Raw genomic sequence first — 65,114 nt, 5'->3', positions numbered from 1 at the left:
TCTTTCAAAATTTTACAATTGTTTTTTTAAATGTTGCATGATATGCTTAATGAACAAGACATACATTTTTCAATAATACAAATAAGCAACTAAATTGTACAATATAACTTGGCATTCCCATTGATGTCAATCTATAATTATTTGACTATAAATACATTGTATGATTTTGATGCCTAAGTAAAGGATTTTTTTTCTATTCTGTATTTAAAGAGGCATCATTTAGTATTATTACGGCAACAATACATGCATTCTTGTATTTATTATAGGACAAAAATCATTTATGTTTCACTTACGATGTCGGTGTCTGTCTATAAGTATTATGTATGCATTAAAACATGTATAATATACTTATTTTTGTTATTATATATTTGTCAATTTTTTCTTTTTTGCATGGCACTGATTTTTGAGGTGTGTTTTTGTTTGCTTTTTCTGTTGTCTTTTGTGACTTTGCTTATACCCTTACCAGAATACATACTATATTATCTGAAATAATTGAATTAGATAACTTAATACTGACTAATCTTGTGTTACAATGTCTGTCTATAAGTATTATGTATGCATTAAAACATGTATAATATACTTATTTTTGTTATTATTTATTTGTCAAATTTTTCTTTTTTGCATGGCACTGATTTTTGAGGTGTGTTTTTGTTTGCTTTTTCTGTTGTCTTTTGTGACTTTGCTTATACCCTTACCAGAATACATACTATATTATCTGAAATAATTGAATTAGATAACTTAATACTGACTAATTTTATTTACATTTTAACAATGTGAACAAATCTTTATGCGAATACATTATTTGTAATGTATGTATGTGTTTGAATTTTGAATTTTCATCAAGATAGTATGCAGTTAGGAATTTTAAATTATTATCTTAAATAACTGATCTAGATAACTTAATACTGACTAATTTTATTTACATATTAACAATGTGAACAAATCTTTCTAAAATACAATATTACACATTATTATAATTTATGTTTAAATTTTTGTAGAATTTTCATCAAGATAGTATGCAGTTAGGTATGGAATTTAAAATATCACCTAACCTCTAATATAAATCAATATATACATAATTGCGGCTTACTAGATGGTGTTCTTTATTTTAAAGACCATTAAGAGGAAATGTCTGTCTATTAGTATTATGTACGCGTTTAAATATGTATAATATGCTTATTGAAAAACTTATATGTTATTATGATGTATTTGTCAAATCTGCGTTTTGCATGACACTGATTTGTGGTGTTGTTTTGCTTGCTTGTTTTTTCTGTTGTCGTTTGTTAGTTTATTTATACTCTTACCAGAATGCATTCTATATTATCTGAAATAATTGATTTATATAACTTAATACTGACTAATTTTATTTACATATTGACATATTGACCATGTGAAGAAATCTTTCTGCGAATAACTCATTTGTACTGTCTGTATGTGTTTAATTTTTTTTAAATAATACTTCATCAAGAGAGTATGCAGTTAGGTAGAGAATTTAAACTATCATCTAACCTGTAATATAAATCAATATATACGTAATTGTGTCTTACACGATGATGTTTAATTTTTATCTTAAAGACCATTAAGATGAAAATGTTAATTTTTCTTTTAAGGTCACTTTTCTTTTGTTGTAAAATTCATGTATTATTAATGTAAATATATCACTCAGTGGGTGCTTGTAAACCACATCAACTCGGATCAACATACCTTGAACCTTCTTTTGTACATTGTTTCATTTTGATTATCTTTTTATTTTTTTTCTTTCTCTAAATTATTTTTTCTCATTTTTGTGATTCTTTTTTTCTACTTATTCAATGCTATGGGACACTCATCTTTTTATATCCCTAATTTTTGTTCTCTTTTTGTTTTGTTTGTTTGTATGGACATCTTAGGCATTATAATAGAAACCAACTGGACATCTTTTAAAATAGAACCTACACCCTACACCTCTTTAAATGATTAAATTATGTACTTTGAATGTAAAGGGGCGAAACAATAAAGATAAACGCATAAAAATCTTCAAATGGTTAGACAAACAAAAATATAGTATATGCCTATTACAAGAAAGTCACTTGACACCTACTTTAGCACAAACATTGAAAGATGAATGGGACGGAGATATCTATCTTAGTGGACAAAATACTAATAAACAAGGCATTGCCTTTCTGATAAAAAATAATATAGGGATCACAGTTGATAATTTTAACGAAATAATAATTGGCAGACAAGCAAGTATAGATATCAAAATACATGAAACACAATTAACATTAATCAACGTTTACGGCCCTAACATAGATGATTCCACATTTTACGAAACATTACAATCCTTTATAAATAATAACCAAGATAAAAACATAATTGTCGGTGGTGATTTCAATACTGTTCTTAACCCATTATTAGATAAAAAGAAGGGAAACCTTTATACTCATCCTAAAAATAGAAACATTTTAAATAACATAATTGAAAACTACAATATGATAGACATCTGGCGTACAATATTTCCAAACGAAAGCAAATTCACCTGGCACTCAAACACAAAACCAACAATATTTTGTAGATTAGACTATTTTTTAATATCTGAGTCGCTTTGCAACATTATTGACACATGTAACATAAAACCAGGATTTATGACTGACCACTCTCTAGTTGAACTTAAACTGCACAATATACAACCTGAAAGAGGCCCAGGATACTTTAAAATTAACAACAGCATCTTATTAGATACACAATATCAAACACAAATAAAACAGGAAATATTAAATACAGTTCAAAATAATAAAGATGCAAACCCAAACACCTTATGGGAAGTAATTAAAGGAAATATACGTAACACAACAATTAGATACACATCATTTAAACAAAAAGAAACACAAAAACTTGAAACTGAAACCATCAAAACCATTGAAACCCTTGAAAAACAATTACATCAAACAAACACAAATGATACCACCGACATTGAAAACGAAATAACATTAAAAAAACAAATATTAGATGGAATTTATCATACACATCTCAATGGAATAATACTAAGAGCGCGTGCACAGCATGTTGAACACAATGAAAAAAATACAAAATACTTCGCAAACATTGAAAAACGTAGAAGTGAACAAAAAACTGTACACAAATTAGTAGTCAATGGCAAAGATATAACAAACAGAAAACAAATACTAGAAGAACAACGTTTATTTTTCGAAACCCTCTATAAACGAAAAAATGTTAAAAATAACACCCTTTTTAAAAATACACACCACGCTTTAAATCAAGAAGAAAAACTATTGTGTGACGGATTACTAAATGAATATGAATGTGGATTAGCACTAAAAGAAATGCAAAATAACAAAAGTCCAGGATCTGATGGCATCACCATTGAGTTTTATAAAATATTTTGGAATGATATCAAAACACATTTAATTAAATCACTAAACTATTCATATAATAATGGAAACCTAACTACGCTTCAAAAACAAGGTATAATATCACTCATTCCAAAACCCGGAAAAAACTTAGAATCCTTATCGAACTGGCGCCCAATTAGTTTACTAAACAATGATTATAAAATTGCAACTAAAAGTATAGCAAACAGAATTAAAAAAATATTACCATCAATAATTTCACAATCTCAATCTGGTTTCATAAAAGGACGTTACATTGGTGAAAACGTTCGTCTTATCCAAGAATGCATAAACTATTTCAACAATTCAAATAATCCTGGTCTAATATTCTTTGCAGACTTCGAAAAGGCATTCGATTCGCTTGATCATTCATTTATGTTCTCTTGCTTAGAAAATATGAATTTTGGTGAAAGTCTCATTCAATGGGTCAAACTATTCTATACCGATATTAACAGTTAAATCATTAACAATGGCTTCTTATCAAACAGTTTTAACATCGAACGAGGGGTGCGACAAGGATGTCCACTCTCATCATCGCTATTTAATATTTGCATCGAGTATCTATCACATCACATCCAATCAAATAAACACATAAAAGGCATATCACTAGAACCTGACGAAGAAATCAAACAGTCCCTATTTGCTGACGATGCAACTTATTTTTTAAACGACAATTACGATTCTTTCCATTACCTAATAGAATCGCTAACCCTTTACGGAATGACATCGGGTCTTAAACTAAACAAAAGTAAATGTACTGTGCTACGAGTAGGTAAATTAAAACAAAGTAATGTCCAATATAAAAAAGAAATGAAATTGCATTGGACATCCGATGAAGCCACAACGTTAGGAATTACTTTCACAAATAATGAAAAGGATACAGTTCTTAAAAACATACTACCTAAATTACAGAATTTTAAAAACTGCTTAAAATCATGGCATCACCGTAAACTTACACTAATCGGAAAAAACACAGTATTGAAAACGTTTGCACTCCCGAAATTAATTTATGTATTAACAGTCCTCCCAAATCCACCAAATGATGTTATTAACGATATAAAATCAGCAATATTTAATTTTATATGGGACGGTAAACCTGATAAAATAAAACGAACTCAGTTAATTCAATCTGTAGAAAATGGAGGTATCCAATTAACGAACATTGACGCATTCTTGAATGCAATCAAATGCAGCTGGGTTAAAAGATACCTAGATAATACCAATACGAGTAAATGGAAATTATTCTACCAGAAAATCCTAAAAAAATATGGTGACTCTTTACTCTTTGAATGTAACATCAACAATACTTTCCTACATGAAATTGCAAACGAAAACATATTTCTGTCTGATGTTCTATCAGCATGGAGTGATGTCACTCATAACCTAGAAACCCAAACCAGCAGCAAAACTATTTTATGGAACAATAAAGACATAACTTCAAACAATAAGACGTTTTTCTATAAAGATTGGTTTGAACGAAGCATTAAATATGTCGACCAATTATATGACTACAGAATTAAGGATTTCTACTCTTTTGAAGATATATGCTACATATACGGAATACCTTCAAATAATTTTCTGAAGTACTACACACTAATCAAAAGCATACCCATACATATTAAATCTGAAATCAATACAAATAATACACCATGTACTCAAACAACATTCGTAGAGAACATACTTGGAAGAAAAAACAAAACGAACACAATATTTTACACATTACAAATAAGAAACCCTACAGAAAACTCCAAAACCCAAAATAAATGGCAAGTTCTTTTCGAATAACATGAACTTAATTGGAAACACATATTTACCATGCCATATAAAGCAACTATTGAAAGCACACTGAGAAATTTTCAATATAAATACATACATAGAATTATAGCTACAAATAAATATCTCTTTAAATGCAAATTATCTAACTCAAATCTGTGTAACTTCTGCAGTGAAAACATCGAAACTATAGAACATCTTTTTTGGAAGTGCAAACACATCCAGCCTATTTGGAATCAACTAGTATCTTTTCTTGAACAACAGCAACTAAATGTTAAACTATCTAACTAAATGTAAGCTTCGGAATTTACTCATTGAAATCAATAGACTGTAATAATATTGTGAATTTTATTCTTATAATGATGAAATATTTTATCTATAACATGAAGTACAAAAAACAAGTACCAAATTTTAATTGTTTTATTCATAGTCTTAAACTAAAAATCCAGATTGAGAAAGAAATAGCCCTCAGTAATAATACATTACAAATCTTTGAACAAAAATGGAATCGGATTAAATTCGTATAATGTTTGTCCACTTATATACATTTCACTCTAATGTTAGTTTATCTTTCTAAAATATTTTTGTATATTTTTTCAATCTTATAAGATCATTGTGAATCTACAATAAAACACACAAATCCAGTATGCTTTCTTCCGACTTTATACAACTCATCATTTTTCATAACTATTCTTCTGTTGTTCTTTTCTTTTCTCATAAAAAAGATATATTAGCATATCTTGTATAACATGTCTGAACTTTATTGCTTTGAACAATCACTATGTTGTATGATCATATACATGTATACATTGTATGTATTATATTGAATAAAAAAATAAATAAAAAAAAAAGAAATGCTTAATCCCTCGACATTTGTAATAACGCCAATGTGTGAAGAATGAAGTGAAAATAGTATTTAATATGCCACTTGATTTATTACTGATGTCCTTTATTTGGTCGAAAACCGGTAGATTAAATAGTATACGATAATCAGAGCAGAACTGTGGAAAAAGATTTTATTTCTGACACCAATGCGTAATTTTAACATCGTAGTGAAACAGGAATTAGTTGCAATTATGTTGCTAATTATAAACATATTCTTGATTTCACTGTTTCTGTTTAAGATTTATGATAAGAGTTCAATTGATTTAAAGGGGCCTTTTCACAGATTTTGGCATTTTTTAACTTATTCATTAAATGCTTTATATCGATAAATGTAAACATTGGATCGTAAAAGCTCCAGTAAAAAATCAAGAATAAAATTAAAAAAAAGAAAAGAACATTGCCCGGACCAGGTTTCGAACCAGTGACCCCTGGAGTCCTGCCAGAGTCCTGAAGTAAAAACGCTTTAGCCTACTGAGCTATTCCGCCGAGTACATTTACTTTAAGTATTTTATACCTTATATAAGCAATCTTCGTAGTTTCACAAAATTTAACGACAAAAACAGAACTCTCCAAATTATTCAATCGTTTCGCGTTGCAACGCTTTATAATTTTTAGGTTTTAAAATCGTCAAAAGATGCATATAATGGCTATATTAGACCATGGTAAATGTTCAGTATTACTGTTTCCTCACAAATATCATAACTAAAACGAAAATTTGCGAATCTGAAACAACTTTTTTCAATTTTGTCAATTTACCAAAGCGTGAAAAGATCCCTTTAAGAAAAAAACTTGTATGCTACACAATTATTTTAACTTCGTATATTTCATTTTCAAATACAAAAAAAATTGCTTGTTTTCGTTTATGTAACTAACCGATCATGTGTTGGGTACGCTAAATTGGTTGTTGTCGGCTCAGGTACTGCTTATAATTATCACAGGAACTCGTAAGTATACTAAATAGAATACCGGGTACAGAAATACGCTTAACGGCATAGGTCATACTCTATTTACTATTTGGAATGTTTTTCAAAGTCCCTGGTAGTTTGTAGTATAAAAACGAGTACCCAGGGTTCTTTGAAGAAGTACCCGAATCGAAAATAATCAATAGTAAGAGCGTAAGTTAGATTTATTGAATTATTTTATCAAAAGTTTGTGTTTTCAGATGGGTATGGTGCTCAAGTTAAGTTCAACAAAAGTGGCAACGATTCCGGGCGCTATAGAATTATGAACTATTTTCTTGACATAGAGACCCGCAAGAACAAGTGCAATTAAGTCGGCAGTTGGGTATTCTTGCTGGCCCTTGACATTGATAGCACCGTGTAGACGGATGGTACACAGGGTAGTACTATCTCGTACTGTAGCGCGCACTGTAATTTCGACGAAAGCAAGTGGGGAAGGACGGTGATATGTGCGAATGTATTTGCATCAGAAGTCAGCTAATCGAGTTCCTGTGGAAAATACCGATGTCAAGACTGTGGAGAAGAGAGGTGGCCGACGGTGAACCGGGAGAGCTGTCTTACGCTGGGGTCACAAAACATGGAGTTAAATATTGTGTACGCGATAGTTCCGCTGAGCCTGTCTGGCTCCAGAATTCTAATATTACTGCTTGTGATTATTACATTCCTGAGAAACAATGACTCACCGGCGGTGATGGCGTCTGGTCGTGAACTGAGCTACATGTTGTTGACCGGCTGTTTGTTCTGCTATTTAATGACCGCCATTTTATTACTGACACACAACCCAGTTACTTGCATGAACGATTTTCGTCGGAACAAAATGTCGCCACAACCAAAAAATGAGATGGGAAAACAATATCACGAGTAAATATTTGGTGTTGCCAAATTTTCCGTTCGTGGTTCCAACATTATTAATTTCCATTTCTTGTGAACACTGATTTCTACACCGCTCGGGGACTTAATTAGTCTCAGTGGTAGTAGAAAGATAATAATGGACGTCATGTGCGGGAATTCTTTCATTAATTGGTCATTTATATATATTAGATATTTAATATATATAATCAATGTTTTCACGAGTAGGTTATGGCAGTTGATAATTAATAATGCACAGCCACCATGCAAAAACATGGTATTATGTAAACGATGTCTTCAACTTAAATTGAGTAATGCACGTGTAACATGAATTATTTATAATTGTTTGTAGGAACGCGTGTATGCTAACAGCATCAACACTGACTGGTAATGCATAAAGACACCAATTATTTATGAGATATGATAAGCCGTTTGTTCAGTGTATTTCAGAAAAAAATATATAGTCTTCTGGTTACACGTCGATACATGATGTCATTCTTGTTTAGATGCATAATGTATGGGCAAAAATTTAACGAAGTCCATACTCGATTTATGAACTTAGCATATGGTTTCTTGCCTCGTTGTTTCGAATGGAAAATTAATTTACCTAGTTTCTGCATCGACATAGCAAATGTGCCTTGGCGAAAAAAAAACACATTCAGTTTTTTATGTTGTTTTTATCTCTGGTAACTAATCTTGTTTTTGTTTCTCCTTGTTCGCAAACATGATATATTAAGTAAGTGTAATAAAATATCAATACATTTTGTTAGTGTAATAAAATGTAACATGTAAAATTGTTACATACTCACTTGTATGGACGAATCTGTAGTATTTAAGATATAATATCGTTGGCATTTTAAGAGAAAGAATTTCGTTCACAGCTCTATCTAAGTTGGAATTCGTTTCCATGTAAGCATTGTCTGCTCGTAATTGACGTCAACGCTTAATGTTTGTTTAATAATTCAAGCACTTTAAACGAGTTAGATCTTTTAAATCAATAAATCAATTGCGTAACGCTAAGAATTCTCATTTATAAAAGCGGTGAAATAATAATAAACATAGTGTTGGTGTATTAAAAACATTAAAATCATCTCCCGTTTGATATCTAGATTGTGGAAACCCTTGTAAAGCTTTACAACAGTAAGCACTCCTTAGTCCGAATATGAACTTGAATAACTTCCAACAGACTAATCAAAACAAAAGCGCCGAATAACAAGAATATTGTATGAGACGAAAGCGTGCATTATAGGGAATTGTCCATATTCTATTCATTATATGTGCGCTTGCCAACCACAAATGCAAAACACAAATGTCAATCCTATTGAGGCGTGCGGATAAAGTTATATTCTGATAAGTCAGATACATATTGGTGGGTATATTTATACAAGAAGCTAGGATATTCTTAAATGCATGTAAATCTACTTGAAACCGTTTTCTATATATTAACTAAAACTATTAAGATATAGACCTATGCCATAGTTATAGATAAATATCAGTTCTCACATGGTTTACAATGTATTCATTTAAAAAATGTTTCATAGATACAAGAATGCATTGAAAAAGAGTAACACGACACATGTCGTAGAAGAACAAAAGTGGAAAAAGTAATAACATAAATAATTGATAAATATGGATTACATATTAATGTCATCATGATAGAAATGTGGGCCTACTTAATTAGTCTAAACGTTGCAGGTAAATTGGTTTCAATAATTCGAGCAAAAATGATACCTTTAGAAACCATCTGATAGCTCTCCCCTTCAATTTAAAGATACTTTATGATGTTCGATCGACAGAAGCCATGGTCCGAAAAGGCGGTTCCATTGCGAGTCGTGACAAGAGCATCCATCTCGCGCATCTAGAATTGGGAGTATAATTGGATAGACTGTATAAGCTTGTGATAGAATGTTCTTTTCAAACTAGAATATCAGATTATTCTTTGTTTCTGCACCAGGAATTTCGTACACCAAACAAACAGATCCACTGATTGAAGTATTGACTTAAACACCGACCCAGTTTGGTAATCAGGTTAAGTGAATTCCCTATTGTGTTTCAAAGTTTTGTTGTAAGTTCCTGCTATCTCAATTTGAAAGGTTACATTTTCACGTAGACACAATTACTCAAGTCTCTAAAGAAAGAGTCTTTTGGCGACGACTTACATGCCAAATAAACATTTTATGAAACACCACTTTAGCTTAAATAGGTACTGGAAATGAAATGGAATTTACATACAATTTCCTGCAACTTCAAAAGTCTTTCGATAGTGGATGCCAGAATAACATTAAAAGATTCAACACGATCCCTGCAGTTAAAAAACAGGATAAGACATAAAAATTCAAGAAATGCTCAATCCCTCGACATTTCATATAACGTCCGTGAGGTACGAATTAAGCGAGAATAGCTTTTTTATATAACTTGATTTATTCCTTGATGTCATTTATGTGGTCGAAATCCGGAAGATGAAACAGTACTAGATGATCAAATCAGAGAAGAAGTGTGGAACAAACGATACCGTAATTAAAACACCGCTATAAAAAAGATATATGTTGCAAATGTTTTTCCAATAATAAACAATATAATGATTTCAAACATTTGTGTTAAGGGGTTTCAAGGCTTTATTTCAGAAAAAAATTAATTGTGTGCTACATTATACATTTTAACATTGTATGTATTATATCAACAACAGTTTGTTTACTTATATAAGGTGTACAACAACACTATGTTATTTATATGTGTTGAATTTATTCCATGAATGCTATGCGTTTTCAAATTGATATGGGGCAGTTATTATCAATTTTACTTGTTTGTTTTTTTAAAGATTCTAATATAAGGTTTGAGCCAAGCATATTTTATTTAGATTTATTTAATGTTTTCCTTGAATGTTTTAGATGGCTACGGGGCACAAGTTAAGTTTGACAAAAGTGGCGACGCTTCCGGGCGCTATAGCATCATGAACTACCAACTGAACAGAGAGACGCGCCAGTACGAGTACAAAAAAGTCGGCAGCTGGGTGTCCTCGCTTGACCTTGACATTGAAAGCATCGTGTGGACGGGAGGGACAAAGGATATTACAATCTCTCGCTGCAGCACGCCCTGTAATTTAAACGAAATGAAGCACGTGGGTGAAGACGGGGACATTTGCTGCTGAATTTGCATCAAATGTCAACCATTCGAGTACCTGGCGGACGAATACAAGTGTAAAGACTGTGGAGAAGGAAGATGGCCGACGGAGAACCGAAAGAGCATTTTGCTTTGAAGGAACAATATATGGAGTTTAACACTGAATACGCGATAGTTCCGCTTGCCCTGTCTGGTTTCGGAATTATGATAACAATGCTTGTGATAATAACATTCCTGAGATACAATGACACACCGGTGGTGATGGCGTCTGGTCGTGAACTGAGCTACATGTTGTTGACCGGCTGTTTGTTCTGCTATTTAATGACTGCCATTTTATTACTGAAACCCAGCCCAAGTACTTGCGCAACGCAAAGGTTCGGGGTTGGCTTCGGTTTTGTAATAATATACTCGTCCCTTTTCACGAAGACTAATAGGATTTCTATGATATTCGACAGCGCAAGACGATCCGATAGGAGACCTCCGTTATTCAGTCCTAAATCTCAGATAGCGATTTCAGTCATTCTTGTGAGTTTGCAGGAGTTATCGTTATTGTGACTATCAGTCTTTTGCTTTATGGTTTGTTTTCAGGTTGTGTTAGCATTTTGTATTTTCGATGTAAGAAAGTCAAAAACAAGAACAAGCATTTTGTATTTTCGACGTAAGAAAGTAAAAAACAAGAACATCTATTAAATGTAATTGCAGCATGTATTGTATAACATATAATCGTTAACTGTCTTAACACAACATGCACATTTTCACAAAATATTATTGTTTCTGCACGTATTTTTTTTTGGAATGAAACAGTCAACATTTGCAGCAAAAAATAGCTCGAAATACATTTCAGTAAAAGGCAATGGAAGAAAAGTATTCACTGCCGTGATCAATTTGCAGTTAACTGAAGAATACTTTTGCAAGTATTATTTAGGAATAATATGTTAAAGACTATTTCTTGATGCCTGAGTGTATGCACTTAAATTTTGAAATGGGTTTTCATGTATTGACCTCTTCCTCACAATTGTTGACTAGTAATTGTCAATGAACCGTACATTTAATATTCTCATCGATTTTTTTATTTTATTTTCTATGTCAAAAATGTTTTTTCACCGTATCATATCACATATACGCATGTTACACACAAAGTAGTTACATTCATATACAAGTCATACAGTTTCATATTTCGAAACATTTTACAAATATACTAATTTGCAAATACATACTGTTTTAGATGCAATCGTGTATAAATTATATGTATATAATAATAAAATTAATGCACATGAGAAAAATAATCTAAATGCTAAATTGTAGTGGAGTTTTAACAGAATATGTGTAATTATTCAAAATGTCGTTAAAAGAGGTGTCTTTAAATATTTTGTTATAGCTTATGTTATAAGTTATAACACACAACTAAACTGAACCGAGTATAGTACTACATATGTTCCAATTAACTCAAGCTTAGTACTCGTATGGTTGTGGTATTAATAGCAATTATTTGTTGCTTATTTTTGTCTGCACGGGAATAATGAAGAAGACAATATAACTGAACACAATCTATTTGCCATGTAATGTCACGTTGTCTTGGATTAACGTGTGCTCTTTTAAATGAGAAACAACTAGAATGTAACAAACACGTAAGAGGGTGATTGATTAATGGATGCATGGTTATGTTTATTCATCATAACGTACGTGTCTCGTAGGCATCCACAAAATTGCACATAATTAGTTCAGCTGATACTTCAGAATACCATGTAAGCATAATATCATGATTGTCATAGAACTTGTAAGCTCCAACGAATGTTTTAGTTCGTATTGTCCAAGTGCGACTGAAAAAATGGGAATACATCCTGATTATATGTCTTATATGTCATTGTGTCATCCATATGTGTACATACATTAGTTTTGGACAAAATCGTGTATGATATTTCTAATATGGCATCTGTTTAGTGCTTATCTGTAAACATTCCTGATATTATTTTTCCAATAAATTAAATATATGTAAATATATATTATTTATTTACTGGTCGCAATACACACCGTCTTCATTATATAAGAAGCGTCTTGTTTTATGGTTGTATTTGCAAGTACAGTGTTAAACATTTTGCAATTTAAGGCAAATAATTTGTTCAACATTTTAAAAACTATTTTAACTCTAAACCGTATATATCATTGGGACCATTGTCTTTTTATGAACCAAAAACCGATTAGATATATTGAAATGTTGCACTAAAAGAACCATACTACAGCGTCACATCATTCAATAACCCTTTACGTGATATTAGATTAAAAATTGATTTATGTCTTAACTTAAATGAGTCTTATTCACATACTGACGGATTAAATATTTCAAACACATTGTCGTACATTCGTAAAAGATATCAATGCAGGAGCAATTACACAGGGACATAGTTATACACAAAACATAAGCATCTTTTTAGAACTGATCGATTTAAACAGTTAATTCTTATACAGAGTCCGTTACGTTGAAAACAGAATAAAGCAATAAGCAATATCTCATTTGATATTAGTCTCTTTAATTTGATTATCATTATTGTAGTAAATGCAAAAATCTGAATATGCTTCTCGAAATAATGATATCAAAACAAAACTCGTTTAAGTTGCTATCGATAGAATCCGGGTAAATCGTTATAAAACTACGTTTGGGCCTTAAAATTATTGTACAGGGTTTTATTTTGGAGCACTTATTTTGGATTTTAACTCTGTAAAGATGTTAGTTTTCATTGAGATGCAACATCGACAAGGAAAACGTGTGGAAAACCATTTTTCAATAAGTATCCCAACCGTATACATATGTTCATAGAAAAGTTATGTTTGATACTTTATACATGTTATTATACGTTCGCATAACATAGTTATTATTGTCACATGAAAGTTATTTTAAATGTATACTTATAAAAATGCTGACGTTGTATAATAGGTTGTAAATCACATATCCGTTTTGTACAAAGTAGACTAATAAAGTTTTTTTTAAAGGATAACTTTTGTGAATACTGTTTTTTTCTCTGACGCATATCTGATCACTGAAACGGCAAGAAAAAATATTCGTTCTTTACACAAAACAAAAGAAAAAACCTGCATTAAAAAATGCATATGCTCCCAGTGGAAGCCTTGTAAGTTTTGACTGACTATTGACCCATTTGAATAATTTTAAGTCCAAACATTAGGCAAATGTCAATGACAAAATAAAGTAGGAAGGTGTGGTGTGCTGAAAGTGTTAATATATATCATCCATACAAGTTTTAAAGCTTTGAAGCAAGCTGTGTTGGGTACAAAGAAGAACAATTTCCAGCTCAAAATGATGCAATATGTGTGATAAAGTTCATAAACCATTCAAGTAAAGAAAGATATATTTGTATTGGACAAAACGCGTGGATTGAATAAATATAGAGAACTTGTCAATACGACCAAATGTATAATAAAGTCAAGGTAAAAAATAGGTAAGGTGAGTATAAAGTGATAAAAACGTTCATAGATTAAATATATGCAAGGATCAAAGAAACTTTTTATGAAGCATTATTGATGTATACTCAGAGAATTTGCATTATTTTGGATTTTATAGAACTCGGACCTTCTGAATAAGATGTACAGTAATCTATACGTAGGTCAATTTCCAGGGCAAAATGAGATACATTGTGCTAAGAGACTCTGTCCAATCTGTCAATTTAAGTGAAAAAGCTTTCAAGAAAGCATTAGTATTGCTATTATACAAAAATTGTCAATTGGGGTTTACCTCTCGCTTTCTGATTAACGAACGGACGAACAAGCGAACAAACAGACGAGCAAGTCGCGTTTTGAACCCCGGCATAAGCAAAGTCCCCAACGGACGTGATGACTGGATTACTGTTAAAAAACAATAAAAATAAACATACAAAGAAAAGCAGTTTTTAGACGTGCATTTAATGTCTGTTAGAAAGCGATATTTCAAACGGAATTGGATCTGATGTACATGAACATTAATTGCCGAATTATAACAACCATGTATGAAAAACAGAAACCACTCGATGACAGATGTAAGAGCGTGATTGTTTACCTATTTACCAATGACGTTTATTGTAATTAGATCAGTATGCTGTCCATTTAAACCGATTTCTGTATTGTATGATCTGTTACATTAATATTTAATGGTTTTCTATTTTAAAAAAGAAACCAATTACAAAGCATATTAAGAGAACGCATATCAAAGACGAGTACAACTAGCGCAAGACGCAGTGACATGCGGCAAAAACGAACAATTTCCAATATTTCCTGGAAAAACAACATGTTCACAAGTATGCTAATAACATAACTAATGCGCATCAAACATGTTTTGTTGTGAACGATTTTCGTCGTAAGGAAATGTCGCCACGCGCAATGAATGAGACGGGAAAAATGTCACTAGAAAATATTTGGTATTGCCAAATTTTCCACTCGTGGTTCCAACATAATTAATTCCCAGTTTTTAGCAACATTGATTTCTACATCGCTCGGGGACAAAATTAGCCTCAATAGTCGTAGAAAGATTTTCATATATATTCAATACATGATTTAGGGATGATTTGTTCCAGTTGATTTTAAAGATTGTCAGCCACAATTCAACAAATGGTGCATTTTAATACGTTAAAGTATAGTTAAACTCAAATTGTGTTACGTAACGTGAGGGAACATATAAACTTACTCAGCCATACTTGTTTGTTGAAACTCGTGTATGCTTATAACATCATCAGTGACTGGTGATGCCTATATGAATATATAATTAAATATTATAAATATAATATTTAAGCCGTACGTTCCGTGTATTTTAATACAAAATAAATTATCAATGATCCTGATATCAAAAGTAAAGATACATTTATCACATACTTAGAGTCTAATAGACGTTGATTAATGATGTTATTCTTGTTTCGATGAAAACTGTATGAACACGAATTCCATAAAGGGATAAAGAACTTATCATCTAAATGTTATCATCAGTATTACGAAAGGAAAATCGATTTTGGTACTTGTTAAGTGTTTCAGCGCAAACGATTTTTTCAGTTTCAGTTCTATTTTTTATTTGCTGTTTCTGGCAACAAATCTTTTTTAGGTGTCTCACATGAGTTATTCAAATCGATTCATTTCAACTACGATGTATTGTTCCTATATATGCCTCTGGGCAACAAAAATCATAAAACATCTGCAATGCATATACAAAAACATAACTATCATCCCATAGTTCGATTGCCCGTATAACAAAGCTGCATTGGATTCACATTTTAATTGGCTTCTTAGATGGTGTGTCTGTCGCAAAATCTATCCACACTCGTCCCTTTTAATCAGCATGTTTCTAAACAGATGCTTTACAATGAGTCTATCGCAAGAACCACATATTTAGTTATTGAAATGTATCAAACATTACTATTTGTTACATATTTAAAAGTTTGGAAAGTACCAACTCAAATGTATTGACGAATAGAGTTCTCTTTATTTTAATATCCACAATATTGTCTAAGTAACAATTCGTTAAGATAGAGACACGGTCTCATTGTTAGTGACGATGAAGCTTAATGTGTAATTAATTGTTTAAGCATTTTATACGCGTTTTATCTTTTTAAACAATAATTAAATTGACTTACAGAAAGAGCTGGCTCAAGCACTTAAAACTCGTTGGATCTTTACAAACAATAAATCAACATACAAACAAATAGCTATCATTAAAAACGTGACACTTATATGCAATGCTAAGCCCACATATTAACTTAAATAACTTCCAACAGTGTAATCAATTCATACGCACTAAAATAATGAGAAAGTTTTTTAGACGAAAGCGTTCAATAAAAGGACTCTGCCATGATTTATTGAATTATATGTGTGATTGCCAAACACAAATGTCAAATACAAAAGGCCAATCCTATGGCAGCATTGTAGGTGGATAAACTACTGACAATCTTCTGATAAGTAATAGATGCATCGACGGATATATTCCTCAAGGAAGCTAGAATATGCTTGTATATATGTAAATCATTGTTGAAACCCTGTTCTACATTTTAGACGTAGACATTTAGCATTGGCTTTTAGCATACTTTTTGATATATCCCTGCAAAAATAATTTATACAAACTGAACGTAAAATTAATTATTTTCCTTAATGATATGGACAGCGCGACGTCGCTTTTATGATAGTATATTACGATCAATTAATGAACCTTCATTCATCGTTGACAGGGTGTAGTTATTGCTAAATTAAAGCTGTTTATTTGCTTACATAGATATGTTTTTCATAATTTTCTATCCTTTCAATACATTAACGAAAGTAATGACAATACGTTGATTTTCTGCAAGTACGTGTATTCTTGGTATCGATTTTGGGAAAATAATCAGATAGTACTATACGTTATTGTCAGATATAATTTAACTATGTTGAAAAAACCCACATTATTCACGATATTCAACGCATAATATGGTACTATAAACAGTAACCTAGGCAAACAAAAACGATTTGAAAATTACACTTCCTCTTCCCATTGTGAGATTATTTCAGGAAATTTCTTGTTCATCATCATGATCATGATCATGATTATGATCATCATCATGATGATGATCATCATGATCATCAGCAGCAGCAGCATCAGCAGCAGCAGCAGCAGCAGCAGCGGCATCATCATGATCATGATCATCATTATGAGCATCATGAGCATCATGAGCATCATGATCATCTTGATCATCATGATCATCATGATCATCATCATGATCATCATCATCATGATCATCATCATCATCATCATCATGATCATCATGATCATCATCATGATCATGATCATGAACATGATCATGATCATCATCGTCATGATCATCATGATCATGATCATCATCATCATCATCATCATCATCATCATCATCATCATCATCATCATCATCATCATCATCATCTCATCATCATCATCATCATCATCATCATCATCATCATCATCATCATCATCATCATCAACAGCATCATCATCATCATCATCATCATCATCATCATCATCATCAACCTCATTATCATCATCGTCATCATCATTATCAACCTCATCACCATCATCATTATCATGATTCTTCTCATCCTCCTATTCCCCCTCATGATCATCATCAGCAGCAGCATCATTATCATCATCATCATCATCATCATCATCATCATCATCATCATCATCATCATCATCATCATCATCATCATCATCATCATCATCATCATCATTATCATCATCATCATCATCATTATCATCATCATCATCATCATCATCATCATCACCATAACCATCAGCATCATTATGCGTATTATTATTACTATCATTATTTTAATTATCATTATAATTATTTTTATTATTATTATCATCATTATTGTTGTTGTAGTTATTGTTTGGTCCAATACAATTCACGTTTTCTGAATCTCGAAATATAAATGCATAAACACTTCAAATATTAAGTACTGTAAGACTTGACGTGTTCAAGAAACCTGGTCCCTCAAGCAAATTCGTTGAATTGATATTCCCCGCCAAAATTAAATTATGTGACAGATGGACGGACGGATGGACTGAAAGACGGACGAACGGACAACGCCGATTTTATATCCCGTCGTCTTTGAAAAAAAACACAATAAAATCCTGAATTTATAACGGTTTCATATAGACAAAAACATTTTTCAAGTTAAATAATATAAATTGTACACATATTTTTTTAAACTAAACTAAACTATTTAAGACGAATTGTTTAATTCAAGCAAAGTAACAATTCTTTTAATATCGCAATTTCTGGTTATTGTTATTCAAGTAACATATCATTTGCACTGAATTCACACAGCTTGAAAACCTAATAGGTCAAATAAATCTCAAGAACAAGTGGACGCCGACGCCATTCACTGATTTTTTAAATTTATTTGTTTGTTCTAAAATACGTCAAACTAAAAACAAAATTAAAGAATGCTTAAAAAACGTTAGTGATTATATATATGTTTTGTACATACAAACAAAATCATTTAAAAGGCATGTATGAGATAACTGTGATACAGTGGTCTTAATTTTATGTCTTATTCTTTAAAAGTTCGTTGTCTCCTGTTATTGTTTCAGTCTTAAATGTCAACACAACACTGTTATATGGATATTATGCCGTTATTGTTTAAAAGTGGTCTTTAAACACATATCTTGTTCTTCAAAAGCTATCGGGCGCCTACAAATCAACCATAAGTCTACCTCAACATGTCCAGAAATTGGACCAAAATAGACATTGGGCAAGCAGCTAAGAGCTCCCCCTTCAATTTTAAGATACGTTGTGACGTTCAATCGATAGAAGCCGTGGTCCGAAAAGGCGGTTCCATTGCGAGTCGTAATACGAGCATCCATCTCGCGATTTCTTAAATTCTTAAATTGAGAGTATAATTTGATAAACTGAATAATCCTGTGATAGACTGTTCTTTTCAAACTACAGTATCCGATCCTTATGATTTTCTGCACCAGGAATTTCGTCTACCAAACAAACAGGTCCACTGATTGAAATGTTGATTGGAAGATCGACGCATTTTGGAACAATGGTTACGTGCATTCCCTAATTGTGTTCCACTGTTTTGTTGGAAATAATTGTTATCTCAATTCACGGGGTTTCATTTTGGCGTAAACATAATTATGCAGAGTCTCCTGAAACATTTGGTGTCGATTTACATGTCAAATAAACATTTTAGAAAACGCCCTATCAAGCTTGATTAGTGATGGAAATGAAATGGAATTTACCTACAGTGCCATGTCGCTTCAAAATTCTCGTGTAGTAGATGCCAGAATAGCAATAACTGATTCAACACGATCCCCAAAGTAATAAAACAGGCTAAGACACGAACTATCAAGAAATGCTTAATCCCTCGACATTACTAATAACACCAATGTGGGAAGAATACAGTGAGAATAGTCTTTTTTCTGTCACTTGATGTCCTTGATTTAGTCGAAAACCGGTAGATGTACGATGATCAGAGCAGAACGGTGGGAAAAGATATAATTTCTGACACAGTTAAAACATCGTAATGAAAAAATAATGTGTTACAATTGTGTTGCTAATTATGATCATGTTCTTGATTTCACTCTTTCGTTTTAAGATTTATAATAAGAGATCAATCAATTTAAGACAAAACTTGTATGCTATATATTAAGTTTGACATTGTATATATCACAATAACATCCAAAATTGCTTGCTTTCTTTATGTTACTTATATTGTAAACCAATCATATGTTAGTCAGGCTTTATTGAATGTTGTAGGCTTTATTGGTTGTTGTCGGCTAACGTAATGCTTCAACGTATCACATGTACCCTTAAGTATACTAAATATTATCCCGGGTACGAAAATATGCTTAAAGGCATAGGACATACTTTGTTTGATATTTTAAACATTTGCCGATTTCTCTGGTTCTATGTAGTATAAAAGCGAGTACCCGGGGTACTTTGAAGATGTACCTGAGCCGACAATGATCAACCGAGCGTTAGTTTTAGATTTATTTAATGATTCAGGAACAGTTTGTGTTTTAAGAAGGGTATGGGGTACAGGTTAACTTCGACAAAAGTGGCACTTTGCCGGGCATTATAGCATTATAAACTACTTACTTGACCGAGAGACCTGCAAGAACGAGTAGAAAAAAAATCGACAGTTGGGTATTCTTGCTGGACCTTGACATTGATAGCACCGTGCGGACGGATGGTACAACCGATAGTACAATCTCGTGTTGTCACTCGCTTTAAATTCGACGACATGAAGCAAGTGGGAAAGAACGGTGATATGTGCTAATGTATTTGCATCAAATGTCAGCCTTTCGAGTATCTGGCGGACAAACAGTTGTTAAGACTGCGGAGAAAGAAGGTGGGCGACAGACCACCGCAAGAGCTGTTTTGCGCTGAAGAAACAGAACCTTGAACCTTGAGTTTAAAACAGTGTACGCGATAGTTCCGCTGCGCCTGTCTGGCTCCGGAATTCTTATAACACTGCTTCTGATTATTAAATTCCTAAGATACAATGACACACCGGCGGTGATGGCGTCAGGTCTTGAACTTAGCTACATGTTGTTGACCGGCTGTATGTTCTGCCATATGACGACTGCCATTTTATTACGGAAACCAACACCTGTTACTTGCGTCATAGTTACAAGAAAATATCAGCGTCAAGCTTTAAAAATGCATAGCAAACAATCCGGTTGTGTAGTTCCTGTTATTTTTTTTTTACTTTCCATAGAACTGAATGGTGTATTAAGTAGATAATACATGTTCAAATAATGTATATAAATTTAACACCAAATTTTTAAATGATCTCAAAAAATAAATTTTAATAATACATTTCTCCTTTCAAATAACGTGTTAATTGACAGTGTTAAGCAATATTTATTTTCGCGCCGCAAAGAATACACATAGTAACAAAATATGAGTCATACATTTCCAAAATTGCTATATGAAAACATGTCCATGTTTCAATTAAGATGTTGATTTATGATTTGGCATACGCAGCCAGGCCGTTTAAAATGTGTTACAAAGACGCCGGAGCATTTATACTACTATCATTACATCTCAGTCATCTCGTATTTCTTTTGAAAGGTACTGCAGAAATTTCGACCAGCACTTAAGTTTTCCAAAACATCGTAAATCAATCCAATGTCCCGTCATTCAATGCTTTAATCATGGCGTAGACGATTATTAAACTGATAAACGGTATCTCAATAACATTAATTTTGCCTGAAAATAAAACAACAATCACATAGAAGACTCCACGCATGAAGGCGGAAAAAAGACGGGCGCTGATAGATCTGAATCACTGAATATGTGCTATTCTGTATATCTCAGCATTTAGCACATTGGTTTTGGCTATCTGAAAATGTAAACGAAGTCATAATTTGACGTTTTTCCGATATTTACAATTTAAACAATGTATTGTAGGAAATCTTTTATGATAAAGTACTGACAGTCGCGTCGTAATTAAAATTGATACATAATTTTAGTTTCACTGAAAATGGTTGAAGTGTCAATTGCACATTTTGTGACCGAGACAAATATTTTCGTATACTTTTCTTTATTAAAATATATTAATTTGTCTACGTCTGTAAAGCACATTATATTTGAAACGTATCCTTTGGGGCGGATATGTTTTAAATTGTTTTCTGATTTATGCTCATAAAATTAATTATAAATAAATATCAGAAGATGTATATTATTCAAGCAGTTTTGAGGAATAGCATAATTATGTACACACAGATGTATTTATAAAAATATACATGAGAACTAAATAATATTAATTAGATATATCACAGAGCAAAGTATAAAATCATGTTCAGAAGTTTCAAAACAGGTGTTCGTTATCTATAAAATCGTCGATTATCTGCACTGATGTGAGTCATGTATACACAAGCAAATTGGTTACATTAAATTAAAGGGGCCTTTTCACAGATTTTGGCATGTTTTGAAGTTTGTCATTAAATGCTTTATATTGATAAATGTAAACATTAAATTTTTAAAGCTCCAGTTAAAATTCAAAAATGAAATTTAAAAAAAGGAAAAAAAAAGTAGCCCTCAGTAGGGCTCGAACCAGTGACCCCCGGAATCCTGAAGTAAAAGCGCATTAGCCAACTGAGCTATCCTGACAAGCAAACATAAGATGCGTATTTTTTACCTTATAAAAGCAATCTTCGTAGTTTCACATATTTGAACGACAACAACAGAACTCTCCAAATTATTCAATCGTTTCGCGTTGCAACGCTTTGCAATTTTTAGGTTTTTAAATCGTCAAAAGATGCATATAATGTCTATATTAGACCATGGCAAATGTTCAGTAATACTGTTTCCTCACAAATATCATAACTAAACCGAAAATTTGCGAATCTGAAACAACTTTTTTCAATTTTGTCAATTTACCAAACCGTGAAAAGATCCCTTTAATGTGCAATGTGTGTTTAAATTTTTGTTTTTAAGACATAGCTCTTCTACAAACTCTACAGGAGTAACATCTGTCAAAATCTTAGAATTATATATTCTCCATACCCATCTAAATATGCAAACAATTATTGAAATAAAATATTATGCTCGGTGTTCGCGTGTGATCATAATTGGCCATGACATGTTTCTGCGTTGAATATATAGCATGCATATCGGAATACTTTACACAAGGCAGCGCTTATAATATGGTATTCAAGTCTTTACTTATACAAATCCTATATTCTATATAAATCATTCAACCAAACATGGTATATATCTGCAACATTATTTAGGAGCTGATAAAACACAGCTCAAAATTGAGGTTTATTGGCCAGTGGATATTGTTAGTTTGTCGTGTCCAGCGACATGGTCATGAGACAATTTCGACGACCATGCTCCTCATTCGTCTGATGTCAGTGAGGCATTACCCAGGAAAAGATTAGATACGTAAACGATCTGCATTTTATATTACAGAAAAATATGCACGGTTGAACATGAAAAAAAACTCCAACAGTAACATTTATATAAATCAAGAATTTTTATGTGTTTGTATCAAATCAAATAATAGACTGATTGCACGATTTAATCGATCGTCATTGACTGATTTGCAAACAATATGAGACAAACATAAAATTAAAGCGATCTGTATGTTCTGTCCTGATAACATTTCGCATAATTTATAACGGTGTAACATTCGGTTTTCTTGTTTATTTAACGCAGCAATACATGTTTTTAATTGCAACCCCTTCAGATTTAGATCGCAACAGCCTGAGCGCCAGTGTCGCACTGGTCTGTCTGTTCACGCCGAAAATGTACATCATCTTCTTTCAACCCGAGAAGAACGTGTGCAAGCTCACCATGATGATGAACCCCGTGCACCGGAAGACAAGTAAGGGCACGTGGTCATGTTTTATGCTGCTTCATATTTTTGCTATAATGTGTTGATAACTAAGTAAAACGTGTTGACAAAATATGTAGAACTTACTTTAATAAACAGAGAGTTAATGTATTTGAAGTGTAAGATACATTACTTATAACACATATTTCTATATTGTATTTGACAAGTAAGTTGTCATAAAGACGTGCAATAATTATTTGAAATGTAGTTTTGTCAGTTATATGTTTCAAACTTAAGCGTATTTCATGCTTCAAAATCATGTGCACAGCCCTCGTGCGTGTTTTCACTGACCATTAAAACCCTGCCCCTGTTAATCACGTAATACCACTGTATAACACTACCCATATTGACGTTGTCTTATATCGCCTTTAGTTTCAGAGACTACACACCGTAAATTTAGTAATTTAATAGATGTTCACAATTCGATAGATAATGGAAGTAAGTTAATTAGATTGTCTATTCAATTGCTAAGGCGTTGGACCTAGATATGTGACATATTACGGAAAAGCTATGTTCAAAAGTCATCAAAGTGGCATGTATGCACGATTGTTCCACCACCCTCGTCATCATTCCATCTTCGATAGAGTTTGTAAGTGTTTGGACCTGCCTGCGGAAGACTGTGAACCTGTATTTGGATATATGCTTCAACTCATGGATTAACTATTTTATGCACAAATGTGTTTACTGGTTTTAATTTAGATTTTCTTACCTATTTTGTGAATTTCGAGCATTCATTTTTCTTGTTTATGACAGTTAGGCAGCGAAGAATGAACAGATATGCAGCATTTTGACATAATGGCGACCGATATGCTTCTACACCGTGTATCATATGAATTATCGTTAATGTGTCGATCAGTTATTGATTGGTTTAGGGTTTTGTTTTTAGGTTGTGTTAGCACTTTGTATTTTCGATGTAAAACCGTCAAATATTAAGGACCTTTGTTTCAAGTTTCCTTCGCATTTTGTATTGTATAGCATAAAATCGTATACTGTTTTAACGCAAATGCAAATTTACACTATATATTCTTTCTTCTGCACGTATGTTTTTAGGAATAAAATAGTCAATGTTTGTAAAAAAAATAGCTCGAAATACATTACAGTAAAAGGCAATCTGGAAAAAAATTATCGTGCTGCCGTGGTATTTTTGCAGTAAACTGAAAGATACTTTTGTTAATTCCCTAAAGGAAACATATGTTAAAGCGTATTTTATGATATGTGTTTATATTTCAATTTTGCATTTGGTTTACATGTATTGACCTTATCCTCACAATGGTTGACTATTAATTACCAGTGGACAGTTATTTTTGTATTCTTATCAATTTTTTTTATATTTTATTTTTAATGTCCTAAATGTTATTTCACCATATAATATCACATATATGCATGTTACACACAGAATAGTTCATGAACATGCATTGTAAGGGTAAATACAAAGACATTCATATACAATTCCTAAGTTCATATTTCAAATATTTTACAAATATACTAATTTGCACATACATACTGTTTAGATGTTATCATGTATACATTACATGTATATAACAATGAATTCAATGCACATACAAAAAATAATCAAGTGCTAAATTGGAATGGAGTCTTAAAAAATATGTGTAACTATTCAGAATGTCGTTACAACAGATGTCTGTAAATTTTTTGTTATCTATTATGTTAAAAGTTATTACACACAACTAAACTGAACTTAATATAGTCCATATGTAAAAGTGCCTTAATTGTAGTACAACTTAGATTCTGGTAAAAAAAGCACTGATTTTTTGTTTATTTCTGTCTACATGGGGGAAATTGAATTAAAAATTAAAACAATTATAATTGAACAAAATCAAATTCCATGAGCTTTGACGTTATAGTTAGATTAACGGGTATGCCTTTAAATAAAAAATGCAATTGTAACAAAAACATAGATGGATAATTGGTTTAAGGATAAAGGGTTATGTTAACCCTTTCAGTGCGGGAACCGAATTTTAAAGGCCTTTGCAAACGGTTTGGATCCAGATGAGACGCCACAAAACGTGGCGTCTCATCAGGATCCAAACTGTTTGCTATTCTGATAGTATTTTTTGAAAACAAATCGAAGAAAATGCTCATTTTACAAATTGAGCAGACGGCAATTTAGCAGACGACAAATTTCCCAGCATGCAAAGGGTTAATTCATAATGACGTACGTGTCTAGTAGGCATCCTAAACAGTTGTACAATGTCTTTTAATCTAATACCTCAGAATAACATGTAAATATGATTGTCATTGAACTAGTAAGCTCTCACAAATTGTTGTGTTCACATAGTCCGATTACGACTGAGTAATTAGGAATACATCCTGATTATATGTCATTGCGTCATCATCCATATGTGTATATATAACTTTGTATTGGAAAAAACCTTGTATGATTTCTAAAATGGGACATTTGTTTAAACCTTATCTAAAAACATTCATGATATTAATTTTTTCAATAAATGTAATATTATGTAAATATACTATATTCATTTACTGATCACATACTTAATTGACATGACGCCTGGACGATTATCGCTCCGCCTACTTAATCACGTGGCTTAGCGGTTAGCTAACCTACACAAGCTAACACCAAAATGGCTTCTTTACCTATATATTGCATAAAGATTAACGCGATATCACGGATGATTTTTATAGACTTTTTCACACCATATAACACTTGTAAAAGGGGGTTGTGTCATTTATTTATTATGCAAATGCAATAATATAGGTTTATAGAGAACATCCGTTTTTATAACGTTTTTTCGGTACATTAAACACGCTCTAAAACGCTTGTGCGCTTACCGAAATCGAACCTGTTACTACGTGTAATGGTGGTATAAGCAATAAATTAACCCCTTCTACACCGGTATTTATCCTTGTTATTTACGAAAATATTAACGAAAACATTTTCCCTCGTGTATTTGACACGAAATATCGCTTTATAACTGGGATTTCGGTGAAGTTTCACGCGCTTTCTGACTCCGAGTGGGTACCTAAATCCCACATGTTATTACGTATAAAAGTGATGTTAATAATATTAAATATTGCTTATAGGACATTTATCAATCACTATAATTGAAAGTGCAAAACAACACAATCAGTTTGGTCATTGTCTGATATAAATTAGCGTCGTATGAAGGAAAATTCAGTCAGGCTACTTAATAAAGCTACCAGTATCAGACGCACACGCACGTACCGACTTTCCCCAATTTACCGCATTTATTGGATATATCAGTAATAATAACTGTTATACAATGACATTTTTCGATACGTTTTTATTAAAAAAGTAACATAAAATGGTTTTCAATTGTTTCTGACACACACAAAAACTCGATTTATAACGGGGATTTCGTTAAGTTACGCAAAGTGGGTACCAATATTCTCTATTATTTTACATGCACACGTGATATAATTCATACTTAATAATGCTTATTTATTGCTTATTTGACATTGCCAGTTTTTGAAATAAATTAATGTTCTATAAGGGGGATCTCGGTAATTCTACACATTGAAGCTTCCACTCGCTCTTGTCAAGACCGCATTTCCGCGTTGGAAATCTTTCTGGATACCGAATGTCAGAGTTACATAATCCCTATTTACACCGTTATGCAATATTTCATTTCCGTTTTTTAACAAAATAAACGAAACTCGTTGAAAAAATGAGAACTAGGCATTCGATATCCAAATGTTGATTTAAGGCGTTCATTGGTGACACCGCATGTCTGCACATGTGTAGATACCGTTATTAAGATAAGATATCACGTATCATCTTCTAATAACATGTAGTATGACAATAAAGTGCATTACTATCAGAGTAATAAAACACAGCATGAATTAGACTTCATGTTGCGTTTTACTACTCTTAAAGTAATGCAGATGAACCTTGCTTCTATTAATCACCAAGTAACTGACAAAACTATTAAATACATGAACGATTATGTAATGATCAGATCGATAACATAAACTATTTAAATCTGCTAGTATATTCGATAATAAGATATTGTAATTGTCTTTGACAGTGTTGCCGTTCAGTTGTTCGTGGGGACGACCGCTTGCATTTATCCATCTCTTACACTTCTGAAGATATCTTTTCGGCTTTGGAAACGATATTAATTCAATGACACCAACTAATCTGTCAGGATATCGATTGTCCGAGTTACATAATCCCCATTGACATGTTATTTGAAGAGGAAAACAAAAGAAACGTGTTGAAATAAAAGTGAACCTAACCATAGCTTGTCTAGGAAAATGGCGGACAGTTCGTTGCTAACTCGCGCGCCCGATTTATCGATCGCTGATTGGTAGATCAATTCTTAGATAAGGATTTGATTGACATGCGGCGTCATGTCAATTATATACGAATCGTCTTGTTTTATGTTTTTTATTTGAAAGTACGGTGTAAAACGTTTTGAAATGTAAGGTAAATTATGTTTTGTTGTTTTTTCCAACTATTTAAATATGTCTCCAAACCATATGGCATTGGGGTCATTGTCTTTTTATGAACCTGGACGATTCGATATATTGAAATGTTACCACAATTGATTTATTTGATTACTTAAATGAGTCTTAATCACATACTGACGAATTAAATATTTCAAACACATTGTCATACATTCGTAAAAGATATATATGCAGGAGCATTAACACTGGGGTCATAGAAATACACACAACATAAACTAAATTGTTTTTGAGAACTTATCGATTGAAACATTTAAATCTTATATAGACGCCGTTAAGCTGAAAACAGTATAAAGCAATAAGCAATATCTCTTTTTATTTTTGTCTGCATTATTTGATTAGTATTATTGCTGTCAACGCAAAAATTAAATATGCTTAGCGAAATATTCATATCGAAACAAAACTCGTTGAAGTCGCTCTCGAAACAATTCGGGCGAATTGGGTTAAAACTGCGTTTTGGCCTTTTAAATTATTATTCTGTGTGTTATTTTGGTGCACTTTGGTTAGGATTCTTAGTTCTGTAGAAGATGTTAGATTTCATTGAAAGGAAACATCGTTGAGGAAGTCCTTTTAACTAAAAGTATCCAAAACGTATAGATAGGTTCATAGTAAAGTTATGTTTTGTAATGTTATTTTATTATACGTTTGTAGTAGATTGTTAGTATGTGTTGTTGTTGTTTTAAATGTTATTTACAAAAATGTTGACATTGTATAATAGGTTGTAAATCACAAATCCGTTTTGTACAAAGTAGACTTATAAAGTTCATTAATGAATACATTTGTGAAAACTGTTTTTCTCTGACGCATGTCTGATAACTGAAAAGGCAAGGAAAATGTGTGTTTTTCTAAGCAAAGAAAAAAAAAGAAAAAACAGGAACTTGCATTTAAAATATACATATGTTCCGATTGGAAGCCTTGTCAAGTTTGACCCACCATTTAAGGCAAATATCAAGAACACAATAAGATAAGATAAGAAGGTGTGGTGTGTTGAAAGCGTTTTTAACATCCATGCAAGTTTTAAAGCTTTGAAGCAAGCAGTGTTGAGTACAAAGAAGAACATTGTCCAGCTAAAAATGATTTTATATGATGTGGGTGTGGTGATTATGTTCAATGACATAATCCATTTAAGTAAAAAGCTAGATCTGTATTGGACAAACCGCGTCATTTTGGATTAAATAAATATAGAGAACTTATTAATACGACCACATGAATATCAATGTCAAGGACAAAATGAGGTCAGGTGGATTGGAAGTGACAAAACATGTTCTTAGATTAACAACATTCAATGATCTAGATTTGTATGAAACATTATTAATGTAAGACAATATGCATTATTTTGGATTATTGAATATTTCGGACTTTCTGAATTAGAGTACAGTAATCGAAACGTAGGTCAATTTCAATGTTAAAATAAGGTACATTGTATTGAGCGACTTTGACCATTCAAGTGAGAAGGCTTTCTAGACAACATACGTATTGATATTTTACAAACGTGTCATTTGGGCGTTTACCTCTCGTTGTCTGATTAACGAACGGACGAACAAGCGAGAAAAATGACAAGCGAATCGCGTTTTGAATCCCGGCATTAGCAAAGCCCCCCACGTACGTGATATTACTGGGCTACTGTTACACAGCAAATAAATACACAAAGACAGTGTGTAGACGTACATGTAATGTCTGTTAGAAAGCGATACTTTTAAACAATCTCATGTACATGAAACACCAATTATGGAAAACAGAAACTATGGGATGGCAGATGTAAGAGCGTTATTGTTTACCCATTTCAATGACGTTTATTGTATTTAGATCGGTACGCTGTTCATACGAAACCATTTCTGCATTGTATAACATACGATTGTTTTCTATTTTAAAGCATAAACCAATTACCAAGGGCCTTTGGAGAATGCATATTAAAGATAAGTACAACCAGTGCAAGACGCAGTGACATGCGACGAAAAACGAACAATTTCTAATATTTCCTGGACAAAACAACATGTTAACATTTATACTAATCACATATCTCATGCGAACCAAACTTGGTTTGTTGGGAACGATTTTCGTCGATACAAAAAGTCGTCAAGCGAAAAAAAAATTAAACGGGAAAAACTATATCACGAGTAAATATTTGGTATTGCCAAATTTTCCATTCGTGGTTTCAACACAATTAATTCCCAGTTTTTATCAAAATTGATTATAAACCGGTCGGGGACTAAATTATTCTAGAAGGTAGAAGAAAGAGAATGGACGCGATGAGCGGGATTTATATCAATTACTTGGTCATTTTCATATAAACTAAATCCATGTTTTCAATAGGATTTATTCCAGTTTATTATCAATGATTCTCGGCCGCAATTCAAAAACAAATGGTACATTGTAATATGTTTAAATATAGTTCAACTCAAATGTGTTATGTAACGTGAGGGAACATATATCATTAGTTATTCCTACTTGTTTGTTGAAACGCGTGTATGCTAACAAAATCAACAGTAACTTAGGATGCCTATAGCAATAACTTATTTATGAGATATGATTAGCCGTTCGTTCCTTGTGTTTTCAATACAAAATAAATTATCAATGATCCTTATGTTAAAAGTTAAGATACACTTATCCCATACGTACAGACGTTGATAAATGATGTTATTCTTTGTTGCGATACATACTGTATGAAAACTAAAAGAATTCCATAACGGGATAACGAACATATCATCTGATTTTCATCAATTTTACGAACGGAAAATAAATGTTGGTACGCGTGAAAAGTTTCACCGAAAATGATTTTTTTCAGTTTTATTTTGTATTTGCTTTTCGGCAACAAATCTGTTGGTGTCTCCCATGATTAAATCAATTCGATTCAATTCAACTAGTATGTATTGTACCTATATACGCCTCTAGGCAAACAACATCATAAATATCTACAATGTGTAAAAAAACACATCATAATCATCTCATAGTTCGATTGCCCGTATAAAAGAGCTGCATTAGATTCACGTTGTACTTTGCGTCTTGAATGGTCTGTCTGTCGCAAACCCTATCCAAACTCGTCTCTTTTAGTTTCAATATTTCTACAAAGATGCATACGAATTTGTCTTAAGCAATAATCAGATATTACGTGATAGCAATATATTAAACATTACTAATTATTACATACTTAAAAGTTTCATTGGCACATACTCAAACGCATACTCTTTATTTAAAATCTCGTAGATATTAGAAAAGTCACAATTCGATACAATGCGTTACCATTGATACACAGTCTAATTGTCAGTGACGTTAAAGCTGAATGTTTAATTAGTGGCTTAAGCATTAAATACGCGTTAAATCTTTTTAAACAATTAATTAATTCACTTACAGAAAAAGCTGGTTCAAGCACTAAAACTAAATCGATAGACAAACAAACAGCTCTCATTAAAAAAAGGGGTGAACTAATAATAACATGGTGTTGTTGAATTTTATACAGTAGATTAATCTCCTGTTTTATAACTAGAGTGTGTGGGGAGTCATTGTCAAACGTGACACTAATATGCAGCACTAAGCCCACATATTTACTTTAATAACTTTCAACAGACTGATCAATACATACGCACTGAACTAACAAGCACGTTGTTTTGAGACAAAAACGTTCATTAACAGGAACTTGCCGCGATAAATTGCAATATATGTGTGATTGCCAACATTAAACACAAACGGTAAATCGCGTACCAGGATTGTAGGTGAATAAACAAAATCTTCTGGTAAGTAAGAGATTCATCGTCGGGTATATTCCTCAAGGAAGCTAGAATATGCGTGTATGCATGTAAACCATCGTTGAACCACTGTTCTACATATTAAATGTAAACATTTATCATTGGCATTTAACATACTTTTTATATATAATTGCAAAAATAATATAATATAAACTGTTAGCAAAAGTGATAAAGTAATAAGTTTAATTAAGAAGGTATTATACGTAGCTTTTGTAATAGTATATTACGATCAATTTATGAACCTTCATTCATCGTTTACAAAGTGTTGTTATTGCTTAATTTAAGCTGTTTATTTGCTTACATAGATTTGTTAGAATTCATAATTTTCTATCCGTTCAATACATTAACGAAAGTAATGACGTTACCTTGTTTTTTCCGCATTGACGTGTATTCTTTTTTTTAAGTTTTTTTGCCAAATAATCTAATAGTATTATCCGATATCAGACATACTTTAACGAAGTTGAAAACAACCATATTATTCCAGATATTCAACGCAGATTATGTTACTATAAATAGTAACCTAGGATCATCATCATCATCATCATCATCATCATCATCATCATCATCATCATCATCATCATCATCATCATCATCATCATCATCATCATCATCATCATCATCATCATCATCACCATCATCATCATCGCCAAGAACACCATCACCACTATCACCATCATCATCGTCATCATCAGCATCATCATCATCATCAGCAACAGCAACAGCATCATAATAATCATCATCATCATTATCACCACCACCATCATCAGCATCAACATCAACAACATCATCAACATCAACAACATCATCAACATCAACAACATCCTCACTATTATTATTATTAGTAGTATTGTTATTGTAAGATCCAATATAATTCACGATTTCGAAATCTGGAAATATATTTGCATAAACACTTCAAAGATTATATACGTGTTCAAAAAAGTTTGACCAACAAGCAAATTTGTTGAATTGATATCCCCGCAAAAAATAAATTTTGTGACAGATCGACGGACGGACGGACTGACAGATGGACAGACGGACTAACGGCAAACGCCAATTTTATATCCCTGCGCCTTTGGCGGGGGATACAAAGATAGAAAGTTAACCTCAATAGGAAACATATTTTAATTAAGACTTATTCTATAGTATAGATCTACATCCTAATATTTAATCACAATTATACAATAAATAATTACTCATCATTATACATCATTATACAAAAACAAAAAGTGCTTTATTGATTATAGAATGAATTCAAAGAAGTTTAGCAAGACACGATTCGAAAAAGAAGAAAAGTCGATAGAGGAAACGAGTCGAAACACGGTAAAAAAGAACTATAAATCCTATATTTATATTCATTTTATATTAATCAAACCATTAAACAAGTTAAATAATATAAAGTTTAAACATACATATTAGTATATAATACTAAACTACTTAAGACGAATTTATTAATTCAAACAAAGTTACATTTCTGTTAATATCGCAATTCCTGGTTATTTTTATTCGAGTAACAGTTTCATTTGTACTGAATTCACATAGCTTGAGAACTTAATGGGTCAACTACATCTCAAAAACAAGTGGACGCCAACGCCATTCACGGAAAAAAAGCATTCATATTTGATTTTAATAAAAAAAATACGTAAACTTAAAACTTAATTAAATGGGAATGTAAGCACGTCAATAAATTAATTATAGTGTAATTGTTTTCTAGATGTAATTAATTTTCAAAATTTTGTATTATGCCCTTCTTTATACCAGGGCATGCTAATACTATTGGACCCTTAAACCTATATCCTTTTGATCAAAATTTACATTTATAATTGTAAAATGAACATAACTAGACCCACTCTTAAAGCAGCTAATTCGTACCTGTTTTTACAGGTTATTGTACTGAAGGAGATTAACTATGTTAATGATATGTGTCAAAGTAAAGAATGAAAACTTGTAATACCCCTTTTTCAGTAGTTGTGTTAAGCGAAGCCATGCTATTATCAACTTTCTCTTTGCCAAATATAGTAAGTATTGTTATGTAAAAGTTAATACTGTTAAAATGTACAATTTTGCGTTGTATTATGCATGTATTGTTCGTTTACTCTGTACGATGTGGAGTGGGATTCCCTCGATCCACACACACCTATTCACCTATTGCTTAAAACGTCAGTGAAAATATAAATGCTGTTTTTTTACTAAAATAAAAACGGTTTGTATGAGATAACTTTGATAACGTGGTCTTAAATCCAATATCTTATTCTTAAAAAGTTCGCGATGTCCTGGAAATTATTAGGTCTTACATTCCAACAAAAATTATTGTGTATGGCTATTGTGCCCAAACCGTAAAACAGTGGTTTTAAAACACATATCTTGTTCTTTAAAAGCTCTCGGACGCCTGTAAATCTACGTTAAATCTACCACAGCATGTCAAGAAATTTGACCAAAATAGACTTTAAGCAAGCAGCTGAGAAATTCTTCCCTTCAATTTAAAGATACGTTTTGATGTTCAATCGATATAAGCTGTGGTCCGAAAAGGCGGTTCCATTGCGATTCGTGAAAAGAACATCCATCTCGCGATTCTTAAATTGGGATTGTAATTGGATAGACTGAATAAGCTTGTGATAGAATGTTCTTTTCGAACTATAGTATCCGATTCGTCTATTGTTATGCACCAGGAATTTCTTCTACCAAATAAACAGGTCTACTGATTGAAATATTTACTTTAACACAGACCCATTTGGGTAGTCAGGTTAAGTGCTTTCCTTATTGTGTTACATCGTTTTGTTGCAAATACTAGTCATCTAAATTCACGGGGTTTCATTTTGGCGTAGACATAATTATGCAGAGTCTCTGCAAACATGTTCCAGTTGGTGTCGTTTCACTATTCACATAAACATTTTAGGAAACGCCGTTTCAAGTTTGAAACGTGCTGTAAATAAAATGGAATTTACCTACAATGTCATGTTACTTCGAAATTCTCTTAAAGTAGATGCGAGAATAGCAAAAGCTGCTTCAACATGATCCCCAAATTAATAAAACAGGCTAAGACACGAACTATCAAGAAATGCTTAATCCCTCAACATTTCTAAAAACGTCAGTGTTGGAAGAATGAAGTGAGAATAGCTTTTTATCTGTCATTTTATTAATACGTGATGTCCTTTATTTAGTCGTAACCCGGTAGATGAAATAGTATGCGATGATCAGAACAGAACTGTGCAAAACGATATAATTTTTCATACCGATGCGTAGTTTAAGCACCGTAGTGAAAAATGAATGTGTAGCAAAGGTGTTGTTAATTATACAGATTTTCTTGATTTCACTGTTTTCTTTTAAAGCGAGATTATACGATTGTTTATATGTGCTAAATTGTAATATATTGATAAAATATGTTACAATAACACAAAATAGGCAAGAACCAATTATACATTGAAGACGATTTTCATAAAATGCAGCAAAGACACATTAGCGCCCCAGGACGATTGTGACGAAGATATTTCGTAAATATTTTCCTACAATGCGAAAAAATAAAAATGAAAATAAAAAGTAATTAATTAAATATCTGGCTTATTTCGCATTTTTCAACACACGTTCTTCTTAACTTTTCTTTTAATTTATATTGAAATATATGTTTAATACGTTTTTTTTACACATTTTATATAAATTAATAAATGTTTGACAAAATTGTATAGTCTCGCTTTAAGATTTATAATTAGCGATAGATTGGTTTACGAAAAGACGTGTATGCTACATATTAATTTTAATTCGTATATATTATTATCAAATAAAAAAGTGCTTGCTTTCTTTGTGTTACTTTTATTGGTTTTTAGCCATTCATAAGTAAGTTAGTCGGCTTAGGTACTTTAACGACTCCAAGTAACAATTGAATTCCAGTCGTAAGTTAACGGATTTATTGGTTCCGTAAAAAACAACGGTGGTTGATGTAGACAATACGTCTGAAAATACAAAATAATTGAAAACTAAGAACATGCTTTAAAATTGGAAAAATCTAGGCTTTAAGCTGCAATAATACACACAACGTAAAAATTGTTACGAGATAAACCATAAGCTTCCTAATATGTGTATTAAGTAACTAATTAGATCTATATGTTCCCATGCTTAAAAGTGGTGAAAACACAAAAATGTAGGGTACGTAAACAATGAGTACGAAACCATAGAAATTGAGCATGGTCACATTTACAGAAGAAAAATGCATTTATTAATATTTACTTTGTATAGAATGACACATTATTAACATTAAAAATCTAAACTTACAGTGGAAAAAGGTCTAGCATACGAGGATTATTAAATTTGATGATTACGCGCGCGAGGCGCATTGTATGGAGTAACCACGATAAGCTTCCAGAAAAATAAAGGCTACATTACACCAGATCTTTTGAATAACAAACGCGTTCCAATACACTCCCCACCTGATATCGAAGATATCACACAAAATGAAATTTAAGATAAAATATTGGAACACAATGAAAGGTTTTAACAATGAACTACAATATACATGATATTGTTAATAACAGTAGCCTTAGGTGAATTTATACCAATCACTTAATCATATCCATGTCTCAAAAACCAGAAAATATACAATTATCTTTCATAAACTGAAAATAAAGTTCAAACAATATCTTGTAGAAATGAAAACATACTACACAGTAAAGCATAACCCATTAAATGCTAAACACATATTATACAAGGTACATAAAACAGGACAAAACACTCAAGATGATGTTCATATCAAGTTAATAATTGCTTATGCATGTTCAAACCAATTCACACACATCCTTGGAATAACACTGTAGTTCAGTCAATCAACCTGATGAGCTCAGTAATTGGTCTGACAAAGTTCGAAGTCTTCCCATCCTGCACGACACGCACTTCCACAGACCGTACCTTGCCGTCTTCGCTAGGATAGATGCTCTCAATCACACCCAGTGGCCAACGATTCCGATGCAACTCATGATCTCTGAGGATAACGACATCTCCAGCTCGCACATTTTCTTCCTCCAGCTGCCATTTCTGTCTTTTCTGCAAGCACTGTAGATAACCTTGTTTCCAACGTTTCCAGAACGTGTTTGACAAAACCTGCACATACTTCCATTGAGAAGCGTATATCTCTTTCAAACTCTCTGTGGTGACCAGTCCGCTAAGCTGACACGGTTTCTGCGTAAGAAGTAAAGCAGGAGTCATGACTTCTGGTACTTCTGGGTCGTAGGATATCTGGGCTATAGGTCGCGAGTTGATTATAGCACAGACTTCATACATGAACGTAGAGAGTACTTCGTGTGTTAATGCTCTTCCATGGTTTCCAAGTAGCATAGAATCCAGAACTCTTCTTGCAATACCTATTAGACGTTCCCATGAACCTCCCATATGCGATGCATGAGGAGGGTTGAATCTCCAAATTATCTTGTTGTCTTTTAGATGCGTGACCACAGGGTACTTTTCAACACATATAGCTTGGGCACCAAGGTCATCAAGTGCGCCAATAAAATTGGTTCCCCTGTCCGACCGGATTTCCTGTATTGGACCTCTAAGCGCAACAAATCTACGAAGAGAGTTAATGAAGGAAGAACTGCTCATGTCCTCTACCAATTCGATATGAACAGCCCTTGTGAACTGACACGAGTATAGTACAGCCCACCTCTTACTTTCAGCTTGTCCACCTCGTGCCTTGCGGGTTGTCACGTGCCACGGACCGAACACATCAACACCAACACAAGTAAAGGGCGCTGTGGGCGTGACTCTGTCTGCTGGGAGTTCGGCCATTTGCTGTTGTTGGAACTTTCCGCGAAGGTTCCGACAAGTGACGCAAGCGTGTATTATAGAAGAAACTAATCTTTTGCCCCCAATGACCCAATATCCATGGCTGCGAATAGAGGCCTCTGTTATTGTCTTCCCTGGTGTTGAACCTTTTCATGAAAGTGTCTCGTTAGTAGTGCAGCGACGTGACATTTCCTTGGGAGTATTATAGGGTGCTTAAGTGTGCTTTCCACTGGTGACCTTCTGATCCGACCACCTACACGAAGAATCCCATCCCCGTCCAGAAAGGGTGTGAGCTGAATGATTTTACTATTTGACAGTATCTTCTCTCCACATTTTAGGGACAACAGCTCTTTTTCAAACGCTGCTCTTTGGGTCGACTTGATAACAAACTGCTCGGCTTCTCTGAGCTCTTCTAAGCTATCAACAACGACAATACCATCCCTTTTGTGCGATCGACATACTCTTTTAAGAATGCAGATGACCTTTACAAGAGATTTCCAAATTGAGAATCGTTCAAACCTTGAGGCTAAGTTTTCTTTAACCTTGGTAGCTTTTACATTCAAAGAGCGACGGATTTCACAGTCATTCTCTTCATCCAAAAGCTCGAATGCTGTATTGTCCTTGTTGTTACAAGAGTCCCTTTGATTCGACAGGGTTGTTCCAAGGATCCATATACTTCTTGTCAGCTCATTAGGAGAAGTCAAAGGTCTGGTACCCAAGTCTGCTGGATTGTTTTGCGTGGCCACATACTCCCACTGCTGTGGGCTAGATCGTTTGAGGACAATGTCAACTCGGTTGGCAACAAATGTGTAGAAGCGACGTTTTCGATTATGAATGTATCCCAAAACGACTCTACTGTCTGTGTGGTTTCTCCAAGGAAATACTCAATTGGTCTGCAATTACGTTTGCTAATTCTGTGGCAAGAACAGCGGCGCACAGTTCTAGTCTAGGAATAGTGGTGCCTCCAGCTGGAGTCAGTTTGGATTTACCCATGATGAAACCAACTTCTTCCTTTGAACCAAATGTGGCTCTCCGATACGCGACTGCAGAGATCGCCTTTTCGGATGCATCAGAGAACACGTCTACCTTAAATGAATCTGCGTAGCTCAAATCGTTTAGTAAGAACATTCTTCGAATGTGAATTCCTTCAGTAGATTTAAGTAACTCCTTCCAAAGTTTCCATTTTTTCTCAAGATGATCAGGCAACCTTTCATCCCACATTCCTGAACCATGAGCTGTGATCTCACGAGCAAGAATTTTACCTTGAATAGTGATTGGGCTTAGAAACCCAAGTGGGTCAAAAATGCTGCTAACAGCAGAGATTACACCGCGCTTGGTGAATGGCGTATCAGGTATGTTGAGGTTGAAACTAAACAGATCTTCACTGATATTCCAGGACAAACCAAGACTGGCCTGAATGGGAAGATCATCAGCAAAGATGTCCAGCGACGAAACACTTTTTGCTCTGTCTTCTGCTGGAAAGGCAGCCATTACTTCAATTGAGTTCGAAACTATTTTTTGAAGTTTAATGTTTTCGCTCTTCAGTGCTTGTTGTGTCATTTCTATCAACCTAATAGCTTCTTCTGAGGTAACGCAGGAAGTCAATCCGTCATCAACATAGAAGTCGTTTTCAACAAACCTCTTGATTTCTGGTTCAGCATCTTCTACAGTCTTACGAAGACCATACGTAGCTACAGATGGAGAGGGAGTGTTTCCAAAAACATGTACTGTCATGCGGTACTCAGTCAGTGGTTTAGATGGATCATTAGACTCATACCAAAAGAACCTCAGGAAGTCTATATGAGTCTCCTCAACCAAAAAACAGTAAAACATCTGTTGGATGTCGCACATGATGGCAACTGAATTGCGCCTGAATCTCAGCAGAACTCCAAGCAAGTTGTTGGTGAAGTTCGGACCAGACAGAAGCACTGCATTCAAAGAGCTGCTATTGAAAACCACTAATGAGTCGAAAACACCTCTGATTTTGTCAGGTTTCCGTGGATGGTACACGCAAAAAAGGGGTAAATACCAGGTTTCTGTCCCCTGTGGTAATGCAGGAGCCTTTTCACCTGCACCTGATTTGAAGATCTGATCCATAAACTCGACCATGTGGCGCTGTTTTGTAAGATTCTTCTTTAAAGAATTGTCGAGAATCTGAGCCCTTTTGTACACCTGGATCCTGTTATTCGACAATCGGGGCCTTGGTTCCACGAATGGAAGTGGAGCTTTCCAATGTCCACTGCCATCCTTCTTCATACTTTCATTCATAATCTTTGGGAAATCAATATCTTCCCGCGATAAACCGATTTTGTCATCTTCCCTTGTTGTTTTAAACACATCCTTGCCAAGACTATCGTCCAATAAGCAAGGATCAAGTTGTTCTTTAAGAGCCAGATTACTTTTGCATGGGGCAAACAATGAAGGACGACCATTTGTTACATGAGTTTTGAATGTGTTTATGAAAGCAGGTTGGTGAACTTTGCCTAGGCACACTTCGCCCACAATAACCCATCCTAAGTGGAGACGCTGCACAAATGGTTCACCCTTCCGCCCAACCACCTGTTCCTTAACAGGATGTGCTTCGAGTGTATCCCTTCCAATAATCAAACCAATTTCAGCCTTTTCGTCCAAAGGTGGTATACAACTAGAGAGACCATTGAGATGAGGGTAATTTTGAGTTATTTCTGGTGTGGGAATTTCAGATCGATCATTTGGAATGTCACATTCGACTACATTGTTCAATGTCAGTTCACTAGTACCATCGGCAGATCTTATGTACATCTCTGGAACAATGCGTGCATTGATGACCGTACTTCCACCACAGGAGTTAAGTGTGTATCTTTGCACCGGCCCAGTCACTCCAAGTTCGTCTAAAAGAGCTGGACTAGCTAAAGTTCTGTTGCTTTGATTATCATGCATCGCATAGACAAACACTTGCTGGTCTGGGTTTATATGCACCTTAACAAGCATAGTCTTGGAACAGGAGCGCCCACTGAAGTCACCACATAATGACGTGCATAACGCTGACATTTTACTTGACTTATCAGCTGTCTGCTCCCCACTATTATGCTGTTGTTTTAGCAATGTTGAACTTCTTACTTCGCCATGCATGGCTGTAGCGTGCGATCTTTCCTGACAAATTTTGCATATAACATCTTTCTGGCATCTGCGAAATGAATGCTCATCAGTCTCACAGCAACGGAAGCAAATGATGTTTTCTCGTAATAAATTTTTCCTTTCCTGCAATGATTTTTGTCGGAAGAGTCTACAGGCATTCAAAGGATGTCCCACTCCGTGCAAAATGCACATATTCTTTCTTTCCGACTTTGAATCACTCATTTCAGTTTTCTTGACATTTATACAATTCCTGTTATTAGTCGATGTCCCAGCTCTAGTTGGACCTGTGGCATTTGTCCTGGTAGCAAAAGGCCGTTCCCTTGAGCCAGAAATGTGATCTTGCGAAGGGATCACAAGGCCTGGATCATTGCAACGTGAACACATCTCAGAGAGAAATTCGGTGAACACACAGAAGGGTGGATAAACCACATTGTTTATTTGTTTATGTTTGGCTGCTCTATCTATCCACTTGTTCTGAATGAATTGTGGCAGCTTCAGTAAGACTGAATTCACACCGACCGACGTGTCAAAATACCCTAACAGTGCCTTATAGCTTTCGTCTTGCTTCAAAGATTCAATTTCTGTAACTATATCTAACAATTCATACATTCGTGCGTGTTCATTGTTATTGTTTATTTTGGGTACACGAGCCAGCTTTTCTCTGACAGATGCCTCAACCATTTCTGGCCTTCCATAACGTTCATTTAATCTATTCCATATTTGCTGTATTGCCCTGGCAGGATTAAATGCATTAGCCACTCGGATACTGTTTGCTTGGGTCCCAAATATTTAATGACCAAGTCGAGTTCTTCATATAGACCCATTCCAAGTTCAGCAACTATACCCTGAAAGCTGGCTTTCCATATTGGGTAAGATCCAGGCTGATCATTAAAGCTTGAGAAACGTGCCATTAGTAACTCTTTCTTGATCAGGTATTTGGAAAAGTCTGACACAAATGGCGCATCTGTTACACCCTTAGCGTTTTGCACCTGATAAGAAGGCATAACCTGTTCAAAAGGTAAGTGGCTACCAGGAAAAGGTGTAGAATGCAGCTGAGGCGCAGACTGCAACTGAGGCGCAGACTGCAGATGAGGCGTAGACTGCAGCTGAGGCATAGACTGAGGCTGAGGCATAGACAGCAGCTGAGGCATACACTGCGGCTGGGGCATACACTGCGACTGGGGCGTAGACTGCAGCCAAGGCGTAGACAGCGGCTGAGGCGTAGACTGCGGAGGAGGCGTAGACAGCAGCTGAGGCGTAGACTGCGGCTGAGGCGTAGACTGCGGTTGAGGCATAGACTGTGGCTGAGGCATAGACTGCAACTGGGGCGTAGACTGCGGCTGAGGCGAAGACTGCGGAGGAGGCGTAGACTGCGGCTGAAGCTTAGACAGCAGCTGAGGCGTAGACTGCGGCTGAGCCATAGGCTGCGGCGTAGACTGCAGATGAGGCGTAGACTGCGGAGGAGGCGTAGACTGCGGCTGAAGCGTAGACAGCAGCTGAGGCGTAGACTGCAGCTGAGGCATAGGCAGCGGCTGAGGCGTAGACTGCGGAGGAGGCGTAGACTGCGGCTGAAGCGTAGACAGCAGCTGAGGCGTAGACTGCGGCTGAGGCATAGACTGCAGCCAAGGCGTAGACTGCGGCTGAGGCATAGGCTGCGGCATAGACTGCGGCTGGGGCGTAGACTGCAGCCAAAGCGTAGACTGCGGCTGAGGCGTAGACTGCAGAGGAGGCGTAGCCTGCGGCTGAAGCGTAGACATCAGCTGAGGCGTAGACTGTGGAGGAGGCGTAGACTGCGGCTGAAGCGTAGACTGCGGCTGAGGCGTAGACTGCAGCAAAGGCATAGACTGCAGATGAGGCGCAGACTGCGGCTGAAGCGTAGATTGCAGCCAAGGTGTAGGCTGCGGCGTAGACTGAAGCCAAGGCGTAGACTGCGGCTGAGGCTTAGACTGCAGTTGAGGCATGGACTGTGACGTAGACTGCGGCTGAGGCGTAGACTGCGGAGGAGGCGTAGACTGCGAATGAGGCATAGGCTGCGGCGTAGACTGCAGAGGAGGCGTAGACAGCGGCTGAAGCGTAGATAGCAGCTGAGGCGTAGACTGCGGCTGAGGCATAGGCAGCGGCTGAGGCATAGACTGCGGCCAAGGCGTAGACTGCAGCAAAGGCGTCAACTGCAGCTGAGGTGCATACTGCAGACATGGCGAAGACTGCAGCTGCAGCGTAGACTGAGGCTGAGGTGTAGACTGCGGCTGAAGCGTAGATTGCGGCTGAAGCGTAGACTGCAGCAAAGGCGTAGACTGCGGCTTAGGCGTAGACTCCAGCTGAAGCGCAGACTGCGGTTGAAGCGTAGATTGCAGCCAAGGCGTAGGCTGCGGCTGAGACGAAGACTGTGGCTGAGGCGTAGACTGCAACTGAGGAGTAGACTGCATCTGGTCATAGGCTGAAGCGCAGACTGCGGTTCAGGAAGGTTGTTAATATAGTCTAAGGTCCTTAGGTATGTACGTCCACTGCTGCATGAGGACAGGTCTAAGCAATCTTGTTCCATCATTTACAGCTTCGTCTCTTCCATTCTCAAGTTCAATTCTTCTTTTAAAATATTTTCTTGCAAACGTAGTTCTTGTAGTTTTATGTCTGCCTGTCTTTTTTCATACTCGAGTTGGAGTTTTGCCAACTCCAATTTAGTCCTCTGAGTCGAAGTTGAAGACGTTTGCGATCTTGACTTATTTCTAAGAAGCTTATCTGTATCTTGTGCTGGGCTTGTTTTTTCTTGGTGTGACATGGTCCGCCTACCAATCCGCTCAGATCTTCTTATCGTCTGTCCATCCATTGCTTGCGTTGTTTTTTACTTTAACGACTCCAAGTAATAATTGAATTCCAATCGTAAGTTAACGGATTTATTGGTTCCGTAAAAACAACGGTGGTTGATGTAGACAATACGTTTGAAAATACAAAATAATTGAAAACTAAGAACATGCTTTAAAATTGGAAAAATCTAGGCTTTAAGCTGCAATAATACACACAACGTAAAAATTATTACGAGATAAACCATAAGCTTCCTAATATGTGTATTAAGTAACTAATTAGATCTATATGTTCCGATGCTTAAAAGTGGTAAAAACAAAAAAATGTAGGGTACGTAAACAATGAGTTCGAAACCATAGAAATTGAGCATGGTCACATTTACAGAAGAAAAATGCATTTATTAATATTTACTTTGTATAGAATGACACATTATTAACATTAAAAATCTAAACTTACAGTGGAAAAAGGTCTAGCATACGAGGATTATTAAATTTGATGATTACGCGCGCGAGGCGCATTGTATGGAGTAACCACGATAAGCTTCCAGAAAAATAAAGGCTACATTACACCAGATATTTTGAAAAACAAACGCGTTCCAATACAGGTACTGCTTAAAAGTATCAAAGGTACTCGTATACTTTGTATACTTATTTGTATCCCGGGTACGGAAATACGCTTAAAAGCATAGGCCATAGTCTGTTTACTATTTTAAAAAAATTTGAAGCCCATGGTTGTTCGTAGTATAAACACGAGTACCTTGGGTACTGAATAAGTACATCAGTCGATAATGATTATTCGAGCGTAAGTTAAATTTATATAATTAATTTCATGAACGATTCGCGTTTTCAGAATTGTATGGGGCACAAGGTAAGTTTGACAAAAGTCGCGACGCCTCTGTGCGTAATAGCATTGTGAAATATTAATTGACCGATAGACCCACCAGTACGAGTTTAAAAAAGTCGGACGTAAGGTATTCTTACTTAATTTTGATATGGATAGCACCGTGTGGACGAGTGATACAAAAGATATTCCGATCTCGCTGTTTGTTCTGCTATTAAATGACTGCCATTTCATTACTTATACCCACCCCAATTACCTGCGCAAAGTAAAGGTTTTGGATGGGCTTCGGATTTGCTAAAATGTACTTGTCTATTCTCACAAAGACTAATAGGATTTCCAGGTAATTCGACAGCGCCAAGATGATCCGCTCGGAGACCACCGTTTATAAGTCCCAAAACTCAGATAGTGATTTTAATCATTCTTGTGAGTTGGCAAGCGGGACAGTACTTTCCGAATGACAAACGGGACGAAGTGATATTAAAATGCAGAACTAAAGACCTTTCGTTCCTAGCTTCGCTTATTTAAAACATTATCCTTTGTATCATTAGTACATTTTATGCAATTAAGACTTGAAAGATATCAGAAAACTTTAACGAATCGAAGTTCATAGGATTTGCTATGTACACGACATGTATCATCTGGCTAGCGGGACCTTAAATTCATTCCATGTAAAGCCGATTTTGTTTTGTTTTTGTTTAGTGAAACGATATAGTTTATGTAGTTCCAGGTGTTTATACCTTCTCTACAAATAGTATTCTAAATAGCAATTCCATGTAAAAATAATGTACATTTAATTAATACTAGTTTATTAAAAATATCCTAATAAAATACAATTCAAATACATACATTTCTTCTTTCAATTAGAATATTAATTCACACTGTAAAATGTATTTAGTCACGCGCACTATGTATGTTAACACGATATGAGCCACACTGTTGAAAATGAGTTATTTTAAAACATGTTCATGTTTCAAGTAAGATAGTGCTTTATGATTTGGCACTCACATCAATACCTTTCAAAATGTATCACGAAGAAACCTTGGCGTTTATACAAACATGATTATGTCTGAGACAAATCTGAGACATTTCATATTTCTTTTGGCCGATACTGCAAAAATTTCAACGCGCACGATATTTTTCCCTTACTTTGTAAATCATTCCAGTATCCCTGTCTTCAATGCTTTAATCCTGGAGTCGACGATTATTAAATGATAAACGGTATCTCGATAACATTGATTTTGCCTGAAAATAAAACAACAATCACACCGAGGGCTACCCGCAAGAGAGCAGTTAAAAGACTTGCAATAATAAATATGAATCAATCAATATGGGCTATCCTGTATATCTCAGTTTTTAGCACACTGGTTTTGCTATCTGCAAATACCAATTAAGTGATTTATTTGTCACATTTTCCGATAGTTACATTTTAAACAATGTATTGCAGCAGATATTTCAAGAGAAACTACTAACAGAAGAAACGTAATTGAAATAATTACATATAATTGAGATATCAAAGGAATAGGTAATAGGGGCACATTTTGAATCTTGGGACTATGAGAAATATTTTCGAGGACTTGTTTCTTTACTTAATGATGTTCATTTTTCAGCGTCTGGAAAGCATTTTTCGTTTTCAAGGTAAACCTTTTCACGGTTAAATGAATTCTTAATTTAGTCATCCGATATGCTTTCTCATAAAAAAATCATTTAACATGTCAAATGAAGCATATTATTCAGGCAGTTTCCAGCTATAAGATATGTTCACCTATTTATTATAAAAACAGTCAGCATAAAATGATGTAACAATTAAATTTTAATAATTGCATATATCATACGATAACTATATACATTCTTTTTTACCAAAATTTGAATTTTAGAACAGATGGTCGTTATCTATATAATGTCGTCGATTATCTGGGCTGACGTGAGTCAAATATACCCAAATAAATTGATAACCTTTCATGAAAAAACAGCTGGATTTAAAGATATAGCTCTCATGCAAACTCTAGAGGAGTAAGATCTGTCTGAACTTTAAAACTTGATATACGACCTCCCTATCTGAATATGCGAACCTTCAGGGAATTGAAACTAATGCTTATAGATCAACAGCAACGTTAACAATTCACTATAATGCATATGCATGTATCTATTAAAACAATATGTTGTGTCAGTATTTCCGTGTGATTATTTGTATCCATAATATGTTTCGGATGGATTATGCATCTTAAATAGAGCTGTAACGATTCACCCAGCTTTCGATTGGATTCGATTTCGATACCAAATGGTCCGATTCGATTATTTTCGATTCGATTCAAATTAAACTATTTTTGCTGCTTATTTTGCAAACTATTTCATCTTTGGTTTGTCCATGGAATGAATTTTTTAAATAAAATTTTGAGACGTAGCATTGTTTTATAAGTAACACATTCATTGAACAAAACTTCCTGCTGAATTATTCTAAAATAACATAAAATGCACATTGTATAATATCTGAAATATTAACCGAGTGTTTTCTCCTTAAATGTTGCCTCAACTTGTAGTGCTTCCATATTTAGGGTAACTTACGTCAACAAAACATGTTTTGACAGTTGCCTTTGCATCAGAACCTTCGAGAAATCCGAAATGTTCCCATACTTTTGATTTTAATTTTGACGATGCGTCTTTCAGCGCGGTTGAAGAAGCCATTTTACCGGCTTATGTAATGCTCAGCATGTTATTCATTCATTTATTCATTGGATGCAATATTGGCTATTGAACAATCACAAGACGTTTTAAAATGACAAGAAAGTTTAGACCACGGATATGGAAAGTAAGGTTTAAAATGCGGATAAATCGAGATTGCAGTGAATCGAATCAAAATTGGCCGTATTGGTATCGAAATCGAATTGGCGGCGTTGAACCGGTTTGTCGATGCATCGAACCGAATCGTAACAGCTCTAATCTTAAAGGGACCTTTTCATAGATTTTTGCATGCTTTAAAGTGTGTCATTAAATGCTTTAAATTGATAATTGTAAACATTGGACATAAAAAGCTCCTGTGAAAGATCGAGAATAAAATTAGAAAAAGAAAAAAACAGTAACCCACAACTTGGTTCGAACCACTGACCCCTGGAGTCCTGGAATAAAAGTTTTCGCCATTTTGACCACTCGGCCAACTGCGCTCACACAATGTGGAAAGTATTTTATGCTTTATATAAGCAATCTTCGTAGTTTCACAAAATATAACGACAACAACAGAACTCTCCAAACTATTGAATCGTGACGCATTGCAATGCTTTATAATTTTCAGGTTTTTAAATCGTCAAAAGATGCATACAATGGATATTTTAGAGCATGGCTAATGCTCAGTATTACTATTTCCTCACAAATATCATAACTAAAACGAAAATTTACGAATCTGGAACAACTTTTTGTCAATTTACCAAAACGTTAAAGGCCCCTTTAATACACTGCTCAGCGATTCTAAAATGGCATTTAATACTTCATTAATACGAAACCTTTGCATTATGTATAGCTATTCATCATGCATTGTACGTATTGTACGTATCTACAAAAAAAAATAGGAATTAATAAAGCACAACTTAACTTTGAGGTTTATTGACCAGTAGATATTGCTAATCATTCCAGGCTGGCAAAAATGGATATGCAATTATTTCGAAGTTCATTCCCCTCCTACATCTGATATAAGTAAGTTATTACCCAGAAAAGTATGGATACGTAGACTGGCAGTATGTGTATTTGACTTAAATATGTGTAACGTTGAATACGACATACATTCTAAACATTCAAACAGTCACATATTTGTAAATCAAATTCGTTGTGGGTTTATATTACAGCAGATAATAGAAACTGGATGCATGAGTCAATATATCATCATTACTCGATTTACAAACAGCATGAGACAAACATAAAAGTGGAGCGATCTGTATTTCGTCTATTTCGTATTACTAATAAGAACATGTTCTTTTTGCAACTCCGTCAGGTTCAGATCAAGCAAGCGTGGCCCTGGTCTGTCTGTTCACGCCGAAGATGTACATTATCTTCTTCCAACCCGAGATGAATGTGTGCAAACTCACTATATTGATGAACTTCATGCACCAGAAGACAAGTAATGATGCGTGATCAAGTTTTGTGTTGCCTCATATGTATGCTATAATGTGATTGCTATTAAAGTAAATCGTATAAAAATATTCAACTACAACGTATTTTAATACATACACATTTAATCTATTCGAGGTGTACAAAACATAACTTACAACCAATAGTGTTTCGCTAGCGTTGACGACGACGTTGTTTTTAAACAGATGCAACCATTATTCACAAAGTAGTTTAGTCAGTTATTTGATAAAATCTTTGTCTAACTTTGTCAGGGTATTTTATCCTTCCAATAACATGTGCACAGCCTTTGTTTGTACATCACGTGGTACCAGTTTCATATCATCAAAAGTGTTCTATTACAGTAGTCAAATAATACACTTCAAAATGCATTTTTATGTATTTGTTTATTTATTTATTCAACACTTTTGCCATAGATAGCTCTGATGTACTTTGGTTTAGAGGCTTAAATATGTAAATATCTTATTTATTTGGAATTAAGAAAAAACATCGATGATCAAGTTTCTTTAAATAATGGTATCCATTCGAATTCCCTTGAAAGAATTATTCTTTAAAAATCGAGATATAGTTTAATTATTCAAATTCTATATAATCTTTGCCGCAAGAGTTCACAAAACATGTTCACAGAAAAGTTATGGATTATATGTGATAAAGAAAAAAATATTGAAAAAAAAGAGGTGCTATTCAAATCAAAAAAGGAAGAAACAAGAGCTGTCTCCATATCCATAGGACGACATTTGACCCCGATAAACGCTTTGATAGAAGTTATGCGCATTTTTCGAAACCTAAACGCATTTTTCGAAACCTTTACGCGGACCCGAAGTTCAAGGTCAATGTCAAAGGGGTCAAAATTTGTGTGCGTATGGAAAGGCCTTGTCCATATACACATGCATACCAAATATGAATGTTACGTCAGAAGCGACATAGAAGTTATGAGCATTTTTCGAAACCTAAACGCAAAGTGTGACGGACAGACGTCAGATGGAAAGACGGACAGACGGAGAGTGCGATAACTATATGCCCTCCTTCGAGGGCATAACAAGACGCATAATAAACGCATGTGCCTGCAGTGGAAGCCTTGAAATTATGCATTCACTGATCCATCCAAGTAGAAACGTTCAAGGAATGAATAGAGCTAACAGGATCTGGGTGCGCTGAAAGCGTTCATAAATGACAATCATATCAGTATCAAAACTTAGTAGTAAGCGGTGAGGAGTCCAAAAGTAGGTGTCATGCTTCGTTCTGATTGGTTACGAGGAACCATAGAACCTGTCGAGGTATTACAGCGCGGGGAAGTAGAAACAGTTTCACATTTTTACTTTGGGCAAACAATATCTTAACTTCACAGTGTAATCTAATTTCTATATTTCCAAAGAAAGCAGATGTTTTATTTATTTCAGTGTCAATTTTCACTCGTTTAAGGAAAGTCTGCAGTTCTGTCCAAATAATTTGGCTATATGAACATTCCCAAAACAAATGATCGATTGTTTCAATGCTGTCTTGACAAAAATCAAGCTATTCGTTAGTTTACATTTCGTAAGAAACTTATTTGTTGGAATGATTCTTGAAATTAGTGAGTAGAAGTTTAAGAATTCATGAGAGTCAATATTGTATAAATATTTTAAATCATCAAATGTATAATAAGTATTTTTTCGATAGTTGTACAACTTACCGATAGTTTTTATACCACTGTTATACCATTTTTTGTCAAATACAAAGATTTGTTATTTACCTTTATGCATTTATTATTCCATATTACATGTTAACATATGGGATAACTCTTTGAAACATTATATTTCTTAATACTTTGCCAGGATGTTAGTATATCTTGTAAGAACAAATTATTTTACTTACATTTTGTACAATAGAATCATCTAGATTGCTTTCAAATATACGACTGTTACCGAATTTGTTTAGTTTTTTTTCCAATTTTTCCATTTACCTTTATTATTTATATCCATATATCGTTTTACCCAGCTGGCCTTTATGGCATTTAGAAAACAATTAATATCCGTAAGTTTAATGCCGCTATTTTCATAATTTTTTGTTAGACGTTTTCTTTTAATTTTGTCTGGCTTATTGTCCCATATGAATTCAAAAATTGCTGTTTTTAATCCTTCTATTGCTTTTTTTACATGGGTTAGGGAGAACAGAAATAGGGTAAATAAATGTTGGTAGCGCAAATGTTTTTATTACTGTGACCTTCCCCATAAGAGTGAGTTTCCTATGTTGCCATTGTTTTAAACAGCATTCAAATTCTTTAATTTTTGGAATTAAATTGTTGTCTATGTTTAGTTTATGTTGATTATAAAAAATTATACCTAACGTTTTTGCCCCATCAGATGCCCAAATAAATTTGTGTTCTGTGCTGTATTTGATGTTTGAGTTTTTTAGTGATCCGATTCTCATGACTGTAGATTTTGATGCCTTGAGGTTTAGTCCTGATATTTTTCTGAAATTTTTAAGTGTTTGAACTAATGTTTCAAATGAATTAGGCGAATCATCATTAAAAAGGTTGCATCATCTGCAAAAAATGTCTGTTTTATTTCGGCTCCATGTATCTTTATTCCTTTAATATTATCGTTTCTATTAATGTAATTTGAGAGTAATTCTAAACATATAATGAAGAGCGAGAAGACAGAGGACACCCTAAACGAACACCTTTTTCTATTTTCTTAAAACGGATAATAAAATTCCTAGAAAGAAGACCATTGTTTATAATGACACTATTTATATCATTATAAAATACTTTAATCCACTGAATTATGTGTGGCCCGAAATTTAGATGATTAAGACATTTTATTATACAGACATGGTTCAAACTATCGAATGCTTTTCAAAGTCTGCAAAAAATAGAAGTCCAGGCTTATTGAGATTCTCTAGATATTCAATAACATCAAAAATTAACCTAACGTTTTCGCCAATATATCTTTTTTTCATGAAACCTGTTTGATAAAAACTTATTATTAGTGGCAAAAACTTTTTTATACGGTTTGCAATTGCTTTAGTTGCGATTTTGTAATCTATGTTCAACAAACTTATTGGTCGCCAATTTGAAATATAATCAAGGTTTTTATCTGATTTAGGAATGAGAGTTATAATGCCTTGTTTTTGTAAGGCTGTAAGTTCACCATTTTCAAAAGAATAGTTTATTTATTTAATGTAGAGTTCTTTTAAGGTAGACCAAAATATTTTATAAAATTCAACGGTCAGTCCGTCAGAGTCTGGACTTTGATTGTTAGCCATTTCTAATAATGCACATCCATACTCATACTCAGTTAATTTTCCTTCACATTGAGATTTATGTTCTTCACTGAGTTTAGTTATTGGCACATGAAAGAAATCAGAATTGTCGTCTCGTTCATTTGTTTTTTATAGAGTGATTCGTAATATGCTGCTTCTGCTTCTAGTATTTCATCTTTTACTTAACTTATTTTCAAAATCGTCTAACACTCTTTCATTAAACATAACAATTTACTTACATATTGATAAGGAGAAGGAGGAAAACGGATCGATGATTCAAGGATCGAAATGTATAGAGCACTGATTCATTGTAATGTGTAATCCAGACATTGGTAGATCGACGACTGAATCTTACATTGAACATTGATTTAATAATAATTGTATCGATTCGTAAGAAGTTACCAAGTAAGTGTGCATTAATTGCTTCAACAGTCTTAACAAGATTATTGTACCATTACTCTTTAAAAGCGTAATGTTACAAAGTACCGTCGTTTAATAAAATAATTATTTTCGCCTGTTATTAATACCCTGAGAAATCATGTCGCTCTCCTCGCGTATACACATTATAATGACTTTATGATACCAGCATTTTTTTGTAATAAGTGCATTAAACATGTAGCTTTGTTGAATAACTAAATAAATTAAATGTATTACTGTGAAGACGTTAAAACTCATCTAAAAACCTGCATGTCCCAAAGCTTAAAATTAAATAATGATACTTAAAAAAGGTATTTAAGTCACCTTTTATAAAATGATATGTTACCATAACACTTGTTCTCACGATCTTTAATGAGGTTTGTTTCACTAAAAATGTATCGGTGCAGTAAGCTCTTTAAAAAAAGCGCTATAGTTCAAATCCGAGAAAAGCAGGTTCGATCCACGGCTCGGCCCCATAACTTGTGAGTTGACTGGTCACGGATTCATTTCAACAACCAGATAACTCTCACCCATTCTCTGATTTAAATACGGAGGTTGTAAGTAAGTGCACAAAAACCTGGTAAACTAGCTAGCACAGAAAATGACTTGTTTAATTTACCGTTGTGAGATAAATGAATTACTATTGAAAATCGCAAAAACATCACCAAACAAATCAACACTGAAAACAAGCACCGAAAAAGAATTTCTAGACGTCCATTCGGTTCAAAGAGATAGTTACGAACGGAACGTACTGATGTACAGGGATTACGACCTATAAAATACAGAAACTATGGGTTGACAGATGCAATAGCGCTATGTTTACCCATTTCAATGACCTGCATTGAATTTGAATCGGTACGCCGTCCACAAGAAACGATTTCTGCGTTTGTATGGATTGTTTCATTAACATTCGACAAATCTGCATCTTAAACGAGAAACCACTAACAATACGCCATATAAAAATGATATAACACGAGTACAGCTAATGCAAGATCATATTAAAAAGCAATATAGCCAATATTGTTCATGCTTATAAAAGTAAACCTCACTGAATCATAAAATAAACTTAATCGACACGCTGCAGATTCTTATTTTTAATGAAAAAAACTAAATGTATACTTTTGTATTAGTCTAAGGCGCAATTTACTGTATTTGTTGTTAACGATTTTCGTCGGAACAAAATGTCGCCTTAAGCAAAGAAAGTGATGGGAAAATAATATCAAGAGTAAATATTCGGTATTGCCAACTTTTCTATTCGTGGTTCCAACATTATTAATTCCAGTTCTTATGAACATTGGTTTCTACACTGCTCGGGGACTAAATAAGTCTTGACGGAAGAAGAAATATAATAATAGGACGTCATTTTCATATAAATTCAATCCATGTTTTCATGAGCATTTATTCCATTTGATAACTGATGTTTCCCAGCCATATAACAAAAATGGTATTATATAGAAGTATTTTAAAACTTAAAATGTGTTATGCAACGTTATTGAACGTTTAAGTATCCATACAATACTGTTCAATACTATTATGATACATAAAAACACTCCCAACAACACAATGGGCCATAAGAAGATTAATTACAATAGGAAGACCCTAAAACAAATAAAATTGGTGTAAAACTATAAAAGACAAACATTCAGCAACTTAGAAGCATCGTATTACGGATGATCTCGATTCGGAATCGGATTAATTTGGTGAGCGTTACTATGCATAATTTGGAGCGTAATATTATTTTAGATAACGAGCAAATTCAAAATCATGGGAAAACCCTATTTCCTTGGCGCAGTTCCGTTTAGTTATGTTTTCATATTTTTTACAGTTTCACTTTTGTTTTGTTCTTATTTTCTGTCCGGAAAAAATCTCCCTGTTTCTCCCCTTCTTCGGTTAAACGATCTTGATTTATAATTTTCTCAATTTGATTCATTTCTAGCAAGATGTATTGTATATATGACTCCAGGCAAATACAGCATAAAACATCTACAATGTAAATAAAAAACATCATAATCATCCTATGGCTCTATGGCCCGTGTAAAGGACTTGGTCTGCATGTCGCAAAACTTATCCACACTCGTCCCTTTAAATGTGAAGGTTTCAAAACAGATGTTTAAACCATTGTATGATACATGTGAATGCTTATTTCGTGTGTACGTATTTGTTTTTAAATAATGACTATAATTGTGTTGTATTGTAGTTGTTTTTGCTGTTTTTATTGTTGTACATAAACCACTATGTTAACACTATCATTGTATGTATTACCCCATAGATTTCATAAAACTCAACCGTAATATGATTTTGATAACTAAACACATTTTTAAAATACGAGATGGTGTTTGGTGCATCGCATTGTAGAGATATTGTATATTTGTATTTCCTATGTTTTATAATGTTTCGCATATATCAATCGTTACGGGTTTTCTTTGAATTTTGTTTTGTTTTCATTATCTTGTTAATATAATACACATGGGGTTTCCGTAAACGTTTTAACATCAACACAAATAATTGTTTATTATGTGTCATATGCCATAACCTCTCAAATATAATATTGAGACGAAATTAACTCAGAAAAACGGATAATAAGAATATTTTAATGTTTTCACGATTTTGTTTAAAATAAAAGGACCGCGTTTTAATTATCTTAAGATTTTAATAAAATAGCTTTACGGATCCGTTAATGCTTAAAATCAACAAATACTTCGTAAAATAAAGTTAGCCCATAAATAAATCGTTTTCCATATAGCAATACCCATTATTGCAACGCTCGTCGTGGTCTGATAACATTGATTAAATGAGATACAGCAAGCTCATTTTAAGTTTTTCATGGGATAATATATTCATTTGAATTTCAATGCGACGATATATCCGAACATATCCGAACATTTAGAGCGAACACGAGATTGGCGTCGGGCAGCCTCGGAAGCATAATGTATTTGCCCGTTATCTACAGTTTGAAATGTAGGTCACTCGTATTATCTTGTTTACATTTCAAATGTTATTCTTTCGAATTCAATTATTATAAGGTTATCTTTCATAACTTTATTAGTTCAAACAACGTTCACTATATTGCTTTGTATATGTAATGTAATTGTGTGTGAGCAACCGCATGTCCCTGACTCTTATATCACTTTGCCATAGTAGTCTTATAGAACCGTGGTATTAAATATAATAGTTTGCATAAATTATGGAACTTAACGCAAACCGAATGAATCCGATCCTGACTCTAGATCATCCGTAAAACGAAACAAGATGACATTAAGGCACGACTTTTAGATGCTTACAAAGTAGCAGAATGTTTGTAGTTTAACTTTTTTTCACAAATTTCACTTGCTGTAGGGTCTTCCTATTGTAATAAACTTTCGTACGAATCGTTTTGTTGTTGGAACTTAAATATAGCATACTATTATTGGGCAGTGCAAAACGAATCTTTTACATTTTAACGAAAACATTGGTAATACAAAATAGTATAAAAAACTGTATTGTTTTTTATGTATGCATTAACATTGAATTTTCGTTCTGATAAGAGCGAACCCAACATCGCGGATCTATGCAATCATAGCATGAATTCGCTGTTTACTAATTGATAAACAACTAGAAATTGAATCAACTTTCGTGAAGTCAATAAAAATTAGCAAGGTACTTTCTAGTCACAACTATGATAAATAATGAATAAACAACGCAAAAAGAAATGCCGATACTGTACATAGAAAAAAAAGTTAATGGTAAATTTTACAAGCTTAAATCTCAAGTGCAGATGTAGTTTCTTTGAATAAATCATTCATTTTTTGGTATGAAGTAAACTATTGATATGTACTTATTGAAATTGTGCCAATTTTTGTCTAGAACATCTGATAATTCATTTTTTGGGTTGACCATAAAATGCATTTATACAATAATAAAAATTATATAAATATTATAATAATAATAATATTATTATTATTATTAGAAATAATAATACTAATCCTATTTATCCCACTAATACTACTAATACTAATAAATAATAATAATAACAATAACAACAATAATAATAATAATAATAATAATAATAATAATAATAATAATAATAATAATAATAATAATAATAATTATTATTATTATTATTATTATTATTATTATTATAATTATTAATATTATCATTATTATTATTTTTATTATTATTATAAAAATAGTCATAGTATTAGTATTGGAGCCATTCATGTTGGTTATCGAAAATACATTTATTTGGCTTCGTACAATGATATCTGCCACTCCCCACAAAAACAAATTAACAATGCATTTAAATGTTCGGATGCGAATAACATAAATCTTCATGTTGATGTGCAATAGCAAATGTGTATTATACCTCATCAAACTCAGTTTAAAATGATATTATGGACATTTTTCCCTGTTGAATTGAGCTGAAAAAAAATTAACAGGTCAAAAGAGCTAGTTAAAATGGGGTTACTGACCAATTATCTGCAACTTATCTTTCTCCCAGCTGCTTATAAAAAATATATATTATATTCGATATTTTACGTGACTCACCTAGTCCTCTAAGCCGAAATTAACCGTAAAACAAAAAGTGTCTTTGTGTCGTATGAACGAATCTGCACACAAATTAGATTTAGATTCACATCGTTAATCGAATCATTTGTTTAGTCAGTTTTCAAAACGAAAGTGCGGTTGATATTCAAATGCAATATTTTTCTCTTTCCAGGATATTGTTTTAGTATGTTGATGCTGCATTAACAAATATAAGTGTATATGAAGTGAAAGCACCTAAAATAAACAGCGGTAAAACATAAACATAACCCAACATGATGGCAGTAGCATTATTATCTTAAAGTGATATTATGGGCATCTTACAGTTTATAGGTGTTTATCGCTCTTGGCCTAAATAGCAAACAGACGGAACATCTTTGTTTGAAAAAATGTTCAGTTGACTGTTTTGCTATCTACAATGTTAATGAATCAGATGGGGAAACAAATAACTGGTATATAAGATTAGATGTCTTATCATGTTCTATCAGTTTTTCAATCAAATCAAAATATTGGCATGCTTCATCATATTCTCCGTTGCAGGAAAGAAAGGAGGCGTATCGCATGTAGTTGCCAATTATACCAGACTTTAAAGATTAAAAAAACATTAGGTAAGCTTTTTGGAATATATCGTGTTTATGTTTAAGTCCATCTGCCTTCTCTTTTAAATACATTGACGAAACCAAACTAGCTACATCTGACATGATACTATGTAATATATATTCATATTTTCTATATTTTCTCAACGTTGCGTAATAATAAGTTTCTATTCGTATAACTTCGTTTTCAAACAAAGCTTTCATGTCGGATATTTCTGAAAATTAGAATCCATAAAATATTGGCGTCACTTCCTGAAACATATTAAATACATAATTCAATAGTGGTGAACCATTGTTACAATATCTGCTCAGTTCATTAGTTCTCGTATTGCGTTCATCATTAAGCGACTTTACAATGTTGTCAATTTGTATATTGGTGATCTGTGTTAGCAGTGAATCAATAACATATGTAAGTTTATCCGTCAATTTTCGAAACTCATGTATTTCAATTTTTTCCTCAAACAGGTTAACATTCTCTATGGTAAAATGTGGACACTTGCGGCATTTCATGAAGCGCCTCAAAGTTGCAAGAAGATACTTACCGCACTTGATAATATTATCCTCTCTCCACACATCAGGCCTAGTGTTTTCGACCGTAAAGAAGAAGGCTGTTTTGAAATGAAATGTACTGAGCCTGTCTCGATATTCTTGCACAAACAACTCCTTTCTTAATATCTTTGTCAGAACATATGCTTTTATATATACAGTATCTAAACAGAACATTAATAACCGATCAGTAAGATAAGTGGAAATTCGCCATTGAGAATCAAAATAATCGTCCGTACACATGTTCGTACTTTTGGAAGGTCCCTGTGGAACTATAAAGACACCATAATTATTGGCTTTGTTCAACGTCTTCTCCAACGGCCAGTGACCGGGCCGAGGCCTATCGAAGAAAAACATACATTATTTCGGAATACTTTTACAGTAACACGCGTTTTCAGTGTCCATATTCATGATTTTTTTCTGCAGGTCCGTGTTGTTTTAATTGTCTTCTTATCAATGGATGATGATTTCGTTCCAGCATGATTCTACGTGGAATTATTCCGGATGTTGTCATCCAACCCTTATGAAAAAAGTCAACTAAATCAACCTGAGCCAGCTTAGGATCCATTTTTTGAAAATGCCTTGCTTGTGTTGATGGTCCAATCATTGTCAAAACACAGTGCTGCGGAGCACAGCCGTTTGTGCTTACCTTTATTACGACTTGTTGATCTTGCTGCTGAATGGGCCCGTTTTCTGAATCAAGAACCAAACGAAACGTATCATGACGCTGTAAAAAGTCAACGTCAGACATCATTCCAAATAATGCAGTCCCCTCGATTTGACTTCCGAAAACATATATTCGTCTGTTACACCCCCTTGCGGTGAACGAAAGTGTCATTTCCCTTGCATAAGAAAATAATGTTTTTCTTCTAAATGGTATTATTTGTTCATTGACTGCAGAAAAATCAAGGACACATGAAATTTTTATGGTACTTCTTTATCATATGTCTAAATACTTTCCAAATTTTGGGCAGTTATCGACACATTCCCTTCTGTTAATGCGGTTTGGTTTTGTTTGCTTTGCCTGTTTTGAGCCATCTTCAACGAGAACAACTAACTGTATCCCTTGATCTCTCGTATATGAATCGTTTTTTACCTGGGTATCCGTGGAACATACGGGTTGAGTTTTTAAATGTTTAATGAGGCATTCACAGTGTTATAGTTCTTTTTTTTAAAGTTACATATGATTCCTAATCCATGTACATGTAACCAGTATTGAATAGTAAGTGTTTCGGTTTCCGTCCTTAAATAGCAAAAAATAACATACATTTACAAAAAGTAAAAATCCGAAGTGGTTCCTTTATCCTAATAATATTTGAGGAAAACACACACATGCAATATATGTTAAAATATTTAAAATAGTATTGATTGACCTTCGTTCTGCCAAACACATTATTTAAAAAATGAATAATACATAGTCAACATGATATTGGAAACGGTTGAACAAAATCCAAATAATTTGTTGCACTTATACCATGAAACCATCGGAATAAAACAACTTACAAATTTGGTACACATGCCAACGACCCAACAATCTCGATGTATCTATGGTTACTCCTGTAACAAGGTTATGCTAATAGCAATTGAACGAGAGATAATTCTGATAGCATTCAGATAGCCCAACGTTAACATAAACATTAAACAATTAAACAAGTGCGATAAGTCTATATCAAGCAGAAAAAATAATAAACACGGACTAAATACAACATTCCAAAGATGGTCACAAGAAGTTTGATAAAACTACATACCTAATATATCCATGTTGCTAAATATGGCTACATTAATGCATTTACATTTGAAATGATGTTATCCGCTTAAAATCGCTTAAACTGTTCAAACCTTTATCTTAAACATGCTACTGTCACGACCTAGCTTTATCATTAAAATTCTTCTTGTCTCAAAAGCGTAGTTTATATTCTTTCCCAATGTGTTCGCTTATCAAAATACAATTCGTGCATTTGTCTTAAAAGCTAAAATATATATTCCGCAGAAGATAACCCGAATAAGATTACTTTGACATAAAAAAACATTGACTCTTTAAGTTAGATTGTGCTCTCGTTTTGTTTGACATATATATTGTATTTATTATGAAATTGTTTAATTTTCAATCAATTCTCTGAAAATTAAATCGCGACCATAATTGAAAGTTGCGGGTTATATTTTGCATGTAGAATGTGTATACATACATTGAAGAAGCGGGTTATATTTAATATGGAGAAAGCTTAGACACACATTGCAGTAGCGGTTATATTTGGTATGGCGAATGTTTAAACACACTATGAAGTTGCGGTTTATATTTTGTATGGAGACTTTTTAGACACATTGAAGTAGCGGATTATTTTTTATATGGCTAATGTTTAGACAAACATTGAAGTAACGGTTTATATTTTATATGGCAAATGTTTAGACACACATTGAAGTAGCGGATTATATTTTGTATGGCGAATGTTGAGACACACATTGAAGTAGCGGGTTATATTTGGTAAGGCGAATATTAAGACAAAAATTGAAGTTGCGGGTTATATTTCATATGGCGAATGTTTAGACACACATCGAAGTAGCGGGTTTTATTTTATATGCCGAATGTTTAGACACACATTGAAGTTGCGGGTTATATTTTGTTTGGCGAATGTTTACACACACATTGAGGTAGCGGGTTATATTTTATATGGCGAATGTTTAGACACACATTGAAGTAGCGGGTTATATTTTGTGTGGCAAAATTATTCAGACACACATTTAAGAAGGGGGTTATATTTTGTATGGCGAATATTTAGACACACATTGAAGTAGGCGGTTATATTTTGTATGGCGAATGTTAAGACACACATTCAAGTTGCGGGTTATATTTTTTAATGGCGAATGTTTAGACACACATTTAAGTTGCGGATTGTATTTTGTATGGCGAATATTTGTAATTGTTATTTATCAAACATAACTAGTTTTTAAATAATTCATGAGTTTGACTTGTACATACACAAATTTAAGGGCGAAAAGTATTCTTAGCATTTTATATCGATGTCATTCGAAGAGGAAGAATTTCGTTCACAACATTGTCTAAGTTACAATTCGTTACCATGGAAACACAGTTTTATTGTTAGTGACGTTCAAGCGTAATGTTGATTTAATGGTTCAAGCACTTTGTAAACAATACATCCATTGACTTACAGAGCGAGCAAATTCAAGCACTTAAAACACGATGTAACTTTGAAGACAATAAAGCAATTAACCACATCTCTCATTAAAATGTGAACTAATAATTAACATGATGTTGGTGTATTTTATACATTAAACTCCTCTTCCGTGTCATAACTAGAGTGTATGGGGAACCATTTTCAAATTTGACACTAATATGCAAAACTAAGCTAACTTGAATCCCTTCCAACAAAGTGATCAATACGAACACACTGAAATTACAAAAACGTTTGTTGAGACGAAACGTGCATAAAAAAGAAAATAGGCCATACTTCACTGCATGATATGTGTGATTGGCAAACACAAATGTCAAACACATCAGGTCAATCCTTTTACAGCATGGTATGTGGATAAAGTTTCTAGATTTATTCTTGTAAGTAAGAGATGCATGGATGATATACGTTTTTCTCAAAGAAGCAAGGATATGCATGTAAACCGACGTCGAAAGCCTGTTTTACATATAGAATGTAGAAAACACTCTTTAGCATTTACCATACTATGTGATGCGTGCCACTATAATACAACTAAAATAGTTAAGTATTTTTATTAATTCTATGAACAATATCCAAGTGATAAACATTATTGTAATTAAGAAGTACTTACTTGTCGATATTGTTGCAGATATTTATAAGGTAACATCTTATCAGTCTTTATCCCCAGGGCCATTCCTTACATGTTGGATGTGCCATCGTTGACAGATGGAACCCCGGTACTTTGTTGACAATTTTTATAATATATATGTATTACGAAAATTTTCAGACATTTGTTCACAAGTATATTACGATCAATCTAAAAAAATAATTCATTGTTGACCAAGACTACGAACTGCTAATGTTTGCCATTTATTTGCTGACACATATGTTTATTCAAGAATGGAAGTCGAAGAAGGACACACGTTGAAAAAGAACACTTATTGAAAAAGTAATAATAATAATCAATGATATATAATGAGTACATTATAATTTAATTTCATAATGATAAACATGTTAACAAACTTAAATACCCTCAACGCTGCAGGTAAATAAGGTTCAATGTAATACTAAGTACTAAAGACGAGTGTTCTTATTTAAACAAAGATCATAACTATTAAGATCACGATTAATTGTTTCAAGAAGCATTATCATTCGAGCTTATTCATAGTTTGAGATACGTGTAATTAAATCTCAAGAACAAGTGGACGCCGATTCCACTTACACTAAAGTACATTTAGTGGACGCCGATTCCACCCACACTAAAGTACACTAAGTGGACGCCGATTCCACTTACACTAAAGTACACTTAGTAGACGCCGATTCAACCTACACTAAAGTACACGTAGTGGACGCCGATTCCACTTACACTAAAGTACACTTTAAATATTGTTAATCAATTGAGTGTTAATCTCAAAGATATATTTAAGAATGGTGAAAACGTCAATGCAGACATAAATTATGTTGCCTTACATACCAAAACAAACATAATTTGAATGGCTAGTTTAACTTATCTGTTTAAATGTGGTCTGAAAATATATTTCTTAACAAGCACTATGTATACGGCTTCTCCAAATAACCTTTACGTGGCTTTTGGTCGCCTCTACATGTACTGCAAATCGACGACGATGTCCAGACACTGCACCAGAACAAAAGACCATAAGCGACAAGTTTGAGAGCATTCTCCTTAAATTTCAACATACTTAACGATGGTCAATCAATGGTAGGCGTGGTCCGAAAAGGCGGTTCTATGCTGGGTCGTGACAAAAACATCCATCTCTTGCATCTAAAATTTAGAGTTTACTTCGATAGACTGAATAAGCTTGGGATAGAATGTTCTTCCATCTACCGTAGTAGGGTATGCTATTTTTCTGCGCCAGGAATTTCCTATACGAAAAAAACAGGTCCACTGATTAAAATATTGACTTAAACACCGGTAAACTGTTTAACTGTGTTCCCTGTTGTGTTCCAAAGTTTTGTTTAAAGTTCATGTTTCTATTTTGAATTCAGAAGGTTTCATTTTTGGCGAAGACATAATGATGCACAGGCTCAGGAAATAAGATGCCAGTTGATGTCAATTCACTGTCTCATTAACATTTTAGAAAAAGCAATGGAATTTACTTACAATTTTCTGTCAGTTCAAAGTTTCTCGTAGCAATCCCAATAATAGCAATAACAGATTAAACATGATCCCCAAAGAAATAAAACAGGATGAGATACGGAAATTCAAGAAATATTTAATCCCTCAATATTTCTTATAACGGCAGTGTGGGAATAATAAAGTGAAAATAGCTGTCACTTCATTGTTCCCACAGCTGTCTTTGTCACTTGATTTATTCCTTGATGTCCTTTAAATGATCAAAATGTGGTAGATGAAATAGTATTAAATGATCAAATCAGAGCAGAACTGTGGAACATATACATGTATATATATTCCTATTCCGATATGTTATTAAAACGCCGTGGTGAGAACAGTAAAATGTTGCAAATATGTTGTCAATTATAAATATGAACAAGATTTCTCTTTTGCTTTTGCGTATTAAGAGATTTTAGTAGCTATATATGATTTGATAAAAACCTTAATATATGATACAAAGTTTACATCGTTTAAGTAATTATATACTCAACAATTGTTTGTTCAATTTATGGTACTAATATAAGGTTAAAATATATCGTTAATTATTAAGATTTATCGATTTATTCAATGAATGGTTTGAGTTTTCAGATTCCTATGGGGCACAGTCGAGTTCAACTAAAGCAGACTACCAACTGGGCAGAGAGACCGGCCAGGCCAGTAAGAGTACAGAAATATGGGCTGCTCATGTCCTCGCTTGATCTTGATTATAATAGCATTGTTTGAACGGATGGGACAATGGGTATTCCGATTTCGCCGTGTAGCAAGTCCTGTAATTTCGACGAAATGAAGCATGTGGGAGACTGCGATATGTGCTTCTGGATTTGCATCAGATGTCAGCCATTTGAGAACCTTGAGAACGAATGCACTAGTAGAGACTGCGGAAAAAGAACGAGGCCGACAGTGAACCGGAAGAGCTGTTTTTGATTTGGATCAACAAAACATTGAGTTTAATACTGTGTACGCGATAGTTCCGCTTGCCCCGTCTGATTTTTTAATCTGATAGCAATGCTTGTGATCATAACATTCTTGAGGTACAATGACACGGTCGGTGATAATGGCCACTGGTCGTCAACTGTGCTACATGGTGTTGTCTGGTTGCTTGTTCTGCTATTTTTTTACCGCCATTTTAATACTGAAACCCACCCATGTTACTTGCGCAATGCAATGGTTTGTGGTGGGCTTCGGCTTTATTTTATATACTCGTCCCTTCTCATGAAAACTAATAGGATTTCTGGGATATTCTACAGCGCAAAACGATCCGGTCGGAGGCATCCGTTCTCTGATAGTGATTTCAATCATTCTCGTGAGTTTGCAGGTTATATTGACTGTAATATGACTTGTGCTCGAACCTTCGGTTCATAGAAAAAACTATACTTTCTTTGATCACCTGTGAATTTAAACAAAAATGTACCATCTGGCTAGCTTTACTTCCCATTAACTTCCGAACCTTAAATTCATGCCAAGCATTGCATACAAATGTTGATTTTTAGTTTATTGAAAATATCAATATCAAACTTTTACAAGTCATATGAAATAATCTGGTTAGTAGTTCATAGAAAATTATACTTTCTATACAAAAAATAGTATTAATAGTTAATAGTCAATACATGTTTAACTAATGCACAATGATTAAAAAAACATTTACTGAAACGATTTAAATAACAAATATTAAATAATTTATTTCTCCTTTCAATTAGCACATTTATCGACACTGTAAAACACTATTTACTGTCGGGCGAACAATTTCTAATAACCATAGTAACACAATGTGAGGCACAAAATAACAAAATTTCTACTGTACAAGATGTGTGTGTTTTAAGTAAGATGGTGATTTAT

General features: G+C 33.8%; 1 long non-coding RNA gene and 1 pseudogene across 1 annotated transcript; one reads left to right on the top strand and one right to left on the bottom strand.

Moving 5' to 3' along the window:
* The first annotated feature begins 7,583 nt into the window (after nt 1-7,583).
* LOC127831194 (metabotropic glutamate receptor-like) lies at nt 7,584-48,660 on the top strand (annotated as a pseudogene).
* A 9,200-nt stretch (nt 48,661-57,860) lies between these two features.
* Nucleotides 57,861-59,850, bottom strand: LOC127831392 (uncharacterized). Its single transcript, XR_008026414.1, has 3 exons — nt 59,726-59,850; nt 59,481-59,534; nt 57,861-59,220 (listed from the first exon to the last, which is right to left on the bottom strand). It is a non-coding gene; the product is annotated as an uncharacterized LOC127831392 (long non-coding RNA).
* Between the last annotated feature and the right edge of the window lie 5,264 nt (nt 59,851-65,114).

This window comes from Dreissena polymorpha, chromosome 5 (genome assembly GCF_020536995.1).
Source record: "Dreissena polymorpha isolate Duluth1 chromosome 5, UMN_Dpol_1.0, whole genome shotgun sequence".
Taxonomy (NCBI): domain Eukaryota; kingdom Metazoa; phylum Mollusca; class Bivalvia; order Myida; family Dreissenidae; genus Dreissena; species Dreissena polymorpha.
This window is presented reverse-complemented; position numbering and strand designations above follow the sequence as displayed.